Source organism: Hordeum vulgare, chromosome 6H (assembly GCF_904849725.1).
Source record: "Hordeum vulgare subsp. vulgare chromosome 6H, MorexV3_pseudomolecules_assembly, whole genome shotgun sequence".
NCBI lineage: Eukaryota > Viridiplantae > Streptophyta > Magnoliopsida > Poales > Poaceae > Hordeum > Hordeum vulgare.
The window spans coordinates 382,946,332-383,018,420 of NC_058523.1; the positions used below are offsets into that span (position 1 = coordinate 382,946,332).

Sequence of the window (72,089 nt, forward strand, 5' to 3'; positions counted from 1 at the left end):
TTTAGGAGATTTACTCTTTTTATGTTTATCTCTCTATCTCCTAAAACCCTCGACGCTGCCATCTCCTGTACCGGTCCCCCCAATCAATATATACACTGCGGGTCTCCATGTATGGAGATTGAGACGCTTCCACAATTTCCACATGGTATACAGAGCAGGCCTCTTCCACGACATCTAGCTCATCTTCCTCCATTTGTTTCCTTCCCAGAACCACTGCGCCGCAACCATGTCCTCCTCCTCCGCAGTCCCCTCCTCTGGCCTCAACTACAACACCTCAGAACCCCTTAGCCGGACGAACTATGTTCTCTGGCGAGCCCAAGCACGATCCCAGATATTGGGCGCCGGCTTGTTTGGCTATATAGATCGGACTATAGATGAGCCTCCAAAAAAAATCATCAGCAAAGATAAAGATGGCAAAGAACAGGTAGTTCCCAACCCTGCTCATAATCCTTGGTTAGTTCAAGATCAACAAATCGCAGCATATCTTCTCCGAAACCTGTCCAAGGAGGTGCTTGTTCAAGTAGCCTCGCTTGAATCATCACATGCAATTTGGACCGCGCTAGCAAACATGTTTTCTGCTGTCTCTCTGTCTCGTGTCAATAACATCAGATCGGCACTCACGAACGCCCAGAAGGGGTCACAGTCGGCCTCCACCTTCTTCGGGCAGATGCGTGCCCTCTCAGACGAGCTTGCGGCGGCAGGCAAACCGATCGGGGAGGATGAACTCATCTCCTTCATCGTCGCCGGGCTTGATATGGAGTATCAGCCCATCATCTCTGCACTTTACGTCCGCACCGAGCCCATCACCGTCGGCGCGCTCTTCTCTATGGTGGCAAACTTCGATCAACGCGCTGAGATGTTCAGCGGCGCTGGTGGCTTCAAGTCATCAGAGAACGCCGCCTCCAGGGGTCGATCGGGTGGCGGCAGAGGCGGCTACCGCAACCAGAAGCAAGGTGGTCGCGGCGGTGGCTACTCTGGCGGTGGCGGCCAAAAGCATAGCAGCGCCTACCCTGGCACGGGTAGCGACGGCTACAACCATGGCGGCGGTGGTTACAACAACCATGGCGGCGGCGGCTACAACAACCACGGCACTGGCGGTGGCCAAGGCAGCGGCCACCGTGGCGGCGGCGGCGGGGGCTACTACAACAACAATGGCCCTCCGGGCCACTACTACAACAACAACCAAGGGGTCGTTTCACCGGGTATGAGGAGTATGAAAACAAATGTCAGATCTGCAAGAAAACTAGCCATATTGCAAAAGAATGTAAGTGGCGCTATGCAGAGGATAATTCTAGAAGAAGGCGTGTTGCAGCTGCAGCGGATGCTTCATACGGAGTTGACTCCAATTGGTATCTTGACTCCGGCTCGAATGAGAACATCACCTCTGAACTCGAGAAGATGACCATGCACGAGAAGTATCACGGCCAAGATCAAGTTCACACCGCTGAAAACGGTCCAGGTATGATGATTAGTCATGTTGGAGAGTCTATTATTCAAACCCCACACCGTGATATTCTCGTAGATGATGTGCTTCACATTCCCAATGCATCCAAAAACCTTTTGTCAGTACATCGCATTACTCTTGATAATGGTGTCTTCATAGAGTTTCGCCCCTTTTTCTTTTTGATCAAGGATCAGGTCACGAGGAGGGTGCTTTATCGCGGTAGATGTGTGCAAGGCCTCTACCCATTGATCCCTAACATTTCCAAGTTCAATAAGCAAGCCTATGGAGTCTTCAAAGTGTCTTCAGAAGATGGCATAATCGTTTAGGCCACCCATCTTTTTCCATTGTTTATCAGATTCTTAGCAAAAATAAGCTCGCATTTGTTGATGAGCATGATCGTGAAACTATTTGTGACTCTTGCCAAAGAGCAAAAAGCCACCAGTTACCATATCCTATATCCACCAGTGTGTCCACAAAACCTTTCCAACTTGTGTTTTCAGACGTTTGGGGACCGGCCCCCTCCTCTGTTGGCCGCCACACCTATTATGTGAGTTTCGTTGATGATTTTAGCAAGTATACCTGGATATGCCTTCTTAAAAAACGCTCCGACGTTTTTCAAGTCTTCCTTAACTTTCAGGCTCATGTAGAGCGACAATTTGATAGCAAAATACTTGATATGCAATCAGACTGGGGAGGTGAGTACGAAAAACTCAACTCCTTTTTCCAACAAATAGGAATCTCTCATCATGTTTCTTGCCCTCACGCCCACCAATAAAACGGTTCAGCGGAGCGCAAGCACATGCACATTGTTGATATTGGCCTCTCTCTTCTTGTTGCTGCATCTATGCCACTAAAGTTTTGGGATGAGGCCTTTCTCACAGTAGTACACCTCATAAATATTCTGCCTAGTCGTGTCATCAAACACCAACTGAACGTCTACTTCATACCAAACCCGACTACCCACATCTTTGTGTGTTTGGCTGCGCATGTTGGCCAAACCTCCATCCCTATAACAACAAGAAGCTCATGTTTCGTTCGACACAATGTGTTTTTATAGGCTACAGTGCACAACACAAAGGCGTCAAGTGTCTTGACGTAGCCACGGGATGTGTGTATATCTCTCGAGATGTAGTCTTTGATGAAACGGTTTTTCCCTTTGCCAAACTCCACCCAAATGTCGGCGCATTGCTTCGCAAAGAAATACTCCTCTTGCCCTCATCTTTATGCGGCGTTGATCATGGGGGAGAGACTAATAGTACTAATCAACTTGCATCTAATCCTCATATTATGCCTGAGATTACTGCTGCAGAAATCATTTCCGACGTGAAAATCTGAGGCAAAACGGGCAAGAATTCATGTGCAACCCAGCTGAAGACACGGACACGCACCGAGGAGGATCTGCCTCGGGATCCTCGCGACAGGAGGCAACATCCCCTCCGGGATCTGGGTGGACAGGGCGAACATAACCTGGTCGCGCCTCGGGCCCCGAGCGCCTCGAGCGTGCGCACGGTCGCGAAAGCGACGTTGCCGCCCCGCACCAACCGCCTGACGACGCGTGTTGGGAGGTCACTCGCGCGGTTGGGCCTCACTCGCCTGATTGGCCCGCGCCGGATTCGTCGGGGGCCGCCACTTCCGATCGGCTGCATGCGCCAGACTCGCCCGGGCCCGCCACCTCGCCTCGGTCACGGTCGCTAGCACGAGCAACAGAATCATCCTTGGGATCCGATTCGCCAGCACCTGACGCAGATAATGGATCTCCTGTGGCTCCGCCTCCTGAGGTTTCCCCTGTGGCGCCGCGCACAAAGCTACACAAGGGAGTCACTACTCGCTTAAATTACAAAAATTTCTCTAAGATTGGTATGTCTTGCACAACTGGTGAGCCTAACAGTTTAATGACAGCACTTGATGATCCGAGGTGGAAGGCAGCCATGGAAGATGAAATCATGGCATTGCGCAAAAATAAAACATGGCACCTAGTGCCCCCACGACCAGGCAGAAATCTGATTGACTGTAAGTGGGTCTATAGAATCAAGAAAAAGTCTGATGGTACCATAGACAGATACAAGGCAAGACTTGTAGCAAAGGGATTCAAGCAAAGGTATGGTATAGATTATGAGGATATATTCAGTCATGTTGTTAAAGCTGTGACAATCCGTCTTGTGTTATCAATAGCTGTGTCCAGGGGGTGGAGTCTGAGACAGCTAGATGTCCAGAACGCGTTTCTCCATGGTGTTCTGGAAGAGGAAGTGTACATGAAACAGCCTCCTGGTTTTGAGGATAAGAGTGCACCATCATATGTCTGCAAGCTTGATAAATCCCTGTATGGTTTGAAACACGCACCCACAGCATGTTATTCACGGTTAAGTATGAAACTCCAGTCTCTTTGTTTTGTTCCATCAAAATCTGACACCTCCCTGTTCATTTATAACAAGCATAAAATATCCATATTTGTTTTGATATATGTTGATGATATCATTGTCACTAGCTCTTCTGATGGAGCCGTGACAGCATTGCTTAAGGATTTAGGCTCTGAGTTTGCTCTCAAGGATTTGGGAGATCTGCATTTCTTCTTGGGTATTGAAGTTAAGAAACATAGCAATGGTATTCATCTATCTCAAGCAAAGTATGCCTCTGAACTGCTAAGTAGAATTGGTATGCAGAATTGCAAATCTTCACCAACACCCTTGTCTAGTTCAGAACCCTTGTCCTTGACAGAAGGAGAACCCTTGCACCAAGAGGACATCACTGGTTACAGAAGTCTGGTTGGTGGACCTCAGTACTTGACTCTTACTCGACCTGACATCTCTTTTGCAGTTAATAAGGTGTGTCAGTATCTTCATGCACATACCACAGCCCACTGGACAGCTGCAAAACGAATTCTTGGGTATATAAGCAACACTATACACTTGGGTCATACACTCAGCAAGTCACCTTCCACACTTGTTAGTGCATTCTCACATGCAGACTCGGCTCGTTGTTTGGATGATAGAAGGTCAAAAGGTGGTTTTGTCATTTTTTATGGATCTAACTTAATATCATGGTGCGCAAGAAAGCAAGCCACTGTTTCCAGGTCAAGTACAGAAGCAGAATATAAAGCACTAGCAAATGCAACAACAGAAGTCATTTGGGTTCAATCCATGCTTAGAGAACTTGGGGTAATTCAAACTCAGTCGTCGTGCTTATGGTGTGATAATCTTGATGCCACGTACTTGTCTGCAAATCTAGTCTTTCATGCCAGGACAAAGCACATTGAAATAAATTTTCATTTTATGAGAGAACGTGTTGCCAATAAACAGCTTGAGATCAGATTTATACCATCCAAAAATCAGCTTGCAGATGGATTCACTAAAGCTTTGCCAGCTCGAAGTTTTGAAGAGTTTAAACGTAATCTCAACTTGTCATAGTTGTGATTATGGGGGAGTGTTAAACATCTATTGTACAGGTCGGCGTATCCTTGAGGCTCACGGCATAAGTAGTTAGGAGATTTACTCTTTTTATGTTTACTAGCAAAATGGCCCGTGTGTTGCCACGAAAGAAAAAAAACATAATTTCTAATGATGATAAACACATTATGTTCACATATCATCGTTTTATTTAGAAATTTTGTACACAAATGCAAGACAATGTTTCTTCTTTTAAATCTTGGTAACTTATGTTCACAAGTTGAAGCAATCCTTACATTTTCAATTATGTTCACAAGTTGAAGCAGTCCTTACATTTTCAAAAATCTTGGTAACTCAAAGATTTATTCTGAATTTCAAGATTTTTTTAGAAAACATACAATAATAATTCGATGCATCCAACAGTTAATTCTTCAAAATTCATACAGGTATATTGTCACATAGACTTAGAAGCATTAATGTTTAACTACATACATTAGATCTTTCGTGAACAATTTTACAAATATGGAAATAATTTTAAAATCGAAAACATTTTTTACAATTTACAAACATTTACTAAAAATCATGAATATTTTTTATATTTCAAACAGGTTTAAATATTTTCTTTTGAATTGGCGACCAATTCAAGAAAAGACGAACATAATTTTTGATGTTGGAGGATTTTATTTTAAATTCACAAACATTTTTTGAAACGCATGAAGTTTTCTGAATAAACAAACATTTCTATCAATCAGTAATATATTTATTAAATTCATGAACATTGTTATGGAATTTGCAAAAGAAAATTATAAAAATCCGGCGCTTTTTTTGAATCCTATTTTTAATTCAAAATAAAAATTCGTCAGCATTTTAATTCAAAATTCCTTTTTTTTAGTATGCAAAAGTCTTTGTAACTCTAAATTGTTTAAATTATAAATAAACAAAAATGGAAAGGAAAATTTGAAATAAAAAAAAGAAACTATCAAAACAGGCATTAGCTATTTTTAAAATATTAGGACATTTTTTAAATGCATTAACATATTTTGAATTAGAAAGCATTTTGTTAAATGCCTTTAATAATTTTTAATACATGGAATTGTATTTGAGATCATGGACTTTTCTTATTGTACAAATATTTTTCTAAAATTGCAAACATTTTATTGTATATGCGAGCATTTTTGACAAAACTCCAAGAAGTTTTTGAAGTCACAAACATTTTAATTTTTGAAATGCGTTGATTTATAATTTTCATTTTATTAAAATTTTAAAGATTATTTGAAGTTTTAAATTATTTAAAATAAAAAAATAAAACAGAACTGAAAATAAATAAATAAATAAATGGAACTAAAAGCTGGCGCATGTGCATGGGCCGGCTCATATGGTGTGTTGGATATTCTCCCAGCATGCAGAGCATAATATAGGACATTTTTACATGGGCCGGCCCAGTCCAAGATTTTTTGCTTTATGGAACGTTTTCTATTACTTACCGGTGGCATGGTGGGTAATTTATGCAAACTTTAGGAGTAATTTTCATGACGGACGACCAGAAACCGTATTTGATTTATTATTAGGGAGAGATCTCTCTATCTCCTAAAACCCTCATGTAATATTTTCTGGTGGTTAGCCTCGACGCTGCCATCTCCTGTATCGATCCCTCAATCAATATATACACTGCGGGTCTCCATGTATGGAGATTGAGATGCTTCCACAATTTTCACAGGATTCACTTCCTTTCTCTTGTGCTTGTAAGCGAATGCATCCCCAATCAAATCGTATACATTCAACGGGCTATAAGCCGTCCCATGAAGTACACATTCAGTAAGCTATAAGCCGTCCCATGAAGTACACGTTGAGCAAGCTATAAGCAGACCCATGCCCTTAAAATTATAGCTGAAAGAGAGAGAAAGAAGGAAAAAAAAGAAGAGAACGAGCGCTTGAGCTAGCGCCGGCTGCAGCGCAAGAAACAAGAAATCAAACCTAGATGCACCGGTGTGAGCCAACGCTCCTCTCCTTTTCACCAATTAGCGTGTCTTTTTTCCTCCTCCCACATGCAAGCATTTACTACTAGTAGTTACTTCCTTCGTTTCTGAATAGTATAAGTCTTTTTAAGCTGGTCGTGATGGTAGTATTATGTATAGTATCATGCATGTCAATTAGTCAATTTTGATGAGATGACATAGAATTAAATAAATAAAGAGAGAGTTGAGTATCATATTATGATACCGTATCATATTAAATGTTGTGCTACTATGTGTCATGCAAGGTAATAAATGATATATCCTATGATACTCCCATTACAGATATAGTATCATACACTAGTATCATATGTATGATACTACTATATGATACTCTCATTACAACCAGCCTTAGAGATTTCACTAGCGGACTATGTACAGAGCAAAATAAGTGAATCTATACTCTAAAATATGTCTATATACATCCGTATATAGTCTTCTATTGAAACCTTTAAAAAGACTTGTATTTAGGAATAGAGGGAGTAGTTTACAACATCTGCAATCGGACATAGCAAATATAACCCCTTAAACATCTGCGGACGTGTTCGATCAGTGACCGAACGTGTATTCTTTTTGTCCGTTTACACAATCACACTGCTTATTTTCTTTCCAACATGTCCAAGATAAAGAGAGAGAATGAAAAGAATGAATAAAGAAAAAGAAGCATCTACACTCGGACGCCTCAAATGTTCCCTCATACGCCCGCGGATGCGTTCGTCAGTGACCGGACAAGAGAGAGAAGAAAAAAAGTGACCCACCCGGACCACTCATATCATCCCTATATCTTCGGGTTGTCCGTGAACCCTCATATCCATCTCAAATATATGGAGGATATAAGGACTCACGAACGCGCCCGCGCGCGTCCGGTCAATCCGCCACATAGGACGCGACCCCACCCGGACCACCTTTTTTATTTCTATATTCATTCTTTTCTTTGTTTCTCTTGCTTTCCACCAATCACGTAAAAGTGATCGTGTTGGAAATATGCCCTAGAGGCAATAATAAATTATTTATTATCATATTTTCTTGTTCGTTATAATCATTTATTATCCATGATAGAATTGTATTGATCAATATCTTAGGAAGATGCACTTTTCCGCTTTGGGTTCGACCTTATCACACATAAGTGTCGTATCCCCAAACTCTAAGAAATGGCAACTTAGGTTTCTGCCAAATGATAAATCATACGGTGTCATCTCAACAGATTTAAAGGGTTGAATCTAGAGATAAGATGTCATTTTCATGTTTAAAGGGTTTTCTCCCTTGTGGTCGGCCCTCCTCTATAACTTAGGTTTCTTGCCAAACGATAATTGATATGTCTCCAACGTATCGATGATTAATGAAGTATTCATGCCATATTCACCTATGTTTATAATATTTTTATAAAGCTTTGATGAACTTTTTGTGATTTATTTAGAACTAACCCGGACTAACGCTGTTTTAAGCAGAATTACCGTGGTGTTGCTTTTTGTGCAGAAAATGAAAGTTCTCGGAATCGCCTGAAACTTTTTGACGATTTTTCATGGAATATATGAGCAATATTGTAGTGAAGAACCACCAGAGGGGATCCACCTGTGGGCCACAAGGCAACAGAGCGCGCCCACCCCCCTAGGCGTGCCTTGATGCCTTGTGGGCCCCACGTGGCTCCGCTAAACGTGATTCCAACGCTAAAAACTCATATATATATATACATATATATGTGTGTGTGTGTGTGTGTGTGTGTGTATACCAAAACCCTCACAAATTAGGAGATAACTTCCGCTCCACCGCCACAACTCTTTGTATCGACGAAAAACCCATCTCGAGGCTTTCCAGAACCCTGCCGGAGGGGGAATCATCTCTGATGTCCATCTTCATCATCCCGATGAAGGCCATGACAAGGAGGGAGTAGTTCATCCTCGGGGCTGAGGGTATGTACCAGTAGCAATGTGTTCAGTCTCTCTCTCTCTTTCTCTCTCTCTCTCTCTCTCTCTCTCTCTCTCTCGTGTTCTTGAGATGGCACGATCTTGATGTATCATGGGCTTTATTAATATAGTTGGATCATATGGTGTTCTTCCCTTGCTATCTTGTTGTGATCAATTGAATCTTTGTCCTTGAGATCTCGTTATGTTGGATTGAACATTTTGGTTTGAGAACGCTTGATGTATGTCTTGCATGCGGATATCCGTGATGACAATGGGGTATTCAACTGATTCACTATTTATGAACTTTGGAGTGATTCTTTGTTGCATGTTGATGGATGACCATATGATTCTACTATGTTAGCATTGTTGAGAGATTGCACTAGTGAAAGTATAAACCCCAGGCCTTATTTCCAAGAATTTATACAACGTTTTGCTCGTTGTTTTCTACCTGCTACCTTGTTGTTTTTATATTTTCAGATGACAAAAATATATCTCTACTATCCATACTACACTTGTATCATCATCTCTTCGTCGAACTAGTGCACCTATACAATTTACCATTGTTTTCGGTGTGTTGGAGACACAAGAGATTTCTTGTATTTGATTGCAGGTTTTTTTGAGAGAGGCCATCTTCATCCTACACCTCCCCCAGATTGATAAATGTTAGGTCATCAACTTGAGGGAAATTTGTTGTTGTCCTACAAAACTATGCACCTCGAGACCCAACAACGTCTACAAGAATAAAGTTGTGTAGTAGACATCAAGCTTTTTCTGGCACCGTTGCCTCGGAGGTGAGTGTTTGAAGGTATATATTTAGATCTTGCAACTAAATCTTTTAGTTTCTTGTTTTTCACTAGTTTGGTTTTATAAAAGAAAACTACAAAAAACGAAATTTAGGTTGCCTCATTTGCTTCATCTTTATAACGTCTTTCGTGAAAATGATGTTCGGAAAATTGTGCTCAATTGTTAGAGGAAGAATTTATAAAAAATGCTTAATGTGAATTCCTCGAATGATGAGAATGATAGTAATATTGTTAGTATGAATTCTACAAATATCCATGATGCTAATGACATGTAAAGACTCAAGCTTGGGGATGCTATATTTGATGAAGATGATATTTTTAGTCCCCCAATTTTAATGAGCAAACTTATTATGATGATAGCGTGCCTCCTATTTATGATGATTATATTGATGAAAAGCGATTGTTGGGAGACAACCCAATATTTATACTTTCTTTTTTTGTGTGTTAACATGATTAATATACTGTATTAATCATTTTTTGTATCATTTATTTCAATAAGGTGCCAAGAAAGCCTTTGGGATAGTGTGCATACTTGCTTGTTTCATTCTGTGCAAAAACAAAAACAATTACGTTCAGTACAGAATTTCTATGATTTTAATGGAGTGTCAAAAAGTTCTGAAAATTTTGAAAAACATTTCCATGCATATTCTCTGAGCTGTCCTAATATTTCATAATTTTTAGAGTCAGGTAAGTATGGTTTTCATTCAGATCTTCAGAGATTGTTCTGTTTTTGACAGATTCTATTTTGCATGCATAGTTTGCTTGTTTTAGTGTTTCCATAGCTTATATTTAGTGATATAAATTATGGGAATGATATAATATGGTAGGTATTATATTATAACACTTATGAATCTTGTCTTGACAGTACCTAAGTGAATGATCTATCTTCATTACGCTAACCCATCTCATGAAGTTCCGTTAAGTTTTGTGTGATTGAAGTTTTCAAGTTTTCGGTGAGATACCGATATAAGGAGAATAAGGAGCATAAAGAACCTAAGCTTGGGGATTCCCAAGTCACCCCCAAGGTAATTATCCAAGGAAGACTCAAGCGTCTAATCTTGGGGGTGCCCCGAAAGGCATCCCATCTTTCGTGTCCAACACTATCGGTATATCTCACTTAGAGCTATATTTTTATTCATCTCATGATATGTGTTTTGTTTGGAGCACCATTTTATTTTGTTGTACTCTGTTAGATGTTCTTTATAATCTTATTTTTCAATAAAAAGTTCAATAATTGCCTTTAGAATGCTTGAATTGCATGTGCGATGTGTGCTGTACAAAAACAGAAACTTTTGTTGTAGTATTTGAATTATCAGATTTTACTGGAACGTGGAAAGTTTCTGAAATTCTTATGTAGTGCTTTAATGCAAATTATTCATCATGTCCTAAATTTTCAGAATTGTTTGAGTTACATAGGTACACTTTTCGAATTAATTTCTACAGACTATCCTGTTTTGACAGATTGTTGTTATAGTTTTGTTATCTACTTATCCTATAATTTTCATAGCCTTAGTAGATATAAATTGTGGAAATGATAGTAAAAGGTAGATAATGCTTCAAAATTGTTATGCAACTTGTCTTGGCAGTCCATGAAGTGTTGATTTATTCTTATGTGTACTAACCTATCTCACGAGTTATTTTCAAGTTTTGTGTGGATGATGTTTTTGAGACTTGGGTGAAACCAAGATATGAGAGGATTGAACGAGATACAAAATCTCAATCTTGGGGATGTGCAAGGCACCCAAAGTAAATGTTTCAAAAAGTCTGAATCATCTATGCTTGGGGATGCTATGCATCCCACCGCTCTTCGTCAACAACTATCGGTTAGCCTATGTTGATCCTAAGTTCTATTTCGTTCACATGATATGTGCTATTCATGGAATGTCGTTTGTTTTATTTGCAGTTTGAAGTAAAATATAAGATCTGGAAATATTTATTGGGAGAGAGTCCTCACATAGCTACCTAATTATTTTATTACTCATTGATCTTTTTAGAGTTGTTTGGTGTTTACTCTTGTGCTACACTTATATCCTAAGATTAAATTGTGAATGAATGAAATACAATAAATCTGAAATTATCCATGTTCTTTATGCTTAGTAGTAGTTTCACATTTGGTTTAAAAAGTAAAAACTATTGAAATTTGACAACTACAATATTGGTCATACAAGCAATTCATGAATGATTAGTATAAGAAAGAGAACTTTCACATACAAATATATTATCTTGGACATGTTTTATGATTGCGAGCACCCATTAGTTAATTTCAAACTTGATCAAATAGTTGAAGTTGGACAAGAAAGACAACATACTGGTTCTGATTGGGTATATTTGCATAGAAGTTATATTGTTATGGATCCTCCAACGTGTGGTGCTTGTTTAGAACCTTTTGCTAGCCAATACTTCGTAGTAAGTCGAGATACTACTTGTGAATCCAAATCCTTGAGCCAAGTTTCTTCCATGAGAGTCCATCGTACCTACATATATATGGTATTTCACTGCCATTCTAAGTAAATTTGCATGTGCCACCGCTAAAACCTTCAAATAAACATCTGTTTTGTGTGCATGTATCGCTCATGGAGCAATCAGAGCGGTCAATATCTTCCATGCTATGTGAGTTATTCTCATGATGAGTGTTTATTCACTTCTCATTGCACGAGAGAGGCTGGTAAAAATGATTCCTTATCCTGCATAATACAAAAATAAATAAACAAGAACTCCCCTAGAAAGTTGATTGTTTGGATGGTACCCATGGATACGGCTAGCCATGCAATGTGTTTGAATGGTGGAGGGGGAATAAAATTTCAATTATGTTTGGGAACCACCAATAATGTGATTCGCATGGAAGATATTGCAAACTTTGTTGTGATGTTGACATGAAAGTCACACCACCAAAAATTTCATATTCATCTGTGTTTTAAAACAATGAGCTCTCCCACCTATGCAAATCTGTGTTTCCCTCTCCGAAGGGACAATCTATTTGCTTTCATGTTACTTACTTTTCATGTTGAGTCAACTTATTATTCCAACCTCAACCTATTAGCTGGCAAGCACCATGTGGTGGGGAAAGATCCAAACATATATATCCAGACAAATATATTTGATCATGATTCATTATTGTTGACAATTATCTTTATGATAAGTATGTTGAGAGGCGAAACTTTAAGCCGCTATCTTTCTCCGTGATCGATGGATGTTGTTTGTTCTACAAATATGCATTGATTATTAGGAATCACGGAATATGATCTGATAATTGAGTATGTAGAGCTCTTACTTGGACTTGATGATGCATTGAAATTGTTTGGTAACTAAGAACATGGGTTGTTAAGTTTCAAGAGAATGCATTGTTTGAACCATGACATGTGTATTGGTTGCTACTCAACCATGACGATTTTTATAAAAAGATTGTCGGTTATGATGCTAGAAAAATTGATCGGAATTATCATTGTTCAAACTTATATACTATGCACGCACTCACACTTCATAAAGTGTTTCTTTTATCATTCACCTACTCGAGGACGAGTAGGAATTAAGCTTGGGGATGGTGATACGTCTCCAACGTATCAATAATTTAGAAGTATTCATGCCATATTCACCTATTTTTATAATATGTTTACATGGCTTTGATGCACTTTTTGTGATTTGTTTACAACTAATCCGGACTGACGTTATTTTTAGCAGAATTACCGTGGTGTTGGATTTTGTGTAGAAAATGAAAGTTCTCAGAATTTCCTGAAACTTTTTGACGTTTTTTTATGGAATATATGAGCAATATTAGAGTGAAGAACTACCAGAGGGGAGCCACCTGTGGTCCACAAGGCAACAGGGCATGCCCACCCCCCTGGGTATGCCGTGAAGCCTTGTGGGACACATGTGGCTCCATTAAGAGTGATTCCAATGCCAAAAATTCCTATATATACCAAACCCTTAGAAATTAGGAGATAACTTCCCCTCTGCCGACGCAACTCTATGTATCGATGAAAAACCCATCTGGAGGCTTTCTAGTACCCTGACAGAGGGAGAAATCATCTTCGATGGTCATCTTCATCATCCCAGCAGAGGCAATGACGAGGAGGGAGTAGTTCACCCTCGGGGTTGAGGGTATGTACCATTAGCTATGTGTTCAATCTATATATCTCGTGCTCTTGAGATGGAACGATCTTGATGTATCACGGGCTTTTTTAATATAGTTTGATCATATGTTGTTCTTCCCTTTCTATCTTGTTGTGATGAATTGAATCTAATTCCTTGAGATCTCGTTATGTTGGATTGAATATTTTGGTTTGAGAACACTTGATGTATATCTTGCATGCGGTTACCCATGTTGACAATGGGGTATTCAATTGATTCACTTGATATATGTTTTGGCATCAACTTGTGGATTCCGGTGACATTGGGGATCTATGCATAGGGGTTGATTGCACGTTTTCATACTATGTTCTCTGATAGAAATCTTGGGGTACTCTTTGAAGTTATTTGTGTTGGATTGAATATGATGAATCTGAATTTGTTTGATGCATGTTGTATAATTAGCCCATAGATACTTGAGGTGACATTGGAGTATCTAGGTGACATTAGGGTTGATTGATATGTATCATGGGTGTTATTCTAGTACGAACTCTAGGGCTGTTTGTGACATCTATAGGGACAACCCAAAAGATTGATCAGAAAGGATAACTTTGTGGTGGTTTGGTGCCTACAACAATTTCATCTTGTGTTTTTTGCTATTTATGAACTTTGGAGTGATTCTTTGTTGCATGTTGAGGAATGACCATATGATTCTACTATGTTAGCATTGTTGAAAGATTGCACTAGTGAAAGTATGAACCTTAGGCCTTATTTCCAAGCATTTATACAACATTTTGCTTGTTGTTTTCTACTTGCTACCTTGTTGTTTTTTATTTTCATGTTACAAAAATATATTTCTACTATCCATACTTCAGTTGTATGACCATATCTTTGTCGAACTAGTGCACCTATACAATTTACCATTGTATTGGGTGTTTTGGGGACACAAGAGATTTCTTGTATTTGATTACAGGGTTGTTTGGGAGAGATCATATTCATCCTACACCGCCCACGGATTGATAAACCTTATCCCATCCACTTGAGGGAAATTAGTTGTTGTCCTGCAAAACTCTGCACTTGGAGACCCAACAACTTCTACAAGAATAAGGTTGCATAGTAGACATCAATAATTCATACGGTGTCATCTCAATGGATTTAAAGGGTTGAATCTAGAGATAATGTGTTATCTTCATGTTTAAAGGGTTTTCTCCCTTGTGGTCGGACTAGGAGGGTTTTGCACGCCCTCTCCTCCCTCTTGTCCTATATATTGATGGGAGAGATGCATGGGGGTAGCCAACCCTTCACGCTTGGCCATTGACTCTCCAAACTCCTACCATGTTTCTCCGGTACGTGCTTGGCGAAGCCCTGCGGGAATTCCGCTTCCACCGCCACCACCACACCGTCGTATTGGTTTAGATCTCATCTACCTATTCTCACTCTCCTGATGGATCAACAAGGAGGATACGTCACTGAGACGGACGAGTGCTAAACTCGGAGGTGCCACATGTGCAGTGCTTGGATCGGATTGGATCATGACACGAATACGACTACCCCAAGCACGATCTCTAGATCATTAACGCTTTCTCTCTACAAGGGTATGTAGACACTGAGGGAGTCCGGAACTAAGGGATCCTCGGGACGCTGACCTATCTTCACGGGTCGGACTCATGGGCTGCCCTATGATTATCATTAAAGAGCTGAACTACAAGACAGTGCCATATGCAGAATGGAATCTTCTGAAACCTTGGTGTATGCTCCAAGTCACGATGATGGATTCAGCATGTTTACCCCTGATGTAACCGACATTGTGTAACCCTAGGTACCCCTGGTATCTATATAAACCAGAGGGTTTTAGTCCGTAAGGCAGATTAAGATCAATACTCCTAGGGTTTAGACCACATCGTACGATCTCGAGGTAGATCAACTCTGTACTCGATACTTCATCATTAATACAAACAAAGCAGGACGTAAGGTATTACCTCCATCAAGAGGGCCCGAACCTGGGTAAATATCGTCTCCCTTGTCTCTTGTTAGCCATCGATCCAAGATCCACGGTTAGGGACCCCCTACCCAAGATTCGTCGGTTTTGACATCGACATTGGTCCTTTCATTGGGAGTTCTATTATAGGATCACTAGAAGGATTGATGGATCGCTTGGTCACTAGCGATGGCATCGGAAGCAGGGAGCTATTCGTGTTCAACGGCATTGTTCCGCATGTCGAGGCAGCTGATTACCTTGGCCAGATCGTCGGGTTCGTCCCGGGTCGTGGAATCAAGTTTGGTGACTTATATTACGTCGTTGATGCACAAGGCATTCTGGTCCTCACTACAATCCCGGCTTCATCCCGTGATCCGGCAACCCTGAAGCCTTGACTTCCAGTCTCCTCTCCAACCTCGTGTCTCAGGTGGTACCCAACTCGGATCCGGCCTCGAGCATCAATCCGATCATGGCATTCGAAGTTCAGGGGTCAACCCTGGCCAAGCACACTCCCCGTGCCTACGCACCGAAGATCAACTCCGCCAAAACCCCGAAGACTAGTCCGGACAACCTCTCGCTCTCAAACGAGACGATGGCCCGGATCCAAACTATGGAAATTTCGGGACCTGGCCTGGACCCATGTTCAGTTCGGTCACAAGCCCGGCCACAGGGAATTTTGTTTCCCACCCACCACCCACTTGATAGCCACTATTGAAGATTTAACCAATATGTTGGACTTCTCTTCGGATGAGGCCGTGGATACATACGCAGATATCAACGCAACTACTCCTCCCACAACTGGACGATGGACGACCACCTCCACCTATGATGTGTACATGATGGGCACCCTTGGTGATAAGGACAATGGCTCCACAGGAAAGAGCGATGACGACACCCCAATAAAAAACAGTGGCGACGAACCACCCAAGCGCCAGCGTTAGCGCAAAAAACCAATATATGGGCCATAGGTATTTCCTCCATGTCCGATAGGCACGAAAAGGAAAGAAAAACACATAAGGTTTTGTTCTCGACAGCTTGCATTGCAGTGGGTGTGTCCTGCTGCGGCAGCAAAAGTCCTTCCTTGGCGCTAGGAATTCTTCTTGTTACTTCTCGGGTTTGCGTCAGTTTTTCCCTTGAAGAGAAAAGGTAATGCAGCACAGGAGCAGTAAGTATTTCCCTCAGTTTGAGAACCAAGGTATCAATCCAGAAGGAGGGCCTCGTCAAGTCCAGAGTACCTGCGCAAACCCAACGCTTCAAAGGGGTTGTCAATCCCTTCTAGATTGTTTGCAAAGTGAGATCTGAAGGCGGAAAGTGCAACGAAGTAAAAAAGTGTAAGGCTGAAAATATGGTGTGGAGTAGACCCTGGGGGCCATAGTGTTCACTAGAGGCTTCTCTCATAATAGCAAATATCACGGTGGGTGAACAAATTACTGTCGAGCAATTGCTAGAACCGCGCAAAGTCATGACGATATCTAAGGCAATGATCATACATATAGGCATCACGTCCGAGACAAGTAGACCGATACTTTCTGCATCTACTACTATTACTCCACACATTGACCGCTATCCAGCATGCATCTAGTGTATTGAGTTCATGACGAACAGAGTAACGCCTTAAGCAAGATGACATGATGTAGAGGGATAATCTCAAACCAATGATGAAAACCCCATCTTTTTACCCTTGATGGCAACAACACAATGCGTGCCTCGCTACCCCTTCTGTCACTGGGTGAGGTCACCGCACGGTATGAACCCAAAACCAAGCACTTCTCCCATTGCAAGAATCATAGATCTAGTTGGCCAAACAAAACCCACAACTCGAAGAGAATTACAAGGATATGAAATCATGCATAAGAGAGATCAGAAGAAACTCAAATAAGATTCATAGATAATCTGATCATAAATCCAAAATTCATCGGATCTCGACAAACACACCGCAAAAGAAGATTACATTGGATAGATCTCCATGAATATCATGGAGAACTTTGTATTGAAGATCCAAGAGAGAGAAGAAGCCATCTAGTTACTACCTATGGACCCGTAGGTCTATGGTGAACTACTCACGCATCATCGGAGAGGTCATGGTGTTGATGGAGAAGCCCTCTGTGTCCGAATACCCCCTCCGGCAGGGCACCAGAACGTGCCCCAGATGGGATCTTGCGGAGACAGAAGCTTGCGACGGCGGAAAAGTGATTTCGATGATCTCTTGATTTTTTTGGGATTTTTAGGGAATATATAGGCGCAACCCCTAGGTCAGAGGGCGCCCACGGGGACCACAAGCCTGTGGGCCATGGCCTACCCCCCTGGCCGCGGGGTGGGGGCTTGTGGGGCCCCTGAGACGCCCCTGCCTTGGCTCCCAAGCTTCCTGATCTTCTTCCGTTATGAAAAAAATCTTTTCGGGAATTTTCTTCCGTTTGGACTCCGTTTCAAAATCTCCTCTAAAAGGGGTCAAAAACATGGAAAAAACAGGAACTGACACTTGGCACTCAGTCAATAAGTTAGTCCCAAAAAATATATAAAAGGCATGCAAAACATCCAAAGTTTGACAAGATAATAGCATGAAACCATCAAAAATTATAGATACGTTGGAGACGTATCATGTCCCTAGCACGTTGCCTTCGCCATCTTACTGTACTATCAACCAATAGCAATGGATGAATTATTTAGCTCTTCAAAACATTCGGTTTAGTTCAATTTGTGCATGTTTGTTTTTGTGCAATTTCTTCATGTTAACAACAGTGGAACATCAAGATGCAAAACAGAAGCTAGAAGTGATGACTTCGAAGAATTACAATGTAACTTCTAGTTTTATCATATGAATGGCATCCATATATGTTACAGTTTTGTTCAATTCAATATACTTTTCTTAGTAATCAATAAAGTAGATTCCTTTGCTAAAAAATAATACTCCATCCATTCCTAAGTGTGGGGTGTATTAGGTTATGTGAAGACAAGGTTTTGCTATTATGTGATTCATATGACATGATATTGATATTACTAGGTCCGTTTTCAAGTGTACTTACTGGTAATTGTTATTTTGTGTTATACAAATTAACCACATGTTGTTGGAGTAATTATTGGTCAGAGCCTTCTCTTCACGAAACTTTATGTGCCATATGTACATGAATGGAAGGAAGTAGTACGTTTTAGGTGAACAATTATCCATGCTCCTAAACCTGTCGTGAGAAACAGATAATTCATATAAAAATCTTAAGTTTCGTTCGTATATCAATAGTAATGTATGGATATTCAATATTTCTGAAGATATATGTGTTCCAGGGTATTATAAATCTTTTAGTATTTTATTAATTTTGGATTATCACTTTATCAGCTCTTTGTGTAGTAGAAAAAGGGTCTTTTGGCCAAGGGCCGAAAGACCATTAGTCCCGGTTCAAATCAAAACCGGGACCAATGCCAGACATTGGTACCGGTTCGGTTTGTCGAGGCATTGGTCCCGGTTCGATTCACCTCATTAGTCCCGGTTCGGGGAAAAACCCGGGACTAAAGATCCAGCGACTCCCATGTGGCGTGTCGCAGAGCATTAGTCCCGGTTTGTGGCATGAACCGGGACTAAAGGGTAGGCTATTAGTCCCGGTTTTAGACAAAAACCAGGACTAAAGTGCTGCCTATATATACCATCGCCCCTGCCCACACTCTCCTGTGTTTTTTGGCTGAAGTGTGCCCATGCCATGCCACCCTTGCCACTCTAGTTCATGCACTTGACGTGTTCGATGAAATGCCCAAGCCACACTACTTAAGATTTCTCCTCTCCAAACTCGACCTCCAAACCCCATATTCCTCAATATTTGTCTAGGTTTGGCCGTGCACCAACTCCACAAGTGTTTTAAAAGGTTAGCTACTTCATCCTTTCATCTGTCACTACTAGTTTAGCTCATTTGAAATGCTCAAATTAACTTTTTAGAGTCTGCACATGTGTAGCGTGCCGTCCCGTTCCCGTCCTCACGTTGTCGATCGCCCCGCGCCGATCTCGTCGTGAGCACCACCGTGGTGAGCCTCTTGTTCTTGTCTTCTTTTTAAAAGAAAAAATTCTTACTTGTATGATTTAGATACATACTTGTATAAATTACTTACTTTCAATTTTTTGTTATTATATAGTACGATGGTTTTGGTATCCGCCTTCGTCGGCCCTCGTCGTGTCTATGATTCGGATGTGGTATATATTATATTTTATAACTATTTTTTTTATTTAGTGTTTATGACAATTATGACGACCAACGTGACATATATTTTTTAATCTAGGAGGTATGTGAACCGGAAATTCCAACCCACATAGAAATTCTTCTCGAGAAGTTAAATTTGGTTGAAAAATAAAACAAATACTTGAAGGAAAAATTGAAAATAATTGAGGACAAGAATATGGAACTAGAGTTGCATGTCGCCGATGTCATCGATGATCGCAAGATGAAGATCGATGCGATGCTGTTGAAGATGGATGCAATGCGCTTGAAGATTAGGAATATTAGAAAATATGCCATTGATAAAGAGGCTTGGTATCATTATTTTGTTGGGTCAATTGTTACCTTAGTTGCGATTTTGATCGCATTTGTTGTTGCATTTAAATATTTTACATAGTTGTATGTTGTTTTATGAGAGAACTTTATGTATTTATTTTTTGCAATAATAACATTTGATCACTACTGTGCTTCGGTTTTAATGTGATGATGAACTTGTATTAATTTGGTCATATGTTCTGCAATGGTTTTTTGATATATACTTAATTTCATAATAGAGATGAACCGCCCATGAATGTATGGTGACCGACGCACTTAAGTTCACACAGAATGGTATCCTCGACCGAGGTTACCAACCTTATCCTTTTCATCTGTAATTGATACAAAAATATTGCATGTGTCAATGTACGGTGGTCATTTCACTATTCATGTATGATGCCAGATCGGTGCACGGAAGCGATGGATGTACGGCGAACGACGCGGTTCCGGATTTATTGCAGGTCTGCATAAATTTATCGATGTGGCTGAGGCAAACAAAATGGATAATTTTATGCCTTGTCCATGTGTTGTCTGTCGAAACGTGAAGGAGTACTCTAGCTCAAAAAACATTCATCTCCACTTGCTTCAGAGAGGTTTCATGCCCGCATATTATTGTTGGACCATGCACGGAGAAAGAGGGGTTAGGATGGAAGACAATGAAGAAGAAGATGATGATGGCAACTATCCTATGTTCACTGAAGAATACGGTGATACTACAATGGAAGACAATGAAGAAGGAGGAGGTGAAGAACAACCGGCATCAGATGAGCCCGCTGATGGTCTTGGTCGGGTCATTTCTGATGCAAAGAGAGAACGCGATACAGAAAAGGAGAAGCTGAAATTGGAGGCCATGCTAAAGGATCATAAAAAGTTGTTGTACCCAAATTGCAAAGATGGGAGCACAAAGCTCGGTACCACACTGGAACTGTTGAAATAGAAGGCAAAAATTGGTTTATCTGACAAGAGATTTTAGAAGTTACTAAAAATATTGAAGCCAAAACTTCCAAAGGATAATGAATTGCCCGAGACTACGTACGAAGCAAAGAAGACTATCTGCCATCTTGGATTAGATGTGCAGAAGATACATGCATGCATTAATGACTGCATCCTGTACCGCGGTGAGAATTATGAGAATATGGATAAATGTCCGGTATGCACTCCATGTCGGTACAAGATCAGACAGGATGACCCTGGTGATGTTGAGGGCGATGACGAGCCCCCCAGGAAGAAGGTTCCTACTAAGGTTATGTGGTATGCTCCTATAATACCACGGTTGAAACGTCTATTCAGAAACAATGAGCATGCCAAGTTGATGTGATGGCACAAAGACGAGCGTAAGAAAGACGGGAAAAAGTTGAGACACCTCGCAGATGGGTCGTAGTGGAGGAAAATCGAGAGGGAGTGGCCGGACTTTGCAGATGACCCGAGGAACTTATGGCTTGGTCTAAGTACAAACGACATGAATCCTTTTGGGGAGCAGAGCTGCAGTCACAGCACCTGGCCCGTGACTCTATGTATCTACAACCTTCCTCCTTGGTTGTGCATGAAGCGGAAGTTCATTATGATGTCAGTGCTCATCCAAGGACCGAAGCAACCCGGCAACGACATTGATGTGTACCTAAGGCCATTAGTTGATGAACTTTTGCAGTTGTGGGCCACACCAGGTGTACGTGTGTGGGATGAGCACAAACAGGAGGAATTTGACCTGCGAGCATTGTTGTTCGTAACCATCAATGATTGGCCTGCTCTTAGTAACATTTCAGGACAGTCAAACAAGGGATACAATGCATGCACGCACTGTTTAGATAAGACTAAAGGTACATATTTGGAAAAATCTAAGAAGGTTGTCTACCTGGGGTGTCGTCAATTTCTTCCGACCAATCATACCGTAAGAAAGAAAGGCAAGCATTTCAATGATGAGGCAGATCACCAGAAGAAGCCTAACCTCCCTACTCGTGATGAATTATTGGCTATGGTCAAGGATTTAGATCAAATAGTAATCTTTGGAAAGGGTCGTGGCGGTCAATCTGTTCCGAAAGATGACGTTACCGGACACGTGCCCATGTGGAAAATGAAATCTTTATTTTGGGAGTTGCCCTATTGGAAACACCTAGAGGTATGGTCTTCAATCGACACGATGCACGTGACGAAGAATCTTTGAGTGAACCTGCTAGGCTTCCTGGGAGTGTATGGAAAGACAAAGATACAACAGAAGCACGGGGAGGAGAAGCAATGTATGAAAGACCCATACGACAAGAAGACTGATAAAGTGCGTCAATACTTAAGCAGCTACGCTCTTACCAAAGCAGAGAATGAAAACTTTTTTGAATGCCTGAGCAGTATGAAGGTCCCCGCTCGCTTCTCGTCTAATATAAAGGGAATAATAAATATGGCAGAGAAAAAAATTCCAGAACCTGAAGTCTCATGATTGCCACGTGATTATGACGCAGTTGCTTCCGGTTGCATTGAGGGGGCTTCTGCCGGAAAATGTTCGATTGCCCATTGTAAAGCTATGTGCATTCTTCAATGCAATATCTCAGAAGGTAATCGATCGAGAACATCTGGAAAGGCTACAGAAGGATGTGGTCCAATGTCTTGTCAGTTTTGAGTTGGTGTTCCCCCCGTCCTTCTTCAATATTATGACACATCTCCTTGTTCACCTAGTCGACGGGATTTCCATTCTCGGTCCTGTATTTCTACACAATATGTTCCCCTTCGAAAGGTTCATGGGAGTCTTAAAGAAATATGTTCATAACCGTGCTAGGCCAGAAGGAAGCATCTCCAAGGGCTATGGAACAGAGGAGGTCATTGGGTTCTGTGTAGACTTTCTTTCTGACCTTAAGCCGATTGGTGTTCCTGAATCACGGCATGAGGGGAGACTAAGTGTAAAAGGCACACTAGGAAAGAAAGCAATGATATGTAGGGACGGGCATTCTTTCACTCAAGCACACTACACAGTTCTAAAAAGTTCCACCTTCGTGGCTTCGTATATCGTGGAGCACAAGAATTTTGTACGCTCCGAGTTCCCGGGGAAGGCTATCTCCTGGATTGAAGAAAAACACATGGATACTTTCGGCAGTTGGTTGCAAGCACGTCTCATGAATGACAACACCGTTGGAGATCAACTCTACTTGTTGTCCGCGTCACCTTCTTCGACTGTATTACATTTCCAAGGGTACGAGATAAACGGGAATACATTTTACACGACTGCCCAAGATAAAAAGTGCACCAACCAAAACAGTGGTGTCCGCTATGATGCAACAGACGAGAATGGGAAAAAGGACACATATTATGGTTACATAGAGGAGATATGGGAACTTGACTACGGACCTACTTTTAAGGTTCCTTTGTTTCGGTGTAGTTGCGTGAACATGAATGGAGAAGGGGTAAAGGTAGACCAGTTGTACGGAATGACAACAGTTGATCTCAAGAATCTTGGTTACACAGACGAGCCATTCGTCCTAGCCAATGATGTGGCTCAGGTTTTCTACGTGAAAGACATGTCCTCCAGACCGAAAAATAAAATAAACAAATGAATACATCGTACGATGAGACAAAGCGTCACATAGTTCTTTCAGGGAAAAGAAACATCGTGGAGATCGAGGACAAGATAGACATGTCAGCAGATTATAATAAGTTTGATGAAATTCTGCCCTTCATAGTGAGAATTGACCCAAGCATCCCGCTAAATAATGAAGATGCTCCATGGTTAAGGCCAAAGCGATCATAGGCAAGGGATCGAAATATAAATCTATGTAATGTATTAAACTTTATGTGATGCGTACTAATGTATTAAACTTTATGTGATGTATTAAACTTTATGTCATGTGTACTACGAAGTGCATCCAGTTTTTGCCGTAACCATCTCAACTTTTTAGCACATGCTATGTGGGTGAAATGATGATTCCATGCCAACTTTCAACATTTTGAGAGTTCATTTGTAGTGCTTTTTAGTTTCAGGGTCAACTAGCTCAAAAAAAGTAAATGCACGAAAAATACCAAATGAAGTCAGAAATTGTTGTTTAAAATTTGTGATGTGCCTTTAAATGGTGCATTTTGAACACACAAAAAGTATGGAGTTCAAATAAGTTCAAAAAATGAAATCCCTTTGTAACAGATGAGTTCTCATTCGAAACCCTGATACTTCGAGAGAGATTGTCCGTTTTGTACACGAAGTGCATCCAGTTTTTTCCGTAACCCTCTCAACCTTTTAGCACATGCTATGTGGGTGAAATGATGATACCATGCCAACTTTCAATATTTTCAGAATTCATTTGTAGTGCTTTTCAATTTCAGGGTCAACTAGCTTAAAAAATAAGTAAATGCACGAAAAACACCAAATGAAGTCAAAAATTGTTGAAAAATTGTGATGTGCCTTTGAATGGTGCATTTTGACCACACAAAAAGTATGGAGTTCAAATAAGTTCAAGAAAATGAAATCCCTTTGTAACAGATGAGTTCTCGTTCAAAACCCTCATACTTCGAGAGAGATTGTCCGTTTTGTACACGAAGTGCATCCAGTTTTTTGTCGTAACCCTCTCAACTTTTTAGCACATGCTATGTGGGTGAAATGATGATACCATGCCAACTTTCAACATTTTCAGAGTTCATTTGTAGTGCTTTTCAATTTCAGGGTCAACTAGCTCAAAAAAATAAGTAAATGCACGAAAAATACCAAATGAAGTCAGAAATTGTTGAAATTTTGTGATGTGCCTTTGAATGGTGCATTTTGAACACACAAAAAGTATGGAGTTCAAATAAGTTCAAAAAAATATAATCCCTTTGTAACAGATGAGTTCTCGTTCGAAACCGTGATACCTCGAGAGAGATTGTCCGGTTTGTACACGAAGTGCATCCAGTTTTTGCCGTAACCCTCTCAACTTTTTAGCACATGCTATATGGATGAAATGATGATACCATGCCAACTTTCAACATTTTGAGAGTTCATTTGTAGTGCTTTTCAATTTCAGGGTCAACTAGCTCAAAAAAATAAGTAAATGCACGAAAAATATCAAATGAAGTCAGAAATTTTACAAAGTTTTTTGTTAAATATTTAATAGAAAACAAAAAAAGAGTCAACTAAAAATAATCAACTAAAACATTAACTAAAATGAATGAATTAAAAATAATTAACTAAAATTATCAAAGTGCTTATTTGTTAGAAAGAATCAAATAAAACATTAACTAAAAAGAAACAAAAAAATATCAACTTAATAGAAAAATAAAATAGAAGAGAAAAAAAATATTTAATAGCAAAGAATTAAAATATAAACTAGGACTAAAAATTATTAAAGTAAAAAAATGCGCCTAGTGGGCCATCACGGCGTGCATACGCCTAGAAACCCTATCCGACACGTGGGCCAGGATGCACGCCCGTGGGCCCAATAGGCCCAACAGGCAGCGAGAGGAGAGTTAGGCCCATAGGCCTGCAATAGAGAGATGCTCAATTGAGCTAGGCGCGGCAGTGCTTATAAAGCACTGCTAGCGCCCCTCGCTAGGCGAGGTGGGACTAAAGGTTGCCCTGCGTCGCGCTGGAGCTAGCCCAGGTCTTTAGTCCTAGGTCGGGGATCGAACCGGGACTAAAGACCCCCTTTAGTCCCGGGTGGAACCACGACCCGGGACTAAAGCCCCTCGTTTCCCGCCTCCTCACCTGCCGAAAAGGGGTCTTTAGCCCTGGGTCGTGGCTAGACCCGGGACTAAAGGGTGTCTTTAGTCCCGGTTCTAGCCAAGACCCGGGACTAAAGGTCCTCCTATATAAACGACACTTCGAAGTTTCCAACCCCTCTCCTCTCGTTTTCTTCCTCCTCTCGCTCTCGCCTGCGCACCGGACGACGACGCGATCGACGCTGCCAGGCTATCGGACCTCCGCCTCGCTCTCGTCGTCGCCGTCACCCGCCGTCCTCCTTGCCGGCACCGGATCTACGCGCGGGCCCCTCTTCTCCCCCGAGGTGAGCCACTCTCTCCTCTCCCTCTCCTCCTCAAGCCCGGCCCCCGGCCGCCGCCTCGACAGCCCGTCCGTGATTGTCGCCCCTCCCCGAGCCCATCCACCACCGGAGATGCCCGATCCATCTCCGGCGTAGGATCCCCGCCGCCGAGTCCATCTCCGACGTTGGAGTCCCGCCGGTGCCGCAAACACACACACACACACACACACACGTACACATACACACACATTGTGTTAAGAAAATTTTTGTTTTATGTTTTAGTTGTTTAGTTAATTAAGTATTCATATTGTTAATTTAGTCGCTTTAGTTGTTTAGTTAATTTGGTTGTTTTATGTTTTAGTTTTTTAGTTGTTCATAGTTAATTAGGTCTTCATATTGTTAGTTTAGTTGTTTTAGTTGTTTAGTTAATTTAGTTATTTTATGTTTTATTTGTTTTAGATGTTTAGTTAATTAAGTATTCATATTGTTATGTATTTGCAATTAAAGGTTAAGAGAATTCGTTAGACATGTTTTAGAGTATAGGTTCACGCATTTTGCTCTCTATGTAGTTTATTAAACAGTAGGAATTTAAATATAGTAGGACATACGATGCCCGGCCAGCATCCTCGTCGTCGACTCGGTGGCGGCCACCTGCTTGATAGGCGCCAGCGTGTGCGAGACTGGGCTCCGTCAGGCTGGCACTGGGAGGAGTTACCTTCCGGGGCGCGCAGCTTGGTGAGGAACCAGGCTCCCGTCATCGGCCCGGAGCTTCTTTGGTGGCGGTCGCGGGGGCCACAGAGGGTGAAGAGGTTGCCGGGTCCCGAGGAGGAGGTACGTCGCCGTGTCAGGGAGGAGGGCGAGCACGTCCGTCGCTACATGGAGGTGTTGGATGCCAGGTTCGACAGGACCTGACAGGTTCTTCTTGGATGTCACTCGAGCTATGATCCGGTGATGGTCCCTGCTCTTTGGGTGTCCACCGCCAGCGCCTCAGTACTACGACGGCTCTTTGTTGACTGATCATTTATATATTATTCGATGTATTATTATTGTATTTGAGAGATGTATAATTATTTATGTATTCCAGATTATATATTCAATAATATTAAGTGGATTATTCGATGATGCATTAATTAAGTGGATTATTCGATGTATATAGTTTTAGTTGTTAGTTAATTTAGTTTTTTTATGTTTAATTAATTTGTAGATAATATGGATCCAATACACGATAGAGACGAATATCAGGAAGACGTGATGCATGGTGTCATCCGCGGGGATGATATTTTAGTTCGCGATGTTGATGTCACCAGTCAGTTTCTAAACGAGTCTGGCGAGGGAGATGAGTCTCTCAACACACAAGGTAGAAGCTCCGGTGAGGTAGACGCCCACGCCTCGGGCGAGGGAGGAATCGGCGGCTCCAATGAAGAAGAAGCCGACGAGGGAGAAGCCGACCGCTCCGGCGAGGTGCATATATATATTAATAAATTAATCCTCTGTTGTCTGTATACATATATTAACGCTCTCTCTTTTAGCCCTCCGGATCGAGCAAATCTTCAGTACGGACGAAACGAGGCCCAACCAAGAAGCTGGATGACGGTGAGAGATACACGATCGAAACAGTCTCAAATACCGGGCAACCAATTGTTCCCACAGATGTAAAGCATAAGTTTGTGAAGCCATGCGGAGTTGTTGTTAGGGACCACATCCCTATCACCACTTGAGAATGGATTAAGCCAAGGGAGGAAGGAGTCTCATATGTCTGCACGGCAGCCAAAGAAAACCTTTGGAGAAAGCTCATGCTTCATTTCACCCTGTCAGCGCGAGAGGTGGATCCAGATGAGGAGGAGCCAAATGAGGAGGAAATGAATAGGCGAAAAGAGGCCCTAGAGAAAAAAAGTCAAGGAGTGGGCTCTTAAGAAGATGGCCGATCTATTCAGAGGCTGGAAAAAAGATTGCACCAGGATTTTATCTTGAAAGATAAGACTCCAGATTTCGATCACGGCTATGAGAAGATTAAAGACTACTGGGCCGAATTTGTGGCGTACAAGAAATCGGAGGATGCCTTGAAAAAGTCTGCAACAAATAAGACGAATGCAGGTAAGAAGAAGTACCACCATATTATGGAGCCTGGTGGCTACGGCGCTAAGATGGCTAAGTGGGAAGCACTTGAGGCATCATTTCTGGACAAAAATATCACTTCAGAGCCCTTAAAATGGCTCGAACGGGCAAGAAACTGGTTTTACGGGCATGGGGGGTTGTTGGACGATGAAGGGAAGGAAATATATAACCAAAGACACAAAGAGAATCCCCTACCCATCGAGGAGATTAGACGTGCAGTACAGGATGTTGAAGAGGGACGGTTCTTACCCAATAGAGAGAACGACGAGCTCACACGCGCCCTTGGGAATAAGGAACACAAAGGACGAGCACGAGGCTTACCAGGCTCCCCGACGTGGATTATTGCGTTCCCCGAGGAAAGGAAGAAATTTCCCGATAGAAGCCATCAGAGGAGAAAGGAAAAGGAGGCACTGATAAAGCGGCTGAGGCAGACCGGTTGCATAATCTAGAAGAAGCAATAAAGCGGCTGCAGCAGGATCAAATCGATAGACAACAAGGTAGCGGCCAATCTCAGCGGCTCGTGATAGAAGCTGCATCGAATCGGAAAAGCAGTGTCGCTTCCACGCAGCTCCAGGATGAGGGTGATGATGCACTGACGACGGATCCTCCTCGTCACTACCCAGTGGATGATATCACAAAGAGCACACCTTGTTAGCTAAAGGTGAAACTTGCTAACTTAAGGTTAGCGGTGGCGGTCGGCATGGCCATACCAATTGGACGTAATCCAACTTGGCATTGCTCTCCGGTTCCAGAAGGGTACGTTGTCGTCGTTGTGGATGAAGTGATGAAAGATTATGAGGAGCTGAAGCTCGACCACCCTGCAGGTGAAGATAGGGATTTGACTCAACTTGGAGAAGTCAAGAAACAAACCGTTGTATGGCCAAAGGAGGACATCTTCCTTCCAAATTGGACGCCAAGGCCACCGACTCCTCATAGCAGCAATCCTTCTTCGCCTCCACCTCACCAGTCTCTAGCGCAACCGTCATCTTCGCCGCCTCACCAATCTCCAGCGCAGCCGTCGTCTTCGTCGCCTCACCAGTCTCCACCGCCGCATGAGTCGTCTCCACCGCCCCGTCAGCCGTCTCCACCGCCCTGTCAGCCGTCTCCATCCACTCAGGATCAGAGCAAAAAGCGAAAATATACCCCCGCTAGTAGTGGCGGCAGAAAGGGGATCCGATCACCAAAACGTAAGTTGTCGCCCCTCCCAAAAGTACCTCATAAGAATATGGTGAAGAGACCTTGGGACTATACTGAAGAGGACAATATTAAGAGGGCAGACGCCCATCATGAACAGTGGAAGGCTCAAGTGGCTAACAAGAATAAACCGAAAGAGCCAGAGTACCCGGCCACCCCAGAAGATCACGTCGCAATGGTGAAAATGCTGAAAAACCTTGAAGATCCCCTGCCACCGTTGCGAGCAGACTATGAAAGCTCTATTATGAAGTCGGCTCAGGCAAAAAAGCAGCGGTTCAAGAGTAGTACGTCAAGCGGGAAATCAGTTGCCCAGCTGAGGCAACAGAAAAACCAATCATGCCCCCCGCTCAAAGTGTATTCCGATACAAATGTGTGCTCGAGGGAAGCTGCAGTGCGGCAGAGGAATGATGAAACAGCTGACATTGATCCGGAATTTTTTGCACAATGCGGAGAAGCGGCCAAGGCTCAAGGCATGTCTATGGATGAGTACTTAAACCATTTGGAGGTATTCACTGACGTAGAATACACGTACCGGTACGGTCGTCCACTGGTCAAACCTAAGTTAGTCAACAAGCTGCCAACAAAAATGCGAAGATTGCATGACTGGTACATGCTGCTCAACAGAAAAACTGACACTACTTAGCATATGAAGACGAGCATTTCGGGACTGGGCGAGGCGTGATTATGATTGAATTCGATGAATTATTTCAGTTATACAAATAAGACGCCCTCGGTAAATCTATCATCAGTGCCTATTGTTTGTAAGTATTATTAATTTATGTCATTAAGTCTTACTCAGCTCGTTCTTGCATGTATAATCTTACTCATCACTATATTAATTTTGCAGAATGAAGATTCTCGAAAGCAAAAGAGGACAAATCTATGACATTGGGTTCATTGACCCAAATTACAATCGTCACCGAAGTGTCGAATCGAATCCCCGCGAGACAGAGAATAACTTGATACAAGCGTTAAGGTTTTGCAGTACCAAAAGGGAAATAATATTTCCTTACAACTTCAAGTGAGTGTTACTATACACACATGCTATTTTCGCTTACTCGATGTTATTATAAGTGTATGTATAATTGACTCGTTATGCGTGCGCAGGTTCCACTTTATTTTGTTAATCATTGTACCTGACAATGGACAAGTAATAGTCATGGACCCGAAACGCACACCCCTCACCGAATGGACGAACATGCAGGAATGCCTCCAGAGGTAATTTCAATCATTATGGCACTATATCGGCAACTTCTCGTTCATTTCGTGATAGCAAGGAATTAATATAGAACTCCTTTATTCATTTCCTTTTCTTGGTAGGGCTTGGAAACGGTTCACCGCCAAGGCTCGGGGTGATTGGAAGCCAGAGCTTACATTTAAACAAATAGATGTAAGTAACTACTAGCTAGATCCGCGCATCTCTTTATTCTAGTTTCAATACCATTATAATTCTTGATTATGTTTTTGATTGAACTATGTTCTCGTAAAGTGCTTGAGGCAGGAACACGGGAACAATTTATGTGGATACTATATTTGCGAGTTCATTCGCCACACAACCCATGAGAAGGGAAAAACCCGGGACATCAAAAAAATCAAAGTACGATAAACAATACTCACAGCTTTATTTTATTACCGTGAATTGTGTTCGGTTTCATTGATATATATATTGACCCATTTTTTAAATTAGACCGAACGGTTGCGGGACGGTCTTCTACCACATGAACGTGTACGAGCAATTCAAAAGGAAATTGCCGGATTCTTTGATGCAGAGGTCCTAGATCCCAAGGGAGAATACTACTGCCATTCGATGAGAATGGTATGAAATGTTATAGTGTAAAAAAGATGCATATATGTGCATGTAACTCGTGTCTGTATTTTGTAATTAAGTACGTTCGATAAAGCACGACAGATGAGATGGTGTAATATATTCGTGACGATGTGCAATATAGTTGTTCCTTTATTATTGTGTATGTGCAATCCAATTTAGTGCAAAAAAAACTAAAAAATGCCCAAAACAAATAAATGGGAAAATAGGGGGCAGCAAAATAGCCCCATCTAATTTAGTGCAAAATCCTAAATCCAAAAATTGCTCAAAATAAACAGCGAAGAAATAACCCCGGTTCGTAATACGAACCGGGACTAATACCCCCCCCCCTCCCCCCCCCTCCCCCCTCCCAGCCCCGCCACGTGGAAGGCCATTAGCCCCGGTTCGGGGCCGAACCGGGGCTAGCATTAGTCCCGGTTGATTAGTCCCGGTTCGCGAACCGGGACTGATGGCCCAACCGAACCGGGGCTAAATGCCCTTTTTCTACTAGTGGTACTTAGAAAAAAAAATCCGTGTACCTTTTCCCTAGTTATTTTAAGTTTTCTCTTCAAAAAATTGCAAAAACTTTGTGTTTCATTGCATTTACTGAGAAAAGAGTCATTACAAGCCCCAAGCACAGACGTGACGTACAATAGCCCAAGCAAGGCCACACCCAACGCACAACACAACACGCCTAGACGCTAGTCGTGACTAGTTGTTTTTAGTTTTGAATGTTCTCAAAAACAAAATCCATGGTAATAATTAAGAGAAACATTTGTAAGAAAGCTATGTAGTAGATCGTCATAATTGCAAACAAAGTAAACGTGGGAATAATGCCACTCTACAAACAAAAAAATTACGAGTGTGGACGCACGAACGGTCTTCTCATCGCAATTCGTGAGACCTTTACGTGCTGTGACGATCGAGCGCGAAAGCCAAGCATATGCATGATGCATGCAGGTACGACGCATCTAGTGCTTTGCTGCTTTTGCAGTATTGGTTGAAACTAGAACAGTGGTTCTTCTTCCTCCGCTCTAAAGTTCAGTCATGATTTTCCTAAGGTAGCTACGCCCTAGCTATAGCTATCTGCGTGTTCATCACTAGAGGTGGCGAAGCTAAAGCACTTTGTTTCCTTCTATTTTCTTCTGAGAGAGTAAAGTGCTTTATTCCACGGCTACCCTAGTCAGTCCGACGTGTTTTCACAGTATTTTTAGTCGAGCAACATGCGTCGATTCGGATCGATGCTGAAAGAGATCCCTTTTGTTATGTTACATCTAAATATCTAAATATGTCGGTACGCTTACGTAAGAAGAAATTTCGTTTTTTTATTGCGACACCAGAAAGGAACACCATGTCAATGTGTAGTCAGGAAAGGAGAGATCTTATTCATCACTGCCGTGCATGTGTGGTATCTATCCTTTAAGAATGTAGTCTCACTTTCCTTCAGGGTGACGATGAAAAAACCGGAACCAATTGCCAGGACTGCTGCATCAGTAATATTACAATTGCAAATTTGCAATTCTGTCGTGGTTGCCACTAAGCAAGCACAAGACTGGAGCAAAGGAAGAAGAGAGAAAAGGCATGGATTTGTTAAGTCCCTTCAAGGTGGGAGCTTGACCCTACCTGAATACATAGACTGATCAAACCAAAGCCCTCTCGCAAAGGAGCCACACCCTACAGTGCCAAGTGCGTGATACAGATCTTTCAGTCGACATTTTAATCATGGATCGAAAGAATGTTTGCCACCGCAAACATGAGCCAGCTTTCCACTGCATGCATGCTCATCCTTTTTGCGTCCACTGTAGGAAATCCAGCAAGTAGCACATATACTACTAGCATCCAGCGGCATGCATGCATTGATGCATGCAAGAAGCAAGGCTAGGTTTAGCTATATATACCCGGCCTGTCGCGATCATGGTTTGTAGTTGTAGTACTACATGTGTAACATGAAACTGCTACAAGAGGATAAGCATAAGGCGCCGGTAAAATAAAACCCACTAACCCAGGGGCAAGCCTTGGGGCATGTGTAAAACTCTGAAGCACCGAAACTTCAAAATCAGCTGTGTCGGCGTACAAAACGTAGTCGATAAGTCGATAGGCGGCTCATGCCCGTATCCTCGAAGTATCATGTTTTACAATTTAAAAATAAAATAAAATAATATCGATACTTCGCCAATACGCCCTAGACGTCGTCGAGGATAGGGGAGGGCAGCCAACCCAGTAGAAGCCCACCTTCTAAAAGGATCTCTAGCAGACCCCATATAAGTGATCAAATCCGTAAAAAAAATCTATTTTACAATTTTGTTCGTAAAAAATGTACAGAACAGAAACCGTAAAAGTGGTATAACCCGTAAAAAATTTAAAAGGCATGATAAAGCCGCACCCGAAACCATTATTTTTTAAGGTTGAAAGACCGATTCTAGGAGGGGGCCGTATACCTGTCAAACCTCGTCGAAGCAAACACGCCGCTGCGGATTTTGCTCAGATTCATTACCGCACGCCGAAAAAAACCGCTGGACGCCACAATCGATCGCCGCCGGTTTGAATTGGACGAGCTCGACCACGCCATAGCCTCCCATGACCTCAGCCTGGCCGTCGGAGTCCTCCCAGCGCGGCAGGCAAAGGGGCACGGCACGGCCGACGTTGCTGGCAACAGAGCAAGTCTCTGACGACGGAGACGACGGGGCATGCCCGACGGGCGACAAGGCATGAACGGTGAGGTTGGGCGCGGAGCATGGCCGACGGGTGACGGGGCGCGTCCGACGAGGTTGGATGCGGCCGTTAGATCGAAGGAGGAGCTCTTTATTACAGTTTAACAGTTTTTTTTACAGTTTCTGTTCGGACATAGCTAAAATAAACCTTTAAAATATCAATTTTTTTGACCCATGTCTCATTTTTATAGTTTGCGTTTTTACAGGGTTTAGATGCTCTAACCTAGGGCGCTCTTTCTCTCTCTATCTATCTGGTCAATTGAGTAGGCACAAGATTTGGATTGAGTGACCGCATAAGCGCATTGTCGCTGCTGCTGCCTGGAATCGATTTTCTGCTGCTCGCTGCTCGCCTCGGCCGCCTATGGCCAGCAAAGTACTAACTTATTTTTCCAGTCCCTGCTCTCCTCCACTCATCCCGTGCTGGCCTGTCGGGTGTTGGCTTGCTGCCATTCTAGTGCATGGCTGCTTTGCTTTGCTGCATAATGCTGTTGATTACTGTTGCTGACATACTAATGTTGCTGTTGTTGAGACTAGAGATCGACATATATTAACATAAATATGTGGGCACATACCACATGGGTTTGAAAAAAGGCACAGAGGCAACAAACAATGCAGCATTTTGATCCAAGCAATATTTTTTTATCTTTATTGCATATATATTGTTATTAATTATGTATATATGCTCACAATATATATCACTGTATTGCTGTTTCTAGAAAACACCGTATCCCGTATCCCCGTATCTGTATCGATGCTTCATAGGTGATAGGTGTAAAAGAGGGGGAAATGCATGCATAGCATATATTGCTTGCACACGAAGGAAGGCACGGCCTTGCTTTTCCACGTACGTCAGTGAGCGGCCGGGCCGGTGAGAGGGAAATGCATCTCTATCCAACCAACTAGGGACCGAGAAGGGAACTACTCGTACGTACCAGCGGGCGGCCGAAAGAAGGCAAGGCACGCACTGAGACGAGAAAAGAAGGAAGACAGACAGACAGCAACCATACTGGAGTGGCTACTGGCGCTAGACCGCCGGACCGGTAATGCGATGCGGATGCAGAATCTAAAAGCACTAGTTGCGGTGAGGGGGGTCAAAGGTTCGCCGTCCACCCGCGCCAGATTCTTCTTCCTCACGGAGCCAGCAGGGAGGCGACACGACGCTCTCGGAGATTCCGGCCGCATCGATTCGATGCCACCCGGAAACTGGTTCTTTCTCTCTCCCAGTGCTGTAGCTCTGGCATCCCGGCCCTAAAGAGAAAATCATGGCCGCGACTATGGACGGACAGGGTAGTTTGTTCCTCACCCGACTCTATGTCTGGCTGTTGCTACGCTACCTAGGTACAGATCAGGACCGCATTATCACGGATCTGACCAGCAGCAGCTGTGGTGCAGGTGCGGCACGAACAATGGCCGCCCCGCCTGTGGATCTCTCTAACTAGAGAAACGCATGTGGATGTGCCTTGAGGGTAGACGGCGTAGCCATCCTGTTTCTCCGTCGTGATCATTCCGCGTAAAAGTAGCATCAGATCGTGGCAGACATGGTTGTACAGATGCATATACGCGCACGCAAACAGCCTCTAGCGCACCAAGCGGAAGCGATCGGTCGATTAGACGGAAATCATCATCAGGGGGAACTAGTTTGTTGATTTGATCGCTCCCAGTTTCTGACTTGGATTTCCCTCAAACAAAAAAAAAGTTTCTGACTTGGATTCGACCACATATATTGCAGCTACACGGCTGCGGGGAACCTTTGAGGTTTCGCGCCGCGAACCTGCGAGCCACTGAGCAGGCTGCAAGTCTGGCAGATTTTTACCAACTTCCAGAATTTGGTGTAATAATACAATAGAAATGATTTGACTTGTGTTCCACGTTTCAGAAGGATGTCAGCAATGTTGCACACTAAGGCAGAAGAATGAGCATGATCGGTGTTTATTCTCGTCTATGGTTTATACAAACACACTGGCATGGCATCCAAGCAACAATTCTGGCACGTGGAAGATTTGCAAATAGCAACACCACATCTACATTCAGGTAGATATGCACGCTCCAAGTTTACAGCTGAAGCAAGGTGTCCCTCCAGTACAAAAGAAAATCTTTATGTACACATTAACAAACCAGCCCAACTGAACAACTTCAGCAGAAGAACGCCCTTTCAGACATTCTTCTCCTTCGTCAGCGGTATTGTCGTTTTATTGTCAAGTGGGGCCCGGCTCTATAGTCGACCCACCACTTGTATTCAGAGGTGAAAAGCCTTTTCTATCATCCTGTTTACGTCCTGTCAAACTAATTCAAGGCATCCTCTTCTCCGTTAGGAGTTTGACACCATTGCCCTGTCAAAAACCTCAGGGACAACTATGGCATTCATCTTCTCCTGCCATATCCTTGGTAGAAACCACCAGCAGCATGGTGACGCCGAGCGCCTCCCCTGATCCAGCCATCCCAATTGCCCCGCCCACCTGATCTAATACTGCTGCCAGTGTTGCTCCCTCCTTGACCCCAGTTCCCCATTTGTGACGATCCGCCATTCATTTCTTCTTCCTCCCTCTCGTTGTATTCAAGGATCCTTCGCTTAATGTTCTGCTTCTCCTCAAGCTCAGCAGCTTCTTGCTGCTTTGTGCTCTGTACAAGAGAGCAGTCGCCAGGGACGAACATCTGCTTCGTCTGTTGCTTGTGCCCTTTCTTCATTAGCACCTTAACGCGCACCTTGCTGCCACCGCCAGCATTACCACCCTCTTCATCCATAGTTTCTTCTCCACTCTCAGACTCCACAGCCCTTGCATCCTTTGAACCTTCAAGGACATTCATTGGTACCTTCATGTTCAAACTGGACCTGGAACGCACCTCCGATTTACGTGACTCCAAACTCTCCTGTAGAAGGGCTTTCAGCTCTCGGTCAAAGTCTTCTTGCTCCTTGGGATCAACCTGCACAACCTTTTGTCTAACCTCAACACCCTCATCTTCATCAGAACCAACAGGCATCCCATCGTCCTCATCATCACCTTCGTTCTCCGATGCATCATTTGATTTCTCAGACAGAAGATCTTCTTCATCTTCATGACCACCAATGCTGCCACTATCTGAATAGCTCTCACTATCTGCGCCTTCTCCATGATCCTTACCATTTCTTTCAGCTCCATTTGCTGAACCCCTGCCATCATCATGTGGCTGCCTTTTCTGAGATTCATTGTCCGAGTGCCTTTCACTCTCAGGTTTCTCTACTGAAGCCGCACGCTCGTGTTCTTCGAGTTCAGCTAATGCAGAGTTAAGTTCATCTATTGATGAATATCTGGTCATGTTTGGTCGTAGCTCAGCAAACAAATCCTGAAAGAACATATGGATGAGCTCACTGAAGGAATGTGCAAATAGAGCTATGGAATATATTTGATTCTACATTAAAACTATCATGTTGACTTGTCTTTTAACTCCTAGTACAAAAACAACAACAATAAAACAGCATTTACTGCCTTATAACAAAAATAATAGGTTCATCTAAGGTATTGCCCTGTTTCATTTGCATTACGTTTACTTTGGAACATGTGCCTGGCTGCTGCTACAAAAGTCAGGGCTCGACACCATACATTTATCTTTGTTTATTTTCTTTTACTCATTGTATTTTTAAAAGATTAATAGCATCCAGAAGCCAAAAAAAAATTTAGTGTTCTTGGACATTCTCTAAGGGCAAAAAAACGGCCTAGTGCCCTGGTATGAATGTTTTGAATGGTTCGGGTCTTTGATGCCTGGTTGCAAAAGGAATGTCAAATATAGCATGCAATATTCTAATGTTTGTGAAGAACATCACACGTCGATTGTGGACGTCTTTTGATATATGTGTGCACTCTTCTAATTTTCAACAAGGTGGAGCTGGCTGTCAGCCAAGCTCAAACACAAGCAGTGGGCCCCGTGCTGTCGCTAGCTCAGTGCTGCTGTGTTTTGTTCTATCAGATATTTTAATCCATGATCCACCTCATGGGACTTGGGAGGTATTTTGGTTATGTGCTGGCCTGGGTAGAAAGTCAGGTTTCAGATCAGTAAAATCCGTATTGCCGCTGTTTTTCAATGAAAAAATAAGCAGGGTTGGTAAAATAAGGTTTCAGTAATATGGGTGTTACTAATTTAGTTCCTCCTATTCCTTGTTCTTTTTGGATTAGCTCCACCATCAGAAAAAGCAAAGTCACATAGGAGTGAGACCACATGGTTCCCGATTCTCAGAAACAAAAGGGTTGCATCGTCTATTAGGTATAAAGTTGTAAGCTATATTCGACTATCAATGCACAGCCTCCTCGTGGATGGGCAGGTGCTCTGCAAGCATGAGGAGATGGCCTAGGCGGCATTCGCGCACTTTGACGGGCTGCTGGGCACAGCCCCCGACCGAGCTCACACGCTGGACCTCGAGCAGCTCCTCACGCCTGGCGACCTGGCCAGCCTGGAGGCGCCTTTCAGCCCAGAGGAGGTTTGGGAGGCGGTCAGGCGCATGCCCGAGCACAAGGCACCAGGGCCAGACGGCTTCACCACTGAATTCCTGCGCGCCTGCTGGAGCTTCATCTGGCAGGACATCATCGACGCCTTCGAGCTGCTCTACGCGCTGCGCGGGCGTGGTTTCAGCAAGCTCAACCAAGCGCTGCTAACCCTTCTGCCGAAGCGTGCCGGCGCCCACAAGCTCGGCGACTACCGGCCGATATGCCTGATCCACATCGTGGCTAAGCTCTTCGCGAAGGTTCTGTCATTGTGCATCGCCCCGAAGCTCGACAGCTTGGTGAGCCGCAACCAGAACGCCTTCATTGCCGGACGCACGCTCCACGACAACCTCGTCCTTGTCCGGCAATCCCTCAAGCTGCTTCACCACCTGGGCGCGCCGAGAATCATGCTCAAGCTCGACCTCACTCGGGCCTTCGACTCCATATCTTGGCCCTTCCACTTTGAGGTCCTGCACCAATATGGGTTCGGGGAAAGATTCCGGGAATGGCTGGCCATCCTCCTATCGTCGGCCAGCACCTGCGTCATGCTCAATGGAGTGCCCGGCCCCCCGATATGGCACCGCCGCGGGCTGCGCCAAGGTGACTCGACATCCCCGCAGCTATTTGTCTTGGCTGTCGACACGCTCGGCCGCCTCATGCAACGGGCCCTCCAGACCAGCATCCTTCGGCGCCTTCATCCGCGCCGCGATATTCCGACTATATCCCTTTACGCCGACGAAGTGATGCCGTTCTGCCACGCCACGACCGATGAAGTCCTCGCCGTGAAGAGCATTTTGGGTGTCTTTGGTGCGGCTTCCGGACTCCAGGTGAACTACGACAAGAGCTCCGCAACGGCACTGCACGGAGACGAGTCGAGTGCCGTTTTGCTGGAGATTCTCGGATGCCCGGCGGCGGAACTGCCTATCACATACCTTGGCATTCCGCTCACCACCCGCGGCCCAGATGCAGCCGCTTGTTGAAACGGTGGCTGGACGCCTACCGTCATGAAAAGCTTGGCTTATGAACAAGGCTGGGCGGCTGGCGCTTGTCAAGTCGGTGCTCAGTGCGATCCCCATTCACCGGCTGCTCGCCCTCGCGCCCCCGAAGAAAACCCTGAAGCAGCTCGAGAAGATCCAGCGAGGTTTCCTTTGGGCTGGCCGCGAGGCCGCCCATGGAGGGCACTGCCACATGAATTGGCGCAGGGTCTGCCGGACGATCGAATATGGCAGACTTGGTGTCCGCGACCTTGAGCGCACTGGGCTCGCCCTTAGGCTCAGATGGCTATGGCTCTCGAGGACGGACACTGACCGGGCCTGGCAAGGCCTTGACCTGCAGTTCACCCCCGAGGAGCATGGCCTCTTCCACGCCTCCACAACCATGTTGATCGGGGACGGATCGACAGCCCTTTTTTGGGAAGACCGCTGGCTCCACGGTCAGTCCATCCGTGAGCACGCGCCCTTGTACCTATGCATCCCCAAAAACCGGAGGAAATCGCGGACGGTGGCGGAGAGCATCGGCGGCAACGCTTGGGCGCGGGACATCCACGGAAACCTTGGGCTACAAGAGATTGGGCAGTACCTGCGGATATGGCAGCTTGTGTCGCACATCACTCTGTAGCTCGGTCTGGAACTGGACGGCCAATGGCGTCTACTCGGCGCGGTCATGCTACCGGGCCACCTTCCACGGATCTACAACATGCCGCTCGTGGAAGCTGATATGGAAGGGCTGGGCGCCGCCGAAAGTGAAGTTCTTTCATTGGCTCGCTAACCAGGACGACCGCAGAGCGGCTCGCTCGCCATGGCCTTCATCACCACCCTCGGTGCCTCCTATGCGACCAAGAGCAGGAAACGATCCGGCACCTGCTGCTCACATGCCCATTCGCGAGGCAGACCTGGCACGAGACCCTCTCCTGGCTGCGCCTGCCGGCACCGGCGCCAGATCATGACGCCTCGCTCCAGGACTGGTGGCTTCGGGCGAGGGACGCCACGCCACACCCGCTTCGCAAGGCGCTGATCTCGGTAGCACTCTTGGTGCCTTGGATGATCTGGAAGCATAGAAACGCGTGTGTTTTTGACCATGTAACCCCATCGCTTGATGAGCTCGTTGCCAAGATAAAGGATGAATCCCGATGCTGGGCAAGAGCCGGGGCCGAAGGGTAACCCTGCCAACATCCTGGGCCGTCCACTGATCATCCTAGAATGCTGCTGAACTAGCCTTTTAGGAGGATGTACCCCCCCCCCCTCTTTTCAATACAATGAAATGCAAAGGCTTTTTGCGTTTTCTCGAAAGAAAAAAAACAAGTCCACTGATCTTCAGAAGCACAATGATATTTATAAGCATGCAACATTGTGATTGTAAAAATTGCAAGTCCTGAATATTCTCCTATTGGTAAGTGCATGGATCTTCAGATGCCCATCAAAACATATTCAACTATCAACAGGTCCACTGACCTTCAGATGCACATCAAAAACATTCCTTGGTTAACTATTATAAATCTGAATACTACAATTGCTACAGTAGAGTTTTTTTTTACTCAAAGGATCGAATCTTTCGTTCTCACTATCAAAATGTAGAATCTACAAGATAGAAACTTTGTTTCGGTACCCCCCCCCCCCCCCCCCCCTAGAAAAGTTGACGGTATCGCTTCAATCAAAAAGGATAATGTAGTCTTTTCTATCCAAATCAACCTATTCAATACATTTAATCTGCAGGCTAATATGGCGATAGCCTTTTGAACTTCAAGATTCATGCAAACTTTTAGGACCCAAATACAGAGAACGTCAGATTTTTAGACATGGCGAACGTTTTTCATGCCAAATTATGTTCGTCGAGGATGGCATGTTTAGTTGGCGAGCATGGCAAATCCATCTCAGTTCATTTTATTTTATTTTGCCAGGGAATTGATGTGCTTGCAAACTAAATTTGCCATACTCGCATCAACATAAATTGCCGTGAAAACCGTTCGATTTGCCATGTCTAAAATCTGATATCAGATTTTACCATTTTCGAACTTTTAAGAGGGGAGGGAAGGGGGTATCGAAACAAAACAAAACTCACAAGAAAAATATTCTTGTCTACCAACAACATAAACTTAACTGTATCCTTTTTTTGCAAAAATAAATTTAACAGTAGAGGGAATAGTTATTTATTTACTTTATAGCTCAGCAATTATCACTGTTGAAAATCTCGTTCGATTAATTTTAACCGACCAGTTAACCAATTTATCAGCCGATTCGCCTATTGATCCCCTACTCGCATGTGCAGGTACCAATTAACGATTTCCTGAACATTGGCATTTATACTGGAGTGAACTCAAGAGTATTTATGCATGTTGGCAAACTGTTCACACTAGAAAGGAACTAACAGAACTATTTATGCATGTTGTGAAGTTATACATGAGAAAGAAACTAACCTGAATGTCAAACTCTATGTCAAGTGGTAAGGGGCCTTTCATAATAATGTATCTTTGAAAATGTAGCAAGAACTTGTCAAGCTTTCTTTTGGACGAGCCTCTAGTGAAATAGTGGCCACAAGTCTGCAGAAGTGTTATAATCAACCTGATCCTGAAGCAATCTTCTGGTGGATCCAACACATCTTGCTGTGCAAGAAAGAAATTAACAGGGGTTGATCATTCTCAGACATACGCTTGCAATAAGTACTATAATAAAAGAGGAAATTAAGGTTAATGTTATCAAATTTCTAGGGTGCAAATAGGTATCCCGCATAAGAAATAATTTAAGAGTTCTTTATAGTAGACAATTTTAGAGTGTGCCGTACATAACATGCAATCACCTTTTGCACTTTGATTTGAGCACTAAATCAACATGAAATTTACTAAAACTGAAGCCCCTTTTAGTATTCTAGCACTACTAAAATACAACTTCAGATATAAACTTCTTAGGCTCTTAGTCAGGAAACAAAGACAAGTTTGCTGTGAATAGTTTTTCTCATTTTTTGTACCCTTAAAAAAGAATCGATTTGAACTTCAAATTTTACACATATAGATAAACTAATTTGAGAAGTGCATTTAGAAACCTTTGGGGGACATTTTGGGCTGATTTTGGTGCCCAAACTTAAAGCGATTGCATGAAGGGTGACTGCAGAGGATATGCCGACTTATCGCCAAACCCAATAAATCTAACTAGTAACACTTCTATTAACATCTAAAATCATTACGAGAATCACACAAGTCTTTACATGCCAGCATCTGAACCACATTTCAATGGTGATAAGGAATAGCACCGGAAAATGAAATAAGGCTAGCAAAAGTTCCAATCTTACTAAAGGATGTAAGTGCTTACTTCATAAGTCCCATGACCAAACATAATGATAAGGTATAATGTCTCGAATACAACTGAGGAGTCAATATGCTTGTAGCTGTAGAGTTCTCCAAGAAATCGCATGTGTGCAAGTCGTCTTTGTTGCATCGCATAGTCATTCAATTCCAACCCAACCCTTATCTCTTCTAAAACCTAAATCAAATTAGATAAATAAATTAACTCAATTGGATGCTAGCTGATTGCACCTTCTCCAAAATAAACTAAATACAGCCATTCTCATAGCTCAATAGATAACGTTGCCTGCCATTGACATGTATGAGTTTGTCACATATATCCTTGTGCAATAAATGTAAATTACATCAGCCAGATTTTTCTCTTGGGATCAAAAACATCATTTAAGGCATCAATTATAGAAACTGACCTCATCTACCACTGCAACAGCAAAGTCATCATGATAACGGCTAAGCCCAGCAGTGAGAAGAGCAATCAGGTGAACTTGGCTGTACTTTCCCTTATGAACCTTTAGAAAGCACTTTACAAGGTATTGTTGGCACTCTACCCAAGGTAGCTTTCGTAACTGGCGAAGAACATGCTCAACACTTGATTTGTCAAGATCTGAGAAAAGCAACTTCCTTATGTACTACACAGGAAGAAGAAAAAAGCATTGTTCATTATTGCATTCCATAGAAAAGTGAGTTTAAAGGGTCAGAGAAACAGAAATGCTCAGAGAAGAAGTGGAATCTTACTTGATACAAAGGTGGACGAACTTTTGAAACTCTCGCAGATCTTTCAGGCGGTTTACAAAGGTAGTAGGCATTTTCAACAAGTGTACTGTGGCGCGGATCCAGATTCTTTACATTTTTCAATCGCATCAGTATCTCCAGCATGTTAGCCATGCGGATTGTAGTTTCAGGTGAACGATATAGAAAACGTCCGCAAGTCTCAAGAAGGTTGCAGGCCACATCAATATTATGATGACTGAAATCATCTAGGCATGCCTGCAACATTAAACAACAAGCTTTCTCTAAGCAACAGATGGAAGTGCAAAAAGCCTAAATATTACTACTCCATTATAAGACAATACCTTCAAACAACTAAAAACAAGAGCCGCGGGTGCAATTTTGAATTTGCACAATTCCCCAATAAATCTTATGTTTTTTATTTTTGTTTCAATATTGATTTGATCCTGAAAACAGAACAGAGAAGAATAGTTAGTCACAGTACATTAGTCTATGTAGATATGCTATCCCCCTGGATTTAAACTCCAAGATTCTCCTAATTTCAAGGATGTGGGGGAGGTCCTGGAGATGTTTGATCCATGAGTTACTGTTTATATTGATGTTAGTATCTTAGCTTAGATTCTAGACTTACCAACAAATCGTGAATATGTCAAGGATAGAAAGACAAATCAGTAGGAAACAAGAACTTAGTGATGAGAAGAAGAAAAAAGCAAATAAAAAGAGTTACTATGATCATACCTTTTTATTTATTAAGAAGTTGAACTCCTCTTCAAGCATGGGGAGAAGCATAGTAGGGACATCTTTCATACATGATGACAATGTGGCAACCATTCGAGAATAGTAAGGTAAAAGCTCCAGAGAAGTCCTTGGAACACTGAATATGGCCCGCACAAGTTTCTTCCGGCTTGCTTTAGAATTCAGGTAGCAAAACTCAACCTGGAGAAACCAAAGTAGCTTGAGAATGATAATGAGCCTCTGCGGAAAGGACAGACAATACAGCAGGAGTAAATACCGTCAATTGATCAATAAGATCACGGCTCACACATCCTGGCAACCTCTGTAGCAGGTTATCCAAACTTCCACCATCCAAGGCTCTTACTTTTTCTTTATCTTTTTCAGTTTTCCTGTCCAAATCCTTCTCCTTAGATTTGTCTGCTTCTTTTCCCTTGTCCTTTTCTTTTTCTTCACTATCTTTCACTCCATCATCTGCCTTTCCCTCAAGTTGATCTTCAGTGGCAGAAGAAGTCTGGGCATTATCATGTACTTCAGTCTCTTGTTCCGCACTAGACTCCTTCAAAACCAAGATGCATACAATGACTTACTGCTGAACCCAAAAGAAAAATGCTAACCGAAAGAAATAGAAATTATGTTTACACCACTTCAAAAAAAATCTTCTCAGACAGGTATAAAAGAAAGGTATTATAAAATCTTCTCAGACAGTGCCAAGTGAACTGCTTTCAAGGTATCAGAATCTTACACTAGATTGTTCACGGCCCTTAGCAAGTTGCTCATTCAACTTCTGTTCAGCCTCTCCCAATAAGACAGCAGGTACAAATGCTCTGCTCAGAAAGTAGACTATGTAGTTTCAGAAGAATAATCTAGTAATAACATGGTTGATGTAGTTCCACGGCAAGCTAGAGAATTGGCGATAAAATGAAGAGGAACCTTAGATCAGGTAAAGATTCATAAAACGTCTTGGTATCGTCATCATCCCAAATAGGTTCCAATACGGATGGTTCTTTCCCCGGAGAGGGGGTGACATCAGTTCCCGTAGTAACCCTTGTTGTATTCCCATCATCTGGCATCACCGGAGGCTGCAAGTCAATAGCTTCAGCTAACCTGCAAAGGAAAAGGTTGCAGATCCTCATTAATCATACATACATATTAAATACATATTCAAATGAAAAAATTGACATACTAGAAGGCAAAGCGGTAACAATTATTCATTTCTAGCACATCTAAAGATACAGCTAACTGAACATCTATGGTCTTTTGCAAAGCTGAACATAAATAGCAGTAGCTTTAAATTAATCGAGATGTATCCTCATTTGTTTAGTACTTGTTTTCGGCTTTTCAGGTCTTTCCTTAGAAGGAAAATATGAACTAGGAAGAAAATATTGTTTAAGGTTTCATAAAGAAAGAACCAATAGTAGACTAGAGAATCAAAAGAAAATATCGCTAAACTTCTCAGGTATGAGGGAAGCCAGCCCTATCAACACAGCTAATGTTGTTCCTAGTTGCAGTAAGCATGGACGATTCTAGTCTCGGTAAATACAACCATATTATTTTGTTACATTATCAAGGATATAAGGCTTGAGACGTAAGAACCCGGTGGTGGCATAGCATTGCTGGAACAACAAATTCAGCTAGTAAATTACAAGGGTCAGACATGTGCTGATGTGTTCTATAACCAGACATCCCTTCGAAAGAGGGCATATGCCACAATGTTCAACCTACGAATAACAGAACTAGACAAACTGCAAATTATGCTGCTAAAAGTGAACACAGAGAGGTTAAAAATAGCATTCTCGAATAGATACTCACGAGGATACACCACGTAGTAACTGATCAAAAGACTTCCGGAGTTTCTCATATGAAGCTGTGTTCTCATCACTTAATTCACCTTTGGCACTTAAAACTTTTGCATTCTCTGCCTCCATCAGACGAAGAGACTGGATATAGTGTATGGTTGTGTATATGCATAAAGATATCAGAAGATAGTCAAAGAATAACAAATAGGAAAGTACAAAGCAGTAAACAAAAAGGGTGTAGTTACCGCATTTTCTGATTGTAGTAGTTCAGATACAGCATCATAATAAGAATTCAAGGCTTTCTTGAAGAATTTCTTTTGATCAGCAGTAACATTTAGGTCCTTAAAGAACTGCATCAATCAACATTTTATTGGTAGGTTAGCTCGGTATGGACACTGAAACACATCAGTCTTCTGAACAATAGGTGGCATATAAGTGCAGGAATTGTGCACTGGTAAACTCCTGAGAACAGTATACAGAACAGAATAGGATGGTGAGAGCAGGCCCATTTATCACACTCATAATTTCATGCATGCAGGTCCATCAAATGTTTAGGCTTGTGCACCAACGAATCAATTAAAGTACCTGAAGTTCCCATACATTTTTTACTAAAGGCAGCCATCTGGTTTTTAAAAGCCTAATCTGTACTAGCCGACTTTGACAGTAGTTGGATACTCATCAATTTAAGCATTCACTGATCATTTTTAAAGGCTGCAAACATCATGTGCACTTACTCAAAACAAAACACAAATGTAACTTTGGGGCTAAAGGATGTGCCCCGAACTCAGTAAGAGCAGCTAGCTCTACTTATTACAGTTGAAGTCAAACGTCATGGTCATTTTTTCTGAGACCATTTTATACCTAATAAAATTATGTTGGCACTTCAATGTCTTACCTCATCATAAGATTCATGACCATGAGACCGTAATCCTATAAATAACCTCCCTTGACGAACAAAGGAAGAGAGAAGAGACAGATTTGTCTGAGTTGCTTCCCGGTCCTTCAAATGCTCCAGTGATGTAAGATCTTTTATAATGTTTACAAAGATACTAGCATCTTCAACAATTCCAACAAAGTACAGTTCAATCAGAAGTTTCAGGGTGCTTCTCTTCTTCATAGCTCTCGAGTTTTTGTCTGTATCAAAATCATCTCCAGATTTACCAGGCAAGAAGACCTTCAGTAGACCTTGTATAAGACAAGGAGAGAAGTCCTTGTATCTTTGATGAAGCAGTGAGCAAACCTACATTACATTGCTAAAAGAGTTGTAACATTTACATAAAGCCACATAGAAGTGATGTAATTGGAAGTTGACATGTTCATCAGCAAATAAACCTCAAATTCTAAAGTGATGTGAAAGCCATGTGACAGCAAGATGACAATAAGCCAAAAAAAATAAGAACTAAAAACATATGCGTTGAATGTGTGGCCCGTGTACTGCTGGCCCAGGAGGCCCAGGCCCATACCAGAGTGGTGGCTAACCTAGTTGAGGTCGAGCTCCAGGCAACAGAGAAGAGAGCCACCAGAACCATCGAGCTCCAGTGGGGTGAGCTCCTCTACCGTTCACATGGTATCAGAGGGCAGGGCAGCAGAGGAGGCAGAGTGATCAGAGGGGCTATTCCGAAACAAGGTGGCGGTGGTGCTGGCCTCAGCTGACACAGCAGAGGAGGTGCGCCAGGCGGAGGTCGCGTTGGAAGGTGCTGTGCAGCTGGGCGTGCTGCAGCAGCGGAAGGAGGCCGCGCACGTCATTGAGCTTGACGGGCTCATCCAGAGGGTGTGCTGCCGCCGCAGCCGGCCATGGAGGAGGTTGAGGCCTCGCGGCTTGGGCGGCACGCATAGGCCACCAAGGTGGTGACGGCGATGGTGGTGGCTGCAGTGCGGAAACCAGCGATGGCCAGACTGGCGGTGAAGGTGCAGCTGCTAGGTGCCGGTGCTGTGGTGCGCACACAGCTGGCGCTTGAAGTTGTTTTGTTGCTGCTGCTGCAATAGCAGCAGGTGCTCAGGCTGCTGCATGCGACTTTTAGGGGCTACCGCATGCGGCTGTTCGAGGAGGAATGGAGGGGCTAGCTACTGTGTGTGGCTGCCTGGGAGGAAGATGGCAGGTGATGAGGTCGTGGATATGTTCAACGACTTGGCGGTGGAGGATTCGGTGCGTCCGGATGAAGGATGTTCGTGTGAGGTAGAGGTCATCGAGGAGGAGAGGACCGTCATGGGCTTGTGGCTAGCAAGGAAGTGGAGGAAACGGGTAGAGGATCGACAAGGACTGTTGCTACCACTGAATACCAAGCAGCACCAACCACCAAGTTTGGCTCATTTTATCTGTACAAACGAAGGTGACACAGAGAAGGCCACAATTGATGCTCACAGAACTGATCCGGAGTGGGGTTCTAGACTCTGGTGCTTCTTAAGATGTTGCAGGTGGCTTCGGGGAATTTGAGTCATATGATCAGCTCACTCCCTCTCAAAGTAACACGGTGTGTACTGCTGAGGGTACATCGCAGCCTAATAAGGGTATTGGGACAGTTCAATGTACACCTGCTATTAAGTTATCTTCAGTCCTACATGTGCCGGCTTTTCTGGTCAATCTACTGTCTATGAGTGCTCTAATCGACTAGGTGGACTGTAGGATAACACTTGACAGAGGAATGTGCTTGATTCAGGACAGACCGACTGGAAGGAGGATGGGGACTGTGGTACACGCACCGTGAGGGGCATGGTTAGATGGGCAGCTTCGAGTCTGCGGCAATTGTGGAAGAAAGAGAGTCCTTGGTGATGAAACACCACTGTAGAATGGGGAATGTATCCTTTGATAAAATGTACAAGCTGTTTCCTGATGTAATGAATGGAGTAGATAAGAACAAGCTGAAATTCCAAACTCGCACTCGGAAGTCTTTTGTGAGTAAGGGACTTGGGAGTATATCCCCATTCATGCTTATCCACTCAGATGTGTGGACTGCTAGGGTACGATATATGTAGCCATGTAACCTTTCGTATTTACCCTATTGTATAAGGGGTTTTCTGCATATTACACACCTGTACATGTATATATACTGGCCTATGGCCTCCTGGAAATACAAGTTGCATATTTCCTAACATGGTATTAGAGCCTTAGGGTTTTTTTAGCACTCGCAACTCGTGCTCTCGATCCAATCTTCCGTCCACGCAGCCGCGGTCTTTCTTCTCTGGACGGTGCTGCTCTCCGGTGCCTTCTGCACCACAGGTCAACCCTGCTCCGCAGAACCGTGGCGCCGCGTTCTCCCGGACGTCGCATCGCCTGTTGCTGCTTCTTCCGCTCGTCCACGGCCTCCCGTCCACGAATCGATTCAGATCGAAGGACACACGATCCGCCAGCTTCAAGGACTCTAGATCGAGTCGACTACAACACTTGTCTGCTTCCAATCGAGCCGGCCATCCTTGGATCCCGTCGTGCATGCCTCTGAATAGAGCCGCCGCCGGCCGCCGCTTCTGTGGTGTCGGTTAGTGGTGCAAAGTATTTTGTGACCTTTATTGACTGCCACTCACGTATTGACATGGGTCTATTTGATGTGTCACAAGGATGATACTTTCCAATGCTTCAAGAATTTCTACGCCTATGTGAAAAATCACTTCAATGTTCAGGTACAAGTGATAAGAACTGATAGTGGCACTGAGTATGTGAACAAAGTGTTTCGGACTTTCTTTATCAGAGCAAAGGATTTTGCATCAAACCTCATGTCCGGACACTATTCCTCGGAATGGAGTGGCAGAAAGGAAGAATTGACATATTCTAGAGGTTGCTCAATCACTGATGTTTACTATGAACGTGTCGAAGTTCTTCTGGAGTGAAGTTGTGATGATTGTGACGTACCAGATGAATCACACATCATCGAGAGTATTGGGTATGAAGTCACCTCGTGAGCTACTACTGGGAAAGAATGATTTCATGGTTCCTCACAAGTTATTCGGTTGTGTCTGCTTTGTCAGGGATCACAGGCCATATGTGGGCAAATTGGATCCACGGGTCGTCAAATGTATCTTCACTAGGTATTCTTCTGGGCAACAAGTGTTGGAGTCCTTCTGAGCGGAGGACCTTTGTGAGCATAGATGTCATCTTCTGGGAATCTGAACCATTTTATAGTGAGAAAAGTGATCTTAGTGGCTTATTTGACAGTCTTGACCATACCCGGTCTCCTTTGATAGGTCAAGAGGGGGAGAGAGGCGGTCGTTGTGGTGGTGCGGATTCAGTGTTGCAGTAACTAATTGAGGGTGATATTCATACAGCGAAGCGAGCAACAGTCTCAGCAATTGATAACAACGCCGAACGAAGGACCGGTTGTCACTGATAGGGTGCCGAGCCAGGCAAGAGGTGCTCCCACCTAGATCGGTAGTGTGCTGAGGTGGACAGCGGAGCAAGAGGAGCAGCTCAAGGTGTATTCATGGAAGCGAGGTGATGGTGTTGCACATCTGGGGGAGCAACTAGATCGGCCACAGCTAAAGGTGTATTCACGCAAGCGGGGTCTTTGCACATCATGGGGAGCAACTAGATCAGCCACAGGCGGAACAACAGGGTAGTACTGATGTGATTTCAAGCTCTTCTTATGGGGATCAGGCTGAACATGAGTCAGTGGCAGGGATACCAGAGGAACGGTAGGGTTCGATGCCAGTGATATTGGAAATTATGTCTCCTATGAAGCATTATCTCCAGCCTACAAAACATTTGTTGCTTCTCTTCAGTCTGTGTCAATTCCGACTGACTAGAAGAAGGCAAAGGAGGACTAAAAATGGCGCATGGCCATGGTGGAGGAGCTGGAGGCTTTTACAAGAACAAGACATTGTGGTCTTTAGGTCGAGCTCCTAGCAACAGAGAAGAGAGCCGCCAGAACCATCAAGCTACAGTGTGGTGAGCTCCTCCCATTCCACAATGCAACAGCACGACATTGACCAATAAGTTCAAATGAAATAACTGAGAACATATGCAGCAACATGGTGTAAAAGGATATCACCAAAGCAAGAACGTATCCTATTATGTAACCTAGAGGCTTGAAACAGACAAGTCCAATAAACAAAAGATCTTGCTCAAGCAGAGGGACGGCTCTATGACACAGGCATATTTGCTTATGTACTGAGGCAAATGCGCATTACTATCATCAATTACCTGAACTGCAGCTTGTATATCAGCGGAACGAAGTTTAGCCTCGCAAATATAAGAAACTGCTTCACTGACAAATTTGCTCAAGTTCACACTTTTCAACTCATCCATTAATCCATCCTTTTGTTCATCATTTATTATTTTGAGCTTCTTTATAACTGTTGTATTTCGTTTAATACTTGAGTCAAGAGTCCTCAGGTAGTTTGCATCTGAAATTAGTGAATAATGTCAGATCATAATGATGCCATGGAAACATGTGCATGACCTGTCAAGATCAGAAATTTTGTCTACTCAAAATTACAAATATTAATCTGAAGAACCAAGAATGGAATGAAATTAAGTAGAAGGGAAAAAATGTCTATGAAAATGGAGCGGCTGAGAGATTCTCTGATGCCTCATCTGCGACAGAAGCTCATATAAAACAAACAGCAGAAGCTCGTACTGAGATGTTTGTTGTAGAGAAAATTAGAACTATAAAACAACAAAATTAACATGTGATCAAATAAGAATAGCTAAGCTAATAGAAGATACACATAAATTATACAAGTTGTAACAGTGAGATTGGGGGAAGAACTTCCTTTATCAACATGGCTGGAAGGCAAGAACTCCAAAATAGCAGAAACTTCAAGGTACATCTTAAAGTAGAGAGTAACAAAATAGGCTTGTTCAAACGGTTGGGTTATGTAATGTACAGCAACCACCCAATGGAGCATCTATGTGATCCTGCCACCAGAATGGCCATTGCGACGATGCCGCTGCCACCGAGATCCGTGTGTGTCGTCTGGGACTAGGTCACCAGGATCGAGTGAATGCAAAAAAAAAAAAACGTAGACATAAATGCGGCCGGGCATGCTCCTCATCATCCCAGGCGAGCGTCCCAGACATAGGCGATCTCACGAGCGTCATGGAGGACGGCTGTAGGTAGGCTGCATCTCCAACGGCAACCTACCTACAGACACCACGGCAACAACGGCGAGTAACCTGGCTCTTCGATGCCTGCCACCAGGGAAGTCCGCGGCGCATCTGTATCATGCCTCACGTGGCAAGGAAGATGATGCAGACACGCATCCCATGGTCCACAATGCGCCCCAGACACGGGCAACGCGTCAGCCACGCGGCAAGGCATGGACGACGGCAGCTGCGTGCATGGCAGAGTCCGTGACGACAGACGACAGGCATCGTGGACGACGTCAATGGCGGACAAGGCATGTTATAATTATTATCAGCGATGGATTAGGAGAGGAATGTGCATGGGGGACTTTCCATAGATATAATGATTTACATGTACCAAAATACCCTTTTTTAACAAAGGGGTAAGCTCTAATCTCCATCGTCGATTTGCCTTGAAAACTGTAAACTTTTTAAAGGGGGGTGTAGCGAAGCGTGACCGGTGTTGAACAACCTCACCCCAGCCACCATCTTCATGCGCATGAAATTACCCTTAAGCAGAGCTTCATGGACAACTTGCAGTTGGTTTGTTGTGATGTGCTCTGTTGTGCAATCTAGTTAGTTATAGAGTCTCAATACATACTAACTAGGATAAGCTTTTGCTATCATGGTTCTAAAAGAAGATAGTTTAAACTTTAAACTAATTGCCTTATCAAGAGGCAGGGATAGAGAAATGCTTCTGGAAATCCAACACAATGTCAAAAGGAACCTTGGTCTACAATAATAGTCTTGAACACTACTACATAGGGGTCAAAATATAATTTAATGGGAAGTTTGGTACGGCACTAGTCTAGCAATCGAAGTGCAAGGCGACAATAGCAAGAAACTCACACTGTCTGCAACATCTACACAATCATTCATGCACTTTGATATAATGTCTGTTCATCGACTGTAGTACTTAACTGCTAACAAGAACAAGGAGAAAGAATGTTTGTAGTGCTTCATTTGACCTCTTTTTGTGCAGTTGTGCATGGTGCAGTGCACATGCTATACATCAATATGACTTTAAGCAAATGAATTTCACGTGTTCAAATGGAACAGAACTTGCTTGGGCATGTAAATAACTTTGTTCCTGCCTTTCAAGTTTCAATACAACGAAATGCAAAGCCTTTGAGCTTTCTCAAACAAACAAAAAAATGAAGCATAACTTTCCTCACAACGTCTATGGAATGGCAATTGATGGGAGAAAAAGATGAGTACCTGGTCTCTCAGGATTTTGATTGCTTCGGCGAAGGGTGATCTTTTGATCCATAAGTCTTTTGTATTCTTCAATGCGAGCCTCCTGCATACAGTGACTTACACAGGTAAGAAAGCTAAGATACCCAATTGTAAAGAATCGCTATGAGTTATGGATCTTTGAATAAGATCTGTCACGAAACCCTAGGAAACATATCGCCAGAGCTGTACTAAATAGTCCAATTTGAAGAAACCATTTCGAGTTATAGAAACTAGAAACCTACCAGGAGCAACGTAACAATTGTGCTTGCAGTGCTAGCTGCCTGGGCAGACTTATATATGTAAAGCTAAAGTAAACTGTGTTTCCCGGCGTGGATAATTTCTGTTGGTAAATTAAATAACAACCTCGCCAAATCTCAATACTAATCAGAGGTTCCTCGCAAAAGATATTGCTAGCAGTGGCGTTTCAGGAATACCTCATCCTCCTGTTTGCTTTGGCGTGCATCGTCATCTTGCTTAGTGTCTGTAAGGTTCTCGGTCTGACTGCTCTCCATTTTATCCACAGCTACGGCGAGATGGAGACGGGCGGATCTAGATGGTGTGCCGGGTATGCACCTGCATGCCAGAAGTTATGGAGGTCAGTTGGATTTAACTAATCGCTGGATGAAAAACGACCTCGTACCTCCGAACTCAATGGACAAAGGCGGTGGACGGGGTGGAGACGCGGTGTCCCCTTGAGGAAGAACGGGAACGGCGATGGCAGCGACGCGCGTGAGAGGCCGGGGTGTCGGATGTGGGGAGAGGGCGTCGGGGGCGAGGCGGGGCGGGACTGAGGCGTTGGCGGTGACGCTGAGGTACGGCACGGCGGCGGCTGTAGGATAGATTTGGAGCCGCGATGCTACTCCGGGCGAAGAGAAATGGCATCAGAAGAGTAATACGCTAACTGTAAACTGTATTTGTTTGCGGCAAGTCATTTGCTTAGAGCATGGTTAATAATGAGAAAATTGGTTATTTGCCACTTTCAACTTCGTAAAATTGCCACTTTCAACGTTGGCTTTACAAAATTGCCACTCTGCTCGTTGGCTTCTTGATTACCATATCACTTTTCTTCTTTTAGTGATTTTCTTTTTCTTTTTTACATTTATAAGCACAAGAAAAGACCAAACTACCCCTGATTGTACATACATCTGATTATCTGTATGGAGCAGGGAAGAACAAGCTGTAGAAATCAGCACCGTCCTGGGATGCCGGTGACCGCCCGACCGACCGCCCCGCCCGACCACCTCCCCGTCCGACCACCGCCCTGCCCGACCACCGCCCCGCCCGCCCGTACGTCCCGACCGACCACCGTCGTTGACGCTCGCCCTGCCCGACCACCGCTGTCGCCGCCTGCCAGTGTGCCCGCGCGCCATAGACGCTCATGCAGGCCGCCTGCTCGGCGCTCGCGTCGCTCGTCCCGGTCGCCTGACCACTCGACTAGGATGAGGGGCAGGAAGGAGAGTCCCAGGAGGATGAGAAGGTTGAGGAAGAGGGTTCCAGCTTTTGCTAACTTCAGATAATGAGGACAACAATAAGGAGGTATTCTGATGATGTATGTTTTCAGTTTAATCATAGGATTAATGGTCAAATTTCACATGCCTCGATGTTGCATGATTGCTGAGATATTGGAAGAAATACTGGAATAGTGCAGAGGAACTTGACAATATGATGTACTTTTCCCAATGTATAATATGCTGACATCAGTGTAGACAAACATTTTGTACTGTTATGGACTGATAGTCATTTTGTTCGGATTGTAGTTTTTTGTTCACATGACAAGAATAATAATGAGACATAAATTGTTGCATCTCAAAACTAGCTTAAATTTTGAGTTCCAAGCTCATGGAAATTATGAGATCACATCTCAGAGTGAATAAAACTACTAGTGAGTTCATTTCTCCCATAACAAGCACATTTCAAACAGATAATTCATCCAACCAGTAGCTTCCTCTTTGGAGTCATCTTCTTTGATGGAGCTGCTGTCGTCATCTTTTTTGGTGGAGTTGTAGTTGTCATCCTCTTTGGAGTAGTTCTAGTGGTTTGTGAAGAACTACCCTCCCTCAACAAGATAGCAAGGTGACTGCACACATATATGCTATCACGTTTAGATAAAAAAAAAATTCTTCGAGTTGGACATTGTTGAACATAGAGGTATTGGTCATTGTAGCTTACCTTCTAGTGACCATGGTTGGACTATCATGTAGTATTTGTTCTCTAGTAGGTCTTAGTGGGCTGCTAGGTTCAGCTGATCTAACTTTTGTATTGTTCTTTCTAGGCTTCCTCTTCCTGTAATTCAATATTTTTTAAATTTTTGGCATGATGTTATAATTTAAAGCTTTGAATAAAATAAAAACACTTGCCTTTTTTTGGTTCCATTGAGTGGACACTTGTAACTAGCTTGCTTATGACCCTTTTCGCCACATTTCTTGCAAGTCACTGGCCCTCTAATCATTTTCTTCCCCTTATAATTGGTGGGACCAGTGCTATCATCCTTGGAAGTGTCATTGACACCTTTCTTCTTGTGTCCACCTTCAAGACATCCCTTGATCCTCAGTTTTCTTTGTCTTCCTTTATTTCTTTTTGCAAGTGGTGCCCCCACAACAAATGGTAGATCCACGCGTGGCCATTGTGATTTATCTGTCATTGGCTCAATCTCTCTCCCATAAGCATCCTTGAATCTACCCACAGAGTAGTACTCATGCACAAATTGTTCAAGGTTTACTCTCTTTTGGGATGTCACAAAGGCCAAGACATGTTGACATGGCTTACCAGTGCGCTGCCATTCAAGACAAGTACACGTTTGTTGATTTAGCTTCACGACATGTCTTTCACAGTTCTTGCTGTTATCCCACACCTCTGCACTCCAATTAGCAGATTCCACAACCTTCAAGTACCCCAAACCTCTAGTATTTGCTCTCAACTGCCGGTAGTATCCTCCCAGGTGGTAGCCTTTCTCCAATCCTTCTCCTCTTCATCCACAAAAGCATGATCATCTCTCTAATCTTATCACCTAGTTCAGCAACAGGTAAATCCTTAATGTCTCGGATCCAGTTGTTAAAAAACTCTGCTACATTATTAGTGATATAGTCACACTTGATATCTGGATTGAAGACACACCTCATCCACTTCAGCTTGTGGTACTGACTTAACCATTTCCATACCTCATCTGATTGTTTAGTGATTTTTGTCATATGTTCAGTGAACACGTCTTCCCTATAAGCCATTGCTGCAGGATACATCCTTCCAAATTCGTGGAACCTTTTTGAAAAAAATCATAAGATGGTAAAAACATTCCCTTCGTTCAGCATTGGGAAACACATTCTTCACCGCATTCTCCAAGCCTTTGCAAGCATCTGTGCACACTGCAAGAAGTGGAGGATCTCCTATTGCCTTCTTAAGTTGATTCATAAACCAGGTCCACTTGTCTTCTGTCTCAGATGCTATGAACCCAAAAGCAAGTGGATACATCCAGTTGTGACCATCAAATGCCGTTGTTGAGGCTAAATGGCCATTCCATCTTCCATTCAATGAAGTAGAATCTATACTCAGGTGTGGCCTACATCCTTCCATGAAACCATCAATGCATGGTTTAAGAGCACAAAAAACCTATGAAAACACACATTACCATCTATTTTCAGTACTTCAATCTCCACAACACTTTCAGGTGACCTCTTGAGTACCTCAGCCTTCCATTTATATAACATCTCAAAACTCTCTTCCCATTTACCATAAACCTGTGCAAGAGCTTTTTCTTTCCCCCTCCAGACTGTGTCATGTGTAATTGTGAGTTTGTGTTGTTCTTGGAACTTTTTTTGTAATTCTTTAGCCCCCATATTAGGTGAACTCATAAGGATACTCACAGCCTTGCTAGCTACCCAGTCTTGTGATGGCGTTATGGTCTTCACCCTGCTGCTTGAAACACAATCATGTTGATCAACTAAAACTGTGAGCTACACATATGGAATTTAAAAATGGAGGAAAGTTATATAGTAAATACACATAAACAGAGATACAAAAATTAAATGATGAATGGATGTTATATAGTTAGCCATATATCACCTTTACAGTACTTTTACCATCCTGTAGGCTGCCAACAATCCTCCAAGGACAATCCTCACTTGACTTGCAAAACCCTCTAAATCTCTTCTTATCCGACTTCTCCGTGCCTAGATCAAACTCCTCATTGATGGCAAATTGCCTCACTGCTAACCTGAATTCTTCATTGATGGATACATTGTTCCAAGGCCCATTTTGGGTGGTCTTTATCATACGTAATCACTACCTCATTTGGTATGACATCACTAACAGGAATGACAGCACCATCATTATCAGTACTCTGCTCAACCATTCTACGACCCTTTGGTTCACTCTTATATTTTTTTCTCTTCCTCATCCTGCAAGCCCAAAATATCACATAACTGATCATCACTCAATAGTTCAATTCTACCTTCGTCATCATGTGTCTCCACTATCTGCAAGTTATCCCAATCAACTTCTGAAAAAGGTGTTGCCTCAAACTGTAACGGATCATCAATACTACTCCCCAACGCGACCTCTGCTTCATGCCTACTTGAAACAATTCAGAAATCATGAACACAAGTTTGGGTTAGCGGTACACTATTGATGTGATTAGAAATTATCAAATACAAACAGTACACTACATATGTAAATTGGCAGCCATGGGACAATAAACAGTATGAAAACAATTTACATCTTTTTCTTCATATTGATAGATGTAAGCAGTATACTACAGATGTAAACTCTGCATCATTTTGCGTCTGACGAGCCGTATTTTGCTCAATATGCTCTAGCAGACGGTTGGTCTCTCGCTTGTTTCTTTCCGCCTCAAGCATAACTTCCGCCAGAGAAGGCGGGTGAAGCAGTTCCTCCTGTGTTGCCTGACTACCTTCTCCTTGCTCATGGGTAGGGGCATGGTTCAGCCTGGTAAACACCATCCTGGCAAACAAACTCACAGCTTAGACTAATATCAACATCAATACTAGCTATGGACTAAGAATTCACTGAACAAATGGAATGCGGAAATGAACATCCGAACAACATGGTAACAAGCAACTGTTATATATACACCATGGTTTATACAAACCATTACATAGTTCGGTACAATCTCAAACTAAAGAGCAAACTACTGAAAAGATGATACTACTCATCAGAGGCTTTCCAAGCTTCCTATACATTATTTATCTATGCCTCCGGAACTCATCTCACAACATAAGCATACTCCACAAGACACACACGACCGTGGAAGTACAACTACTACCATACTACTCTTCCACTCACGGGTTCAAGCGTCCGCATAAAACATCTCATAAAGGTTGCCTCCATGGCCTGGGAGCTCAACCCGCGGATCAGGAAATACTCGAGCCTGAGACCCCTGAGAACTGTAAGGACACGGGTGTGGCCTTGGTCCCCTGACTGGTGGTAGTAGAGGTCCCCGAAGAGGGGTGACACCTCCTATAGCAGGCCAGTCAACATGAGCTAGAAGATGAGTCCTAATGGGGTTCAACATCTCCATATCCCCATACCCTGTCTGAACTACAGGTGCCAGCTGTGTCAAGGCTGTCCACAAACGGGCATGAGTAGCATAGAGCTCCATACGTAGGGCACGAGCATCTCTGTCTCTATTCTCTAACATCTCAACGGTGGATTGCAATAGCGGATCCTCCATAGAGGAATCAAAGTAGACCCCACTGAGGTATCCTTCTTCTCCTGACTGAGAAGCGGGAACATAGCAGAACTTCGAATTCTGTAACAATGCATGTCTGGCTCTCATGATGGTCAACATTGAATAGGCAACATCTTGTACCGCCATGTCAACAGTAACCCCCAATCCATAAGACCAATGGATCGGCTCCTCGGCTCCAGGGTAATCTAGGAATACCCTAATAGTGCACAGGTACCGACTCTGATTGAAATCCCGGTACTGCTCCTCCACTGTGTACTCTGGGTATCAGCGGTAACCGGCTACTGACATCATCCTGACCAGCATAGCCGTGTGACCCGGCACATCAATGCACCTAGTCAGACGAACCACCTGACGAGAAGGACGGCCAGGCATCTGAAATAGAGAGTAATGCAAGAGGCATTAGAGCTCTGGAGATAAAATTGGGTAGCATAACGACTGTAAATGCTCAAAAACAATTTTGAGACAACCCACAAAAGATAGGATAGCATAACCACTCAACTATCAAGTTCAATTCCATGGTCACCAAAACTTATTTTCTTTTCCTTGGAACAAAAGAAACTCGGATTAACTCTCGAACCATTTTCCTACAATCTATCGATTAGTAAAACGCGATCCTGAGAGATAGATAAGTAACCTAGTTCTTAATTCCCGTAGAAAAGACGAGGATGACCAGAATAGAATGACTTGAGAAGAGAAGAAAGAATCTTACGTTCCCTTCCACAAACAATTCCCTTATATATAACTAAAGCAATTCTAGACTCAACTTCGACCAGTTTGGCTTGGTAATCCTACAGTCAGTCAGGCTCTGATACCAATGCTGTCGGGACCCCGATCCTAAGCCATAGGAATCCAGCCTGTAACACATTGCATCCCTTTGCGGTCTCACGCACGGTTAACCCCACGGCTGTTGCCTTACCTTAGTCGGGACCGTTTGCGCCTTTTGACTCACGTATGCATTAGTGTCGCTAGCATTCCAATGTCAAAGAACCCGGCTCGACATATCTAGTCATAAACTCAAGTGGCTCGACTGTACAGAGACAGGCATACATAACCCAGCAAAGCAGGTGTCGGTCATCAGCGAGTGTAGACGAGTCGTAGCAAGCTACAAGGACTCCATTACACCACGTGACATTTCCCCGTAGGGACAGACACAACAACTAAGAAGGATACATGCCGGTCAACCAATGTGTCCGGAGCAGTAGAGAACTACCAAGGCTCATTGGAAGCACAAAGGGGCATTTCTCTGTATACAAAGCTACTAAGGGCATACGACTAGGTGTCGAATCCCATACATATCATAGTGCATCACACGTACGCATGACATACTCGATATGCATAGATACAACAATGGCATTGATACGTCTCAAATGTATCTATAATTTTTTATGCTTTCATGCTGTTATCTTGTCAACTTTGGATGTTTTGTATACCTTTTATATCTGTTTTGGGACTAACTTATTAATTCAGTGCCAAGTGCCAGTTCCAGTTTTTTCTGTGTTTTTGACTCTTTTCAGATCTGATTTTGGAACGAGGCCAGGGGGCGCGGCAACCAGGCTTGTGGCCTCCCTGGCGCTCCCCTGCCCTAGCTCTTTGGCCTATAAATTCCCTAAAAATCCAGAAAAAATCAAGGCATCCACGAAAACACTTTTCCGCCGCCGCAAGCTTCCGTTTACGCGAGATCTCATCTGGAGACCCTTCCCGGTGCCCTGTCGGGTGGGACTTTGGAGTTGGAGGGCTTCTACATCAACATCATCGCCTCTCCAATGACTCGTGAGTAGTCCACTTCAGACCTACGGGTCCGTAGTTAGTATCTAGATGGCTTCTTCTCTCTCTTGGATCTTCAATACAAAGTTCTCCTTGGTAGACCTTTCCTAAGGACTATTGGTGCTATCATCGATATGAAGGAAGGGAATATTAGATTTCAATTTCCCCTAAAGAAGGGCATGGAGCATTTTCCTAGAAAGAAAATAAGATTGCCTTATGAATCTATGATGAGGGCTACTTATGGTTTGAGCACCAAAGATGACTATACGTGATTCCATCACCTTTTGCCTAGCTAAGGGCGTTAAACAATAGCGCTTGTTGGAAGGCAACCCAACGAATCTATCCTTTTTGTTTCTGTTATGTGTTTTCCACACTTTCATAATTCTGTTATGATTGTGTTTTTTGTGTTTCTTTTCGCGTTTGTGCCAAGCAAAACCGTTATGATTAGTCTTGGGGATGATCGTTTGGTCATGCTGGAAAAGACAGAAACTTTCTGCTAACGAAAAGAATTTTCATTTTTTTCATAAGAGATTTTGAGTTGATTCTTTTTGCTGCTGATTGCTACGCAAATTCTTCAGACTGTTGTAATTGTTCAGAATTTTTTGAAGTACCAGAAGTATACGAAGTATATAGATTGCTATAGACTGGTCTGCTGTTAACATATTCTGTTTTTGTTGAGTTGGTTGCTTATTTTGATGAAACTATGGATAGTATTGGGGGGGTATTAGCCATGTAAGATTGAAAATACAGTAACCCAACATCAACATAAGTAGAATTTAAGTTTGCTACAGTACCTATGGAAGTGGTGGTTTGCTTTCTTATACTAATGTTATCACGAGTTTCTGTTTAAGTTTCATGTTGTGAAGTTTTCAAGTTTTGGGTGTGAAGTTCTTATGGACAAAGAGATAAAGAGTGTCAAGAGCTCAAGCTTGGGGATGCCCAAGGCACCCCAAGTTGATTAAAGAATGTCGTAAAAGCCTAAGCTTGGGGATGCCCCGGGAAGGCATCCCCTCTTTCGTCTTCAATCCATCGGTAACGTTACTTGGGGCTATATTTTTATTCACCACATGTTATATGTTTTGCTTGGAGCGTCTTGTATCGTAGGAGTCTTTTATTTTTTTGTTGTGTCACAGTCATCCTTGCTGCACACCTAGAGAGAGAGACATGCACTCACCGTGATTTTGTCGAGCTTCACTTATATCCTTTGGTTAGACATTTCAGCTCACATGTGCTTCACTTATATCTTTTGAGCTAGTTGCTTTTGCTCTATGTGCTTCACTTATATCTTTTAGAGCACAGCGGTGCGTGGCTTGGTAGTTGATCTATGCTTTGATAGTAGTCTCAAAAGGGGTAGTTATCCAAAGGGATATGAAAACTTCCATCTTCATGTGCATTGAATAGTTAGAGAAGTTTGATTCATCTCAATTAGTTTTGAGTTGTGGTTGTGGTGATATTGAAGTTATATTAGTAAGGTGTTGTGGATCTAGAAATACTTGTGTTGAAGTTAGTGATTCCCGTAGCATGCACGTATGGTGAACCGCTATGTGATGAAGTCTGAGCATGATTAGTCTATTGATTGTCATCCTTTGTGTGGTGGTCGGGATCGCGCGATGGTTTATACCTATTAACCCTTCCCCTAGGAGTATGCGTTGAATGCTTTGTTTCGATTACTACTAAAACTTTTGCAACAAGTATATGATTTCTTCATGACTAATGTTGAGTCCATGGTTTAGATGCACTTTCACCTTCCACCATCACTATCTTCTTTAGTGCCGTGCAACTCTCGCCGGTGCACAAAACCACCCATATAGCCTCCCTCAAAACAGCCACCATACCTACCTACTATGGCTTTTTCAAAGCTATTCTGAGATATATTGCCATACGACTACCACCATGACATGTGCCATCACTTCTACATTGCCATTGCTAGCATGATGTTTCCATTGATGTCTATGCCATGCTAGATCATTGTCACGATACACTACCGAAGGCATTCCATATAGAGTCATCATTGCTCTAAGTTTTGAGTTGTAAGTGTGATGATCATCATTGATGGAGCATTGTCCCATGTGAGGAAATAAAAGAGGCCAAAGATGCCCACCAAAAAAAAACAGGCCAAAGAGCCCACCCAAAAAAATGAGAAAAAAAGAGAGAAGGGACAATGCTACTATCTTTCCACACTTGTGCTTGTAAGCACCATGATCTTCATGATTGAGAGTCTCTCGTTTTGTCACCACCATATAGCTAGTGGGAAATTTTCATTATATAACTTGGCTTGTATATTCCAACGATAGGCTTCCTCAAAATTGCCTTAGGTCTTCGTGAGCAAGCAAGTCGGATGCACACCCACTAGTTTTCTTTAAGAGCTTTCACATACTCTTAGCTCTAGTGCATCATTTGTATGCCAATCCCTACTCATTCACGTTGATATCTATTGATGAGCATCTCCATAGCTCATTGATATGCCTAGTCAATGTGACCATCTTCTCCTTGTTTGCCTTGCAACCTCCACCACACTCCAGATCACCTATAGTGCTAAAACCATGGCTCACGCTCATGTGTTGCGTGAGAGTCGAAAAGGTTTGAGAAAGTAAAGGTGTGAAAACAATTACTTGGCCAATACCGGGGTTGTGCATGATTTAAATTCGTTGTGCAATGATGATAGAGCATAGCAAGACTATATGATTTTGTAGGGATAACTTTCTTTTGGCCTTGTTATTTTGAAAGTTCAAGATTACCTTGCTAGTTTGCTTGAATTATTATTGTCTCCACGTCAATAGCAAACTGTTGTTTTGAATCTAATGGATTTGAACATTCATGTCACATAAGAGGAGTTACAAAGGACTTCTATGCTAGGTAGCATGAAAGCATCAAAAATTCGTTCTTTATCACTTCCCTACTCGAGTACGAGCAAGAGTTAAGCTTGGGGATGCTTGATACGTCTCAAACGTATCTATAATTTTTTATGGTTTCATGTTGTTATCTTGTCAACTTTGGATGTTTTGTATACCTTTTATATCTTTTTGGGGACTAACTTATTAATTCATTGCCAAGTGCCAGTTCCTGTTTTTTCTGTGTTTTTGACTCTTTTCAGATCTGATTTTGGAATGGAGTCCAAACGGAATAAAATCCCCGAAATAATTTTTTCCAGAACAGAAGAAGATAGGGAGGCTTGAGGGCCAAGGCAGTGGGCCCACAGGGAGCCCACAAGCCCTGTTGCCGCGGCCAGGGGGCGCGGCAACCAGGCTTGTGGCCTCCCTGGCGCTCCCCTGCCCTAGATCTTTGGCCTATAAATTCCCTAAAAATCCAGAAAAAATCAGGGCATCCATGAAAACACTTTTCCGCCGCCGCAAGCTTCCGTTTTCGCGAGATCTCATATGGAGACCCTTCCCGGTGCCCTGCCGGATGGGACTTTGGAGTTGGAGGGCTTCTACATCAACATCATCGCCTCTCCAATGACTCGTGAGTAGTCCACTTCAGACCTGCGGGTCCGTAGTTAGTATCTAGATGGCTTCTTCTCTCTCTTGGATCTTCAATACAAAGTTCTCCATGATCTTCATGGAGATCTATCCGATGTAATCCTCCTTGGCGGTGTGTTTGTCGAGATCCGATGAATTGTGGATTTGTGATCAGATTATCTATGAATTATATTTGAGTCTTTGCTGTGTGGTGACCTTTCCCAGTGACAGAAGGGGCAGCAAGGCACGCATCGTGTTATTGCCATCAAGGGTAAGAAGATGGGCTTTTATCGTAGATATGAGATTGTCCATCTACATCATGTCATCTTGCTTAAGGCGTTACTCTGTTCTTTTGAACTTAATACACTAGATGCATGCTCAATAGCGGTCGACGTGTGGAGTAATAGTAGTAGATGTAGAAAGTATCGGTCTACTTGTTTTGGACGTGATGCCTATAGATATAATAATTGCCATAGATAACGTCACGACTTTGCGCGGTTCTATCAATTGCTCGACAGTAATTCGTTCGCCCACCGTCTACTTGCTTTCATGAGAGAAGCCACTAGTGAACAGTATGGCCCCCGGGTCTATTCACAGCTATCGTTTCCACTTTTGCTTTTACTTTGCTTTGTTACTTTGTTGCTTTTAGTTCTCACTTGGCGAACAATCTATAAGGGATTGACAACCCCTTCATAGCGTTGGGTGCAAGCTCGTTGTGTTTGTGCAGGTACTTGTGACTTGAACGCTCCTCCTACTGGATTGATACCTTGGTTCTCAAATTGAGGGAAATACTTACCGCCGCTGTGCTACATCACCCTTTCCTATTCAAGGGAACACCAACGCAAGGCTCCAAGGCTGCTGGGAAATCCTTTGCATATTTGCCAAGGAAGTCCCTACAGGCGTAGCCGTAGCAGCAGGATTCTTGGCGCCGTTGCGTGGAAGGTCTGTTGTCGCAGTAGCAGGCATCACAACTTAACCATACAACAACACGACATTTATTTAGAAGACTCGGAAGAGTCTTGCATAATATGTTCATACAGGCAGGGGTCACACGACCCGACACTCAAGTCATACAAGCAGAGTTATACAAACCAAGCGAAAGCATAAAAGCTGTCTGAGTATAGACAGTTGAAAGGAAAAGGCATAAAGCCTGACTATCTATAGATCCCTTCTGAAAGGGGCCAGGTCGTAGCTGGGACACCAGCTACTCGTCATCATCGGTGTCTAGATAGAACCCACTTGGTGGCTCGTGGGTATCCTCTGCAACAATTATTAAGCAAACATGAGTACAAGAGTACTCAACAAGACTTTAGAACAGATCTATCTACTCATGCACATGTATCAACAAAGGGGGTTGTGGTGTTTCATGAAGCAAGCCAGCTTTGACTCTTGGCTAGACTAAACTGCAATTTTACTTAGTTTTAACAACTTTGATAAGTCGTACACGAGTCCACTACCACCACAACAATACACTATCATGAAATCCTTTTCATCTCCCTACGGAAATGCTATACATGATACTCACGCTTATCTTGACACTTTTATGAGTAGCCATTAAAGTTGTCTATGAACAACATATGTCTCCAAGTAGTCTATATCCGCGGACGCGGCTATTCGAATATATCATAACCCTGTAGGGGTGTACTTCTTCACACACGCTCTCACCACTTATCGCCATGTGCACGTCATGCACCTCGACAACCTTCAAGCGGAAGCCCAGCGAGGGAGTCAGCCACGACCGTTAACCACGCTAATACCTAGTCCAAGTTATATCACCTATTTGAGAGTAACCCGCACGGAAGTCCGGCCGAGGTTTCCGCCACGACCCCAAACGATGTGCACAGGGTTCCCAAGCCACCATCTCGGTGCCACTTGGTACACCGTGCCACTGCCTACCGCATCATAGCCCACCTCTAAGGTCAGCACTATGCACGGCCTCCAGCATGACTATAAACACCAGAAACTACTTGCAACTCCTGGACCGAGTACTAGGCGATTAATAAGCCGAGAGGGTCAATTAAGTATCCCAATGTGTGGTAGTATCTAGTCTTGGATTACATACACGGAACTCAGTTCCTAAGGACAGTTCCAATGAAACAACCCGCCATGTACTCCTACATAGCCTTTCATCGGTACCTTTACCAAATCAGGTTCCACACTTATCCTTTGTCACTAGAACACATTCATCCATTCCTGTTCATCACCCAGATGAAACAGACGTGACACTACTCTAGGCATAGCAAGCATAGCAGGAAATAGCACAACATGGCTCAAGCAACTACCACGCATGCTAGGTTGCAAGGTTAGGCTATTTACTGTGACAATGACAAGTCATGCAAAGGAATAGGTTCAGCTACCGAAGTAAAGCATTTGAAATATTTTGTCCTAATGCAATAAGTGGGAGCAGGAGCAAGAACATGGGATTATATCGGGATGATCAAAAGGGTGCTTGCCTTGTTGCTCGGCAGAGGGATTAAATCCGTCAACCGGATAATCAGACATATCCGGAAGGGCAGAGCCTACCAAAACAATAACGACAATCAATAACATTCATATGCAACAATATGATGCATGATCATGGCATGAAATGAAATGTATCATCAGCTAGTGTGGCTATCAAACTTTTAGGATGATGCTCATTTGAATTCAAATTCAAATATTAGTTAAAGTAATATATTTATCAAATTCATTTAATTGATTTTACCTGATGCTGTTTCATAACTTTGTTTTTCATGCGTGAAAGTAGCACCATTGTGTTCATTGAATTTTTCTGGTCAATTTGCATATATTATTTGTCAAATTTGAAGTTATATTTAATTTTCTATGAATTTCCAAAGTTTTAGCATTTTCTAGAATTATATTAAATCAGAATTATAGTTACTGCATCAGCATGACATCAGCAGGTCCAACTGGCCGTTGAAAGTCAAACCTGACGAGTGGGACCCACTGGTCAGTGACTCTGGCCAGATTTTAGTTAAACTTTAAGTTAATTAGTTATTTAACAGGGGTTGGCCCACATGTCAGTGGCTCTTTAGGGATTTAATTAACTAATTATTTTTATTAGATTAAACTTAATTAGCCAGGGGGATGGCCCCACCTGTCATAGACCCAGGGGGGTCAAACCCACCGACAATGGGGTCAAACCCACCGGCGGCAAGCCTCCGGTGACTCCAGGGACGACGGAGGGCTTCGGGATTGCTCCTCCGGCGACCAAAAGGACGACATAAGGCACCAGGGGAACGAACACTCGTTAACGCATCTATTTGTGCAAGACTCACGGGCTGAAACGGCTGGAGCTAACGCCGGCGACGAGCTCGGCGGCTGCTGAATCTCGGGCAATGTCGAGGTCATCGATCCAGTGGGCAAAAGGGACGGGGCTTGGCTACTACAACATCTACACGTACGTCGAGCTCGAGCTGATGGAAGCCTGAGATCGACCAACCGATCACCGGAGCGTCACCGGCGATGAGCTCCCGCGGCGGATCTCGTCGGGCTCCGGTGGAATCGGGGCCTAGAGCAAGGGATCGAGGGGGAAAATGAGGGGAAAAGATCCCTGGGCTCACAGGGATTGTAGAGGCGTCGAAAGCGGGCTCGGGGATGGTCTGAGGAGGGAGAACGATGACGGCAATCAACGGCGGCCCGAGGAAGAAGACGACGCGATCTGACATCTTGGGGGCTCTCGGCGTCGTACGGCTTGCTTGGGAGCTTCAGAAGGTCACTGCGGTTCTTCCACACGGCTCGGAGGAGAGAAAGGGAGGCTAGAGCGGCTTGTGGACGGCGAGCTCAAGCCTCGGCCATGGCGGACAGAGAGGGAGAAGCACAGGGGGGCGAATGGAGAGAGGGAGAGAGCTAGAACGGGTTGCGGGGAGGGTTATCCTCCTTGCCAGCACGAAGGAGGGTCCAGGCAGGCAAGCATGTGCGTGGCCTCGCTGGAGGAGGCGGCGACCACCTCGTGCTACCGACTGGCACGAGGTAGACGACAGCGAGAGGAGCTGGGCTGGGCCAGGTGAGTGACAGGTAAGCATTTTCCATTTTTATTTCTTTTCTGTTTTCTGTTTTAAACTTTCTGACATTTGTTTCATTTTATTTTTGGCTCCAAACTATTTCTAAAATAGTGAAAATAATGTTGGGGTGTTAGTTGTAATATTTCCAACCTCACATAAAATTTTCAACATTTTATGAAACTCTGAAATATTTGAAATCAAATATATAGTTGATTTCAGTGGCTTTTGTATTTAAAATAAAATGCCAAGAGTATTTTTAAAAAGAAATCCACCCCTGAATTGTGGTTTCCAATATTTATCAAAAATGATGGACTTTTATGAAGGCCATTTTGGGTTCATTGATTTGTCACCACTTTGAATTGTTTTGAATATAGAGTTGCCAGGGATTTTCTCTTTGATTTCCATTTTTATTTCTAATGCAAGAATGAAAATATGATCACAATCTTGCTAAGCATCAAAGGGTAGCTAGGGATGTGACATTATAGTCCAGAACCGATGATCCCAATGGTGACAACTTGGGACACCGAAGGGGATAGACTATAATTTGAGGATTTCATGTATCCAGGATTCCATGTATCCATTGATTTTTAATGCTTTGTTCCGATGCTCTTTGACATGAGCACCTTAATCTCCATAAGTTCCTTTTGGCCCCGTTGGTAGCGGGATGGTAGGACAAAAGATGTTGTGCAAGTTCTTATTGCAAGCACACACGACCACCTTGGGATACATGCCTAATGTTTGATATTTGCCTAGATGATCATTACTTTTATGTGTGCCTTGCCACAAGTTAAATACATGATAACTCTCATCCATGACCAACCACCCATCTCCCTAGCCTATAGTGTTTTAATCCTGCTGGTTACAAGTTGCTTTGTGATACGTCTCCAACGTATCTATAATTTTTGATGGTTCCATGCTATTATCTTGTCAACTTTGGATGTTTTGTATGCATTAATATGTTATTTTATATCTTTTTGGGGACTAACCTATTAACTCAGTGCCAAGTGCCAGTTTCTGTTTTTCCGTGTTTTTGACCTTTTGTATAACAGAAGATACGCAGGGGACTTGAGAACCAAGGCAAAGGACCCCGAGGGAGGTCACAAGCCCCCTAGCCGCAGCTTGGGGGCGCGCCTAGCAGGCTTGTGCCCCCCCATAGCTACTTTGCCCTACTTCTTCCGCCTATAAATTATCTAAAAATCCAAAACTGCCAGAGAGCGCCACTAAAATACTTTTCCGTCTCCGCAAGCTTCTGTCTCCGCAAGATCCCATCTGGGGCACGTTCTGGTGCCCTGCTGGAGGGGGGATTCAAACACGGAGGGCTTCTTCATCAACACCATTGCCTCTCCGATGATGCGTGAGTAGTTCACCACAGACCTTCGGGTCCATAGCTTGTAGTTAGATGGCTTCTTCTCTCTCTTGGATCTTCAATACAAAGTTCTCCATGATCTTCATGGAGATCTATCCAATGTAATCTTCTTTTGCGGTGTGTTTTTCCAGATCCGATGAATTGTGGATTTATGATCAGATTATCTATGAATATTATTTGAGTCTCCTCTGATATCTTATATGCATGATTTCGTATCCTTGTAATTCTCTTCGAGTTGTGGGTTTTGTTTGGCCAACTTGATCTATGATTCTTGCAATGCCAGAAGTGCTTGGTTTTGGGTTCATATCATGCGGTGTCCTCACCCAGTGACAGAAGGGGTAGCGAGGCACGCATCGTATTGTTGCCATCAAGGGTAAAAAGATGGGGTTTATATCTATTGCATGAATTTATCCCTCTACATCATGTCATCTTGCTTAAGGCGTTACTCTGTTTGTTATGAACTCAATACACTAGATGCATGCTGGACAGCGGTCGATGTGTGGAGTAATAGTAGTAGATGCAGACAGTATCGGTCTACTTGTCTCGGACGTGATGCCTATATGTATGATCATTGCCTTAGATATCATCATGACTTTGCGCGATTCTATCAATTGCTCGACAGTATTTCGTTCACCCACCGTAATACTTGCTATCATGAGAGAAGCCTCTAGTGAACACTATGGCCCCCGGGTCTACTTCACATCATATTTTGAGCTCTACACTTTTACTTTGTTGCACTCTCCACCTTTAGATCTCACATTGCAATTAATCATGAAGGGATTGACAACCCCTTTATAGCGTTGGGTGCAAGTTTGTTTGTTTGAATTTCTGGCGCCGTTGCCGGGGAGTATCAAGTCAAGAATAGTCTCCCTTCAACGTGCCAATTTCTGGCACCGAGGACTATTCTAAGTGAAGCTTATCCAAGTAACTATCGCAAACCCATCTCTTGCATTTACTTTTTTTTGCCTTTTCCCTCTCGTTTTCCTCTCCCCCACTTCTGAAAAACAAAAATTTACAAAAATATTTGCCTTTTTCGTTCGCCCTTTTCTTTCGCTTGCTTTCTGTTCGCTTGTGTGCTTGTCTGCTTGCTGAGTCACCATGACTGAAAACACAAAATTGTGTGACTTCTCAAATAATAATAATAATGATTTTATTAGTACTCCGATTGCTCCCACCACTAGTGCGGAATCATATGAAATCAATGCTGCTTTGTTGAATCTTGTTATGAAAGAGCAATTTTCTGGCCTTCCTAGTGAAGATGCCGCATCCCATCTTAATACCTTCATTGAGTTATGCGATATGCAAAAGAAGAAAGATGTGGATAATGATGTGATTAAATTGAAGATATTTCCGTTCTCATTACGAGATCGAGCAAAAAACTTGGTTTTCATCGTTACTCAAAAATAGCTTTGATTCTTGGAACAAGTGTAAAGATGCTTATATATCCAAGTATTTTCCACCGGCTAAGATTATCTCTCTCTGTAATGATATCATGAATTTTAAGCAACTAGATCATGAACATGTTGCACAGTCTTGGGAGAGAATGAAATTGATGATTATAAATTGTCCCGCTCATGGCTTGAGTCTTTGGATGATTATACAAATCTTCTATGTTGGTTTGAATTTTGCTTCTAGAAATATCTTGGATTCCGCCTCTGGTGGAACTTTCATGGAAATCACATTAGGAGAAGCCACAAAACTCCTAGATAATATCATGACAAACTATTCTTAATGGCACACTGAAAGGTCACCTACTAGTAAAAAAGTGCATGCTATAGAAGAAATTAACTCTTTGAGTGCTAAGATGGATGAGTTAATGAAATTGTTTGCTAGTAAATGTGCTCCTCTAGATCCAAATGATATGCCTTTGTCTTCCTTGATTGAGAATAGCAATGAGAGCTTGGATGTTAATTTTTTTGGTAGGAATAATTTTGGCCACAACAATGCTTATAGAGGTAACTTTATTCCTAGGCCTTTTCCTAGTAATCCCTATAATAACTTTGGAAATTCCTACAACAATGCTCATGGAAATTACAATAAATTACCCTCTGATCTTGAGAGTAATATTAAAGAGTTTATCAACTCGCAAAAGATTTTCAATGCGTCCATAGAAGAAAAACTGCTCAAAATCGATGACTTGGCTAGGACCGTTGATAGAATGTCTCTTGATATTGATGCTTTGAAATTGAGATGTGCTCCTCCCAATATTAATATGGATGAAACTTTGAAAGCTATGCGTGTTTCCATGAATGAGAGTAAAGAAAGAACCGCCCAAATTCGTGCTAGACATGAATGGCTTCAAAAGGCGTGTTCTCGTGATGAGAATCACGAAGATCTTAAAGTGCTTGGTGTGATTCCCATTGAATCCTTGTTTTCTAATGTCAAACCTAATGATGATGGGGCTGGATATGAATCCACTTTGGTTGAGAAACGCCCCAATGATTCAGAGTCTATTTGTCTTGATGCTAAAAGCACTGAAAGTGGAGTAGAGGATATCAAAACTTTGAGTAGTAATGAAATTACTACTTTGGATTTCAAGGAATTCAATTATGATATTTGCTCTTTGATTGAATGTATTTCCTTGATGCAATTCATGCTAAACTCTCCACACGCTTATAGCCAAAATAAGGCCTTCACCGATCATATCGTTGA

At 43.2% G+C, this 72,089-nt stretch overlaps 1 protein-coding gene and 1 non-coding gene across 2 annotated transcripts; one reads left to right on the forward strand and one right to left on the reverse strand.

Moving 5' to 3' along the window:
* Positions 1-706: 706 nt before the first annotated feature.
* LOC123406614 lies at positions 707-845 on the forward strand. The gene has a single exon (XR_006612278.1). It is a non-coding gene; the product is annotated as a small nucleolar RNA Z247 (small nucleolar RNA).
* Positions 846-35,761: 34,916 nt separating this feature from the next.
* On the reverse strand, positions 35,762-54,031 carry LOC123404355 (regulator of nonsense transcripts UPF2). The gene is made up of 17 exons (XM_045098274.1): positions 53,785-54,031; positions 53,579-53,717; positions 53,127-53,208; positions 50,985-51,187; positions 46,749-47,093; positions 46,099-46,203; positions 45,867-45,994; positions 44,988-45,161; positions 44,800-44,881; positions 44,335-44,613; positions 44,061-44,258; positions 43,667-43,768; positions 43,329-43,580; positions 43,004-43,222; positions 42,604-42,774; positions 41,715-41,900; positions 35,762-37,169 (listed from the first exon to the last, which is right to left on the reverse strand). Exons 2-17 carry the CDS (start codon positions 53,654-53,656, stop codon positions 36,210-36,212), a joined length of 3,564 nt encoding a protein of 1,187 aa, XP_044954209.1. The 5' UTR covers positions 53,657-53,717; positions 53,785-54,031; the 3' UTR covers positions 35,762-36,209.
* Positions 54,032-72,089: the final 18,058 nt, after the last annotated feature.

Coding starts and splice junctions, on each gene's coding strand:
- LOC123404355 (XM_045098274.1), bottom strand. CDS start 53,656: ATGGAGAGCAGTCAGACCGAGAACCTTACAGACACTAAGCAAGATGAC. Junction 53,209..53,578: donor AAAGCAAACAGGAGGATGAG/GTATTCCTGAAA, acceptor CACTGTATGCAG/GAGGCTCGCATTGAAGAATA. Junction 45,162..45,866: donor TTACTACGTGGTGTATCCTC/GTGAGTATCTAT, acceptor TTTCCTTTGCAG/GTTAGCTGAAGCTATTGACT.